Source organism: Musa acuminata, chromosome BXJ3-3 (genome assembly GCF_036884655.1).
Source record: "Musa acuminata AAA Group cultivar baxijiao chromosome BXJ3-3, Cavendish_Baxijiao_AAA, whole genome shotgun sequence".
Classification (NCBI taxonomy): Eukaryota; Viridiplantae; Streptophyta; class Magnoliopsida; order Zingiberales; family Musaceae; genus Musa; species Musa acuminata.
In genome coordinates this window covers 687949-756094 of record NC_088351.1, presented here as the reverse complement: position 1 = coordinate 756094, position 68146 = coordinate 687949, and the positions used below count along the sequence as shown (strand labels likewise).

General features: G+C 39.7%; 11 protein-coding genes across 13 annotated transcripts in view; 8 read left to right on the top strand and 3 right to left on the bottom strand.

Moving 5' to 3' along the window:
• The window catches only part of LOC103977201 (histone-lysine N-methyltransferase ASHR1), an 8784-nt gene extending 3337 nt beyond the window's left edge, over window positions 1–5447 (top strand). Inside the window, exons 4-14 of the mRNA XM_009392647.3 lie at window positions 1178–1232; window positions 1329–1447; window positions 1587–1675; window positions 1767–1848; window positions 1975–2073; window positions 2223–2313; window positions 2421–2540; window positions 2725–2831; window positions 3033–3102; window positions 3530–3593; window positions 4927–5447. Coding sequence (XP_009390922.2) covers window positions 1178–1232; window positions 1329–1447; window positions 1587–1675; window positions 1767–1848; window positions 1975–2073; window positions 2223–2313; window positions 2421–2540; window positions 2725–2831; window positions 3033–3102; window positions 3530–3593; window positions 4927–5086 — 1056 coding nt within the window. The 3' untranslated portion in view covers window positions 5087–5447. The remainder of the gene's footprint in view (window positions 1–1177; window positions 1233–1328; window positions 1448–1586; window positions 1676–1766; window positions 1849–1974; window positions 2074–2222; window positions 2314–2420; window positions 2541–2724; window positions 2832–3032; window positions 3103–3529; window positions 3594–4926) is intronic.
• A 761-nt stretch (window positions 5448–6208) lies between these two features.
• On the top strand, window positions 6209–11571 carry LOC103977202 (serine/threonine-protein kinase MPS1). The gene is made up of 6 exons (XM_009392648.3): window positions 6209–6566; window positions 6815–7225; window positions 7413–8197; window positions 9782–9982; window positions 10736–10897; window positions 11008–11571. Exons 1-6 carry the CDS (start codon window positions 6395–6397, stop codon window positions 11515–11517), a joined length of 2241 nt encoding a protein of 746 aa, XP_009390923.2. The 5' UTR covers window positions 6209–6394; the 3' UTR covers window positions 11518–11571.
• A 1030-nt stretch (window positions 11572–12601) lies between these two features.
• LOC135632939 (delta(7)-sterol-C5(6)-desaturase-like) lies at window positions 12602–16498 on the top strand. Its single transcript, XM_065141849.1, has 3 exons — window positions 12602–12955; window positions 15242–15547; window positions 15991–16498. The coding sequence occupies exons 1-3, from the start codon at window positions 12727–12729 to the stop codon at window positions 16281–16283; spliced, it is 828 nt and encodes a 275-aa protein (XP_064997921.1). The 5' UTR covers window positions 12602–12726; the 3' UTR covers window positions 16284–16498.
• On the bottom strand, window positions 16460–19965 carry LOC135632938 (LEAF RUST 10 DISEASE-RESISTANCE LOCUS RECEPTOR-LIKE PROTEIN KINASE-like 1.2). Its single transcript, XM_065141848.1, has 4 exons — window positions 19149–19965; window positions 18043–18072; window positions 17671–17922; window positions 16460–17606 (listed from the first exon to the last, which is right to left on the bottom strand). Exons 1-4 carry the CDS (start codon window positions 19861–19863, stop codon window positions 16672–16674), a joined length of 1932 nt encoding a protein of 643 aa, XP_064997920.1. The 5' UTR covers window positions 19864–19965; the 3' UTR covers window positions 16460–16671.
• A 582-nt stretch (window positions 19966–20547) lies between these two features.
• On the top strand, window positions 20548–23328 carry LOC135633433 (LEAF RUST 10 DISEASE-RESISTANCE LOCUS RECEPTOR-LIKE PROTEIN KINASE-like 2.1). Its single transcript, XM_065142872.1, has 3 exons — window positions 20548–21333; window positions 22266–22319; window positions 22416–23328. Exons 1-3 carry the CDS (start codon window positions 20601–20603, stop codon window positions 23216–23218), a joined length of 1590 nt encoding a protein of 529 aa, XP_064998944.1. The 5' UTR covers window positions 20548–20600; the 3' UTR covers window positions 23219–23328.
• A 9283-nt stretch (window positions 23329–32611) lies between these two features.
• LOC135634125 (lipid phosphate phosphatase 2-like) lies at window positions 32612–36890 on the top strand. The gene is made up of 8 exons (XM_065144360.1): window positions 32612–32755; window positions 33686–33910; window positions 34002–34089; window positions 34182–34291; window positions 34413–34506; window positions 35654–35842; window positions 35948–36007; window positions 36458–36890. The coding sequence occupies exons 2-8, from the start codon at window positions 33695–33697 to the stop codon at window positions 36652–36654; spliced, it is 954 nt and encodes a 317-aa protein (XP_065000432.1). The 5' UTR covers window positions 32612–32755; window positions 33686–33694; the 3' UTR covers window positions 36655–36890.
• Window positions 36891–38368: 1478 nt separating this feature from the next.
• Window positions 38369–39086, bottom strand: LOC135634126 (large ribosomal subunit protein uL24y-like). The gene has a single exon (XM_065144361.1). The coding sequence runs from the start codon at window positions 39036–39038 to the stop codon at window positions 38577–38579; it is 462 nt and encodes a 153-aa protein (XP_065000433.1). The 5' UTR covers window positions 39039–39086; the 3' UTR covers window positions 38369–38576.
• Window positions 39087–41792: 2706 nt separating this feature from the next.
• Window positions 41793–47133, top strand: LOC103977206 (protein SUPPRESSOR OF K(+) TRANSPORT GROWTH DEFECT 1). Its single transcript, XM_009392655.3, has 8 exons — window positions 41793–42541; window positions 43566–43671; window positions 45008–45206; window positions 46007–46075; window positions 46166–46240; window positions 46405–46503; window positions 46594–46749; window positions 46833–47133. The coding sequence occupies exons 1-8, from the start codon at window positions 42070–42072 to the stop codon at window positions 46956–46958; spliced, it is 1302 nt and encodes a 433-aa protein (XP_009390930.2). The 5' UTR covers window positions 41793–42069; the 3' UTR covers window positions 46959–47133.
• A 698-nt stretch (window positions 47134–47831) lies between these two features.
• Window positions 47832–54992, top strand: LOC135633932 (senescence-associated protein OSA15, chloroplastic-like). Its single transcript, XM_065143939.1, has 13 exons — window positions 47832–48003; window positions 49877–50302; window positions 50727–50864; window positions 51357–51430; window positions 51568–51650; window positions 51736–51783; window positions 52731–52799; window positions 53072–53118; window positions 53287–53410; window positions 53489–53557; window positions 53657–53760; window positions 54391–54466; window positions 54538–54992. The coding sequence occupies exons 2-13, from the start codon at window positions 49998–50000 to the stop codon at window positions 54703–54705; spliced, it is 1305 nt and encodes a 434-aa protein (XP_065000011.1). The 5' UTR covers window positions 47832–48003; window positions 49877–49997; the 3' UTR covers window positions 54706–54992.
• Window positions 54993–62008: 7016 nt separating this feature from the next.
• Window positions 62009–65975, top strand: LOC135633645 (DEAD-box ATP-dependent RNA helicase 21-like). Of its 3 annotated transcripts, XM_065143371.1 has the most exons (4): window positions 62009–64418; window positions 64915–65011; window positions 65712–65798; window positions 65890–65975. In XM_065143371.1, exon 1 carries the CDS (start codon window positions 62077–62079, stop codon window positions 64258–64260), a length of 2184 nt encoding a protein of 727 aa, XP_064999443.1. In that variant the 5' UTR covers window positions 62009–62076; the 3' UTR covers window positions 64261–64418; window positions 64915–65011; window positions 65712–65798; window positions 65890–65975. The 3 variants fall into 3 exon arrangements, with proteins under 3 accessions (XP_064999443.1, XP_064999442.1, XP_064999444.1); XM_065143370.1 differs by having other exon boundaries at window positions 65712–65975; XM_065143372.1 differs by lacking the exons at window positions 65712–65798; window positions 65890–65975 and adding an exon at window positions 65427–65669.
• A 281-nt stretch (window positions 65976–66256) lies between these two features.
• On the bottom strand, window positions 66257–67522 carry LOC103977209 (uncharacterized). The gene is made up of 2 exons (XM_009392659.3): window positions 66678–67522; window positions 66257–66537 (listed from the first exon to the last, which is right to left on the bottom strand). The coding sequence occupies exons 1-2, from the start codon at window positions 67389–67391 to the stop codon at window positions 66469–66471; spliced, it is 783 nt and encodes a 260-aa protein (XP_009390934.2). The 5' UTR covers window positions 67392–67522; the 3' UTR covers window positions 66257–66468.
• Between the last annotated feature and the right edge of the window lie 624 nt (window positions 67523–68146).

Here is a 68146-nt window from a genome sequence, read left to right as displayed (position 1 = left end):
ACTACTTCTGCCCTTTGCACTGATTCTATAAGGTGAGATTGCATGTATACCATGCAGGTAGTTTCAAAAAGGGATTTGACTACTGTTAAGCATTTTACAGTATGACAACTTGTCTATAGTTTCCAAGAACTGGGGGGGGTAATGCAGAACATGCTAGGTAAAAGAAGTTTATATTAGAGCATTTGATTAGGATTCTTATATTTTTGTTGATTTTTGGGTAGATTTTTGTTATATTTTATTTAAGTATTTGTAGGAGATTCTAGAGTAAGTCTATTTGATGTTTAAGAGTGTTAATATGGCTATAATGTAGATGATGTCACAATCCAGCCTGATGGGTTGATTATTAACCCATTAACTTAATTGACTTGAAAATTGGAAATCCATGACTCAATATGCTTAAGCCCAAGTTAATGATAGTAGAACTATCTACTCCTATAAATCAATCCAATTCTTCCCTTACCTGTCAATATGAGACTAAACTAGGGTGTCACAGGATGGGCAACTTGACTGCCTTTTTAAAAATAATATTTATTTGGAGTTCTAGGGTTTTCTTTTGGTAGGATTTTGTGTGGTGATCAAAGTAGTTTGTCTCCTACAACTCTTCTAAATATAAATGTTTGTAAGGCTATGCTTGGGTTGTTAATTTTCCTTGTTGGTTAAAACAATTATATTACTTAAGGATTAGCTTTAGAGAGGCTTCTTTTCTCCCTTGAAATTGGGAAGCTTGCATTTGACGTGACACCCTATCAATACAGTTCACCTGTACTTTGGGAACTGAAGAATAATCATGATAAAGTATGAGAATATGTTATGCTAGCCGCATTGATACCATCGATGTATTATTTTTAAGCATGATTAACTTGTAGATTGATGCTTCTTAGATCCTTATGTAGATTATAAGAAAATCTTAGAATTTCAAGCACTGGTCTAACAATTAATTTGGACATGGAAGTATGATCAATACTGCTTTTCCAATTTGAGATATTCTAAAATTTTCTAATTGATTAATTTTTTGAGGAACCTTATTTGTCTTTTATTATTTCGTATTTTCATGTTGCTTTATAACCTGTTAGCAGAAGATGGATGTACAACATTTGTTGCAAGGATCATGTATGGATTCAATTAAGCACATACCCTGTTCATAGAAGCTTATGTAGTTATTTCTTCTTTTGCCTAGGTGATTCCTACCAGTGCAATGGATAATTATGACTTGGTGGCCACCTTGGAATCTCGTATCCCGATTTATTTTCATCATTTAGTAATCAAGATATTTTTTGATATCAGATTCCTTTGCACATTTGTTTGATTGATAAAGTGTATGTGCCAAGATATCTCTGAGATAGATGAGAAACAGCTGGTGCTTTATGCACAGATGGCTAACCTCGTCAACTTGGTACTTCCTTCGTTGATGATTGATTTGAAGGAGACTGCACATAATTTTTCTAAGGTAAATTCAAAAAATTATAGTATATTTTCCGTGTTCTTTTATGAATATACTAACATAATTTAAATTCATTTGTATAGATTTTTTATTTTTATGTTAGATTTCTGCATAGTGTTGCTAGTGATCAACATATGTGATGCAGCTCTCATGCAATGCTCATACAATCTGTGATGGTGAACTTAGACCCCTGGGAACTGGATTATATCCTGTAATTTCCATCATTAACCACAGGTTAATATCTCAAACAAAACTTCTTTTCCTTTTTCTTACTTGTGTCTGAGTCAATCAACTAAATTTGCCATGAGAGTATTTGAAATTCCAGTTGTGTTCCCAATTCGGTTTTGGTGTTTGAAAATCGGGTTGCTTTTGTGCGTGCAATGGAGCCTATAGCTAAAGGTACTGAGGTAAAACCTATCCACCTTTGTTCAAATTCAAGCTTTGAATTTTGATTTTCATATTTAACTTGGCAATTATCCATCTGTGTTGCTAGATATGACATTATTTTTTTTATTCTGTTTGTTGGTTGACAGATCTTGATAAGTTACATAGAAACTGCAGCAACCACTGAGACCAGGCAGAAAGATCTCAAGCAGTATTTTTTTGTCTGCACATGTTCTCGTTGCACCAAGGTTTTTTAGCTAGTATTTCAGTTCTCTGAAGATGCCTGCCATCTCTTTTTAATTTTGAAGATTTAACTCTCCATCAAGTTCAGTTAGTTCCTTTTATAATCAAACCTAGTTCAATTAGTTATACCTGATCTTGCTGCCATTTTTTTAAGAACCCATACGAGGAGCTCGAGGAAACTGCCACTCTGGAAGGTTACGGATGTAAGGACAAGAAGTGCAGTGGCTTCCTGATACCTGACTCAGGTATGTCAACACGCTACCTTCTTAAACTACTAGGACGATAAAATGTTGGTTTCATCTACATTCACTTGTTTTGTTTACAACGTCACTCATTGTAATATTCTATACAGGAAAACAGTCTTTCACATGCCAGCAGTGTGGTCTCTCCAGGGATCAGCAAGAGATAAAAAAGATTGCTTGTGAAATTGCACAAGTCTTAGGAAAGGCATCTAACTGTCTGTCCTCTGGCCGTATCCTGCGTTTTGAAAGTTTGCTGATTAGGCAGACACTACCTTTAATCCTGAATTCAATAATTACATGATGCATACCATGTAACAATCACTTGGACTGTCTCACTTATAACATTGGTTATATTTGTCAATTTTTGGTCATTGTAATCCACTGAGTCACTTCTAGAAGCTTGACAAGAAATAGATTTATCTGAAGGCAGCACTATGTACAAGATAGTTGAGCAGCTCCAACTTCAACTCTGCCATCAATATTCTCTTAGTTTGTTGCAAACCCGTGAAACTCTCTTGAAGGTGAAGTGTAATATTTTTTGGCAATATGTATTTTATGCCCTTTATGTCAAGCTTATTTCTCCTTAGAATATAAAGTAATTTCCATTATGTGACTGATTGCTTGCTTCAGATTTTGCAAAGTATTACTAATAGATGCAACACCATATTTTTGATGCTCATTTGACTGAATGCAGTCATAACTGATTGCTGGTGCTTTTAAAGGTTTTGATGGAGCTAAAAGATTGGAAAGGCGCCTTAACATATTGCCGCTTGACAATTCCCACATATAGAAGTATGGAAATTTTATCTTTCTCAACAGCACCAAACTAAGAATATATTTTATTGGTAGACATTGCTTCATTTTATGTTTTTTATGACACTTAAGTTGTTTGTTGTCTCAAAGTTTTGTTTCATTGTGCTCAAGATGATATGTAGAGTCACATGTATCTTATATACCATGGAAATAAGTTAAATTTCAAATGAATTGGTGTCGGTCAAAGCCACCAAAACTGAGAAAAAGTTGGCTAAAACTTCTGAAAGTTTGGGCAATTTCAGTTCAGTTTGGTCAAATAGATTAATCTTTCTATCAAAACATGATGTATATGAACATTTACCACGTTGCTTTGGTCCATTCTTGATTTCAATGGGCATTTTTTCAATAAATGATAACAGAGTGTATGTGGAAGTTTTGTTGATGAAGTTTTTCCTCAATGCTGCAGGAATATATCCCGCTACTCATCCTATGCTTGGTCTGCAATATTACGCTTGCGGGAAACTTGAATGGTCAGCAAACTAATTTTCCTTTATTTACCTGACAATGGTTTGTATAGCTATGATGGTTCCTTACATCTTCGGAATCTGTTATTCACTTCTCCAAGCAAATCAGCATTGAAGCATAACATATAACTTTTAATTTAATTTTGATTTGGTAGTAATATGAACACTGGACAGTGTGCCCTAAGTTGCTGTGATATGGCAGGCACTATCAGGGGGAAACTCATGATACATTGAAGAAATCAACACTAGTATGTTAAAGATACTTATCTTTGCAACCTTTTTTGAAGACTTAGCAATGGTCCGTTGATTTACTTTAGGCATATTTCTGAAAAAGTTAAGATTTTAAGATCCACATTAAAATTTTGCTTTACCTAGTAAACAAGCCAGTTTGATGAAGGTTGGATTACATTCTAGGTCTGGACTATGGTGCTCCATAAGAGATATTGCCAGCTGGTTGTGTTTGTATTTTAATAATTGCTTTAAGACACAGTATTAAGTTTTTTTCCCTACTATGCTCTATGAACTATAAATTAACTTAAAAATGCTCAAAATCTTCAGTAGTTCTAAGAATTCTTTGTTACCTGGAATAGGACAAATAGCTCATTACAGTGGTTGGTCTTTGATTTTAGATTTTGGATAAAATTGTACCTTACATAAAAATTCCATCTTCTGCCAATGCACTTGCTACATAAATTTACAATAGAATTTCATGTTCCCATTGATTGTGCTTTGGGTATAGTTCAACAGTTGTATCTTCACGAGGCAATAATCTTCCAGAAGTAACTCCAATTCTTTCTGAAAATCTAAAAGATATGGTTGCTTTTCTTGTAAAAAAATGGCTAAGCAGTGGAACATCAATGTTTTGGAAATTACCCATGTAATTTACTGAGACACCATATGGTATGTGACAGAGTTTATATTATCATGGTTACATGATTATTTTTTATTCTGCTCTTTAAAACATATCCAATTTCATTGTTTCATGCAAAGAATTTTTGTTGACCACCCCTTCCCAAGTTCTAGCAAATCATCACTATTGTCCTTACTCAAGTTGACACCTGTATGTTTTCATTTTGATCATCCAAACCCATGTAAAAAAAGGATTTTGATTTTCACCATTGATTTGATACTGTTGTTTTCGTACTTCTGAAAATGGAACTCTCAATTATGCCAATACTCCATCTGCATGACTTATAAACTCAACCACCCCAGACTACATTGTATTCTGGCGACTGAGGACAAACTTAAAATGATTTCTAAACAATTAGCCTCTTTTGTGTGCCAACAGTTTTTTATGTTGCATCGGTCAAGTGTTAATATCTCAAATTTCTCGTTTTAGGCTACTTGAATTCACCGAGGATGCTCTTAAATCATTCATCAAAGCAGCAGATATACTCCGAATTACTCATGGGACCCGAACGCCCTTCATGAAGGAGTTGCTACACAAGCTGGAGGAAGCCCGTGCTGAAGTTTCATACAAACTTTCTGCCAGTGATTAAGACAACATCCACGAGGACGGTGCTGTCGGTTTTAGCAGGTAAAGCAAGATGTGTCTATCAAAGGATATAAGAGAAAAACCTCAAGCTGCTGGGAATTGCACAGTGCCAACTGTCACATATTCCTGGTTAGCTAATCAAGGAGCCAACCATAGGAGTGCCTCAGCTATAAATGGTACCAATGAATTCAGTGACTTGAGATGACTATAAAGTTGTTAGATACTTGCCATTTGTATGTTATAATTTACTCATTGTCTGGAGATAACTATGAATTTGTTAGATTATGGAACTTTCCATTTGTATGTTATTGTAATTTACGGTACATTCCCATGTAAATGAATTATGGTTTATAGTGCTGCTGTCATGTAGGTGTACCATTATATATATAATGAACACAAAACATTTTGCCTGAAAGGATAAAAGCATGAATTTTTGTGGAACATCTCTTCTGAGTTTTTTTCCTATTTCCATCTGAACATACTGTTTGTGCTACTGGATGATACAGCTTGTAACAGAGACAACCATGGCAAATGAACTGTGGGGTATACACCTCTGCTGTCATTTTTAGGTTGAAACCCCTGAGCTACAGTAGCTAAAAAGCCTGCAAAACAATTCTTTCATTAATTTTGGACATTATTGCTACTCATTTCTTCATTTCAGATTCATTTAATTTTGAGTGAAAAATCTCTATATAAAAATTGTTTTTATAATTTTTTTAGTTTTGTTTAAAATATAGCATATACAAAAATAGTTATATAGTTGAAATGAAAATGCTGAGCTGGATGAGTTACTAAGGAAAGAGGAAATAATTCATGATATAAGAAGAAATAGAAAAAGTTTAATAAATTTTACTAAAAAATATAAATATAAATATTTTTAGTTTAAATAAGAATATTACTAATGTCACAATTTGTACATGTAGTCGATCTTACATAATTAGGATATTATTATTAAAATTAAAAATTATTAAATTGAAATTTAAAAATATAAATATAAATTAAAATTGATTTTTTTTTTGTGTAATTGATGGACCAAATAAGTTTGTGTCCAAATGAAACCTTTTCGCACGAATCTTCAAGCGTACATAACATAAAGGGTTATTAGGACGAGCAGAAGAGCGGCATTCCGTCCATTTTTGAACACTTGCCCCTTGCGCCCACTTCGCTCCTCCCCTTCCACAGTTGGAGGCGTTGCCATTGGAGGGCGGCGACCAGTGTTGGCGGACCGATCCCTTCGCTACTATGCACCTCCACGCCACCGCCTGGTAGCCTCCTCCGGCCCTCGGCGAGATGCCGTTGGGCTCCGCCGCCCATGGACCGGAAGGCTAACCTTCCGCCGCCTCCGGCTTCGATCCACCCGACCCGGCCCATTGCGGGCGACGCTAACCTCACCTCCTCTTCTTCTTCTTCCTCCTCCTCCTCTTTCTCTCCCCCCGACTTCCTTCGCCAAGCCCATGCTGTGTTCAAGCGCCACAGACCTCTCGGTAAGTTTCACTTCCCCTTCTTCTTCTATTTCCTCTGCCCTAGCTTCATTTCGTAGCTTCTGATGAAATTGATGGGTGATTTACTAAGAATTTGTCAAGGACAGTTGCTTTATGTTAGATCCAGTCTGTTACATGCTTCTTCTTTGTGAAAGCATTTAAGTGGTTTCGCTGCCGTAATGAGAAAGTTAGGGTTTCGAGTTCTGGACCTGATGATGTCTTGGTTTTTGGTTTTGTTTCTTGGTTTACAGGTGGTATGCAGTCTAACATGCGTCGGGCGACTCGTGTCTTGGTTCCTCAAACTGAGTCATCGAAGAACGTTACTTCAATGTCTTCTGTAACTGCGAATGTGGCTGGAAAGGTTGTGCCGCTATCTGGAGCGGTTGTTGGAGCCAGGAGGGTGGCAAGAGATCAGGGAGAAAACGATGCAGGTGTAATGGCTGGTCCGGCTGATGATGCCTCGCTCACCCCTCCTTCTGTTACTGGGACTTCAACTAATGCTGGGAATGATAAAGCGAGCCCTTTTGGCTTGCAGAATGGTGATTCTGACTTGCTGTCTGATCGAGAAAAGTCATCTTTGGCAGCAGTTTCGTCATCTCAAGTGGCATCTTCACATGCATTAACAAACAATGATATGAAGAAGGAAAATTTAGCTTTTCAGAGTAAGTGAAATTTTTGAAACTGATACTGCTGACTGACACACATGACTATGTTTTATGGAGTTGTAGTCGAGTATATACATTTCATGCCTAGTTCGTTTCTCATTTTTTTGCTTATTAAGTACACGCATCACTGCTCGTAGTGAAATGGACAACAATTATCCTTACTTGCATTAACTTGCATTGGCAGAGATGGAGTACTTGGGAACTCAGGTGGGCACAAATGATCAGGATTTAAAGGTACAAGATCATGGGAACATGGAAGTGTTTGGGACTGACATGAAGTTTGGAGGCTCCAGCTTGTTAGAGAATACTAAAGATCCAAAGCATAATCAGTGTTATGTGGAACCAATGACCCGATGTTCAGCTGTGGGCTCTTCATGTGTCACCACATTGTCGGTTCACACAGGTCCAACGATTCAGTCCATGCACGCTCAGCCTGCTGGGCAAACTGCCTTTCCAACTCAAGTGTCTTCATCTGCAGGAGAGTTGCCATCAGTTGCCAAGGATCATACTCCTCCAGAAGAACAAGGGGCTGTCAAGAATGGCTGTGATTGGCATCTTGATCATCAACAGAATCTTCATTTGGCTGAAAATGTCAAGGATAAGGGGGCTTGTGGTGATGCCATTTGTTTGCCATCTCAAGTTCTGCCAACAAGTAACCCCCCATCTTCAAATATCGATGTTGGGCCTTCTCAGTCGAACAAAGTTGAGAAGTCTCTTCGTAAAAAGAAGTATGATCCAAATGTTTTCTTCAAGGTTAATGGGAAGCTTTATCAAAAGCTTGGTAAGATAGGAAGTGGAGGAAGTAGTGAAGTTCACAAAGTGATATCATCAGATTGTACTATACATGCCCTGAAGAAGATAAAGCTTAAAGGACGTGACTATCCCACTGCCTATGGATTTTGTCAAGAAATCGAATATTTGAAGAAGTTAAAGGGAAAGAGCAACATCATTCAACTTATTGATTATGAGGTAAACACTTGCAAAATTATGTATGTATATATATATATATATATATATATATGATTTAAAAAAAAAACTTTCTCTACATAATGATTCATACTTTCAAACAGCAAGATTATTTCTACTTAAGTCAAGTCTGCACAGTTATAAATGACTTAATGTATCATTTGGGCAACATATGGTTGTACTGTACATTGTAGATTCAAATGTTTCTTTCTCAGGATTTGATGCTTGAATTCATTTACATTATTCATTATCATTTGTCTTGAGACATTTTGGGAGGCCTCTCTCTTGATCATAATTCATATCTGTATAATTACATATGAGCCATGATTTTTCAATGATAGGGTTCCGTCCAAGTTGGTTGAGTTGGGTTTCATAGTTGACTAAAACTTTATAAATGGACAAGAAAATAAACCACCCACCTAGAATTTAAAGCTCCGAATGAGTTTATTCTGACAAATAACTATTCGCCAACTTATAATGGTGGCAACTCTTGAGAGCTAAGGTAACCTGGACAGAATTCACTAACTGCTATTATTCAAATTTCAATCTATCAATGTATCTTCAAGTGTCAGATTTGCTGATATATGTATGAGCTTGCTTTGGGCTCTTGTTTTTGTCTAATTTTGATAGGATTGCCAACATTCTGTTTGGTGCTGCTTTTTTTTTGTTTTGGTATTTTCTGCTTTAAAAGAAAACTTGAGAATTGAGAAACTAAATATGTTTGACTGAACATTGCTATTGTTCTTTAATAGTTTCTAAGAAAAACTACGTTGAGAAATATTTTTATTTTTGGAAGGCAAAACTTTTTACTTGCAAATATTTTAGAAACAAACTGGAAACTAGTGCACATTGGATATTAGACCTATGGGATTTCAGCATATATTCTCCAATAAATGACACTCCCATGTTGTTGTTAAAAGTAAAGCAGTGATGACCAATTTCTTTATAGATAAAAGATTAAATATAAAACAGAACCAATATTTCTCTTATGTATTCAAGTAATGTCTAACTCGAGAAATATTTTTTAAAGGAAGCAGATGATTTCTGATCCTATTTTCTAGTATTTGCTTAGAATATATATTTTTTACTTGTTGCAAGAATCTCCCATCTTTTTTACAAATTTTGATTTAAACCATACCCGTCAATAATTAGCCAAATTGCTGTCCTTTTCTGCCTTTTTTATCTGTTTGTCGAGACTGGCTGTTACAACATGATATTTTTTCTTCCAGTTTATAATTTAAGCCTCAAATCAAAAAAGTAATAGACGATGAGAAAGCAAGCAAAATTAAGTTTCTTCTTTAGATGACTTCAGCGATTGTTGTTTTGTGGCACAGAGGTGTGCCAAAGCTTTTCTGTCAGACTACTACCTTGCTGTGCTATCCTTGACAGGCCAAAAATTGGTCTGGCCGTGTGATAAATTGGTTAGCCCAGCCTATAACATGCCAGTCAACATGGCAATCCTTATAACTGAATTATTTTCTCCTAATGTTCCATTAAGGATGAAAATAAAGGTTTTTACATATTATCTGGACTGTCATCACTGTCAGCTTTAACTTACCATAAATGCTTGCTGAGATTTTTTTGTAGGTAACAGATAAAACTTTGTTTCAAGAAGTTGTGAATGGTTCCATGAATATAAAGGAGAAAAGGATCAAGGATGATGAGTGCATCTACATGGTGCTCGAGTATGGAGAAATAGATCTAGCTCACATGCTTGCACAGAAGTGGAAGGAGATGAGTGCTTCAGGTTGGAAAATAGATGAGAATTGGCTACGATTTTACTGGCAGGTACTTCATCATTTTCCCTTGATTAGCTAAATTGTTTTAAACTTTTGGTGCACTAATGCTCATCAGGTGTCTGTGCCTGAAACCTCAAATGATAATGGCTCCATTAGTGGTTAAGCAGTACAGGAATTTATATTTAGGTGAATAAAATATCCAAAAAAACAAGATCTCACCATTGCTTTTGTTGTTAGCAATATAATCAAGTTGTAATTGATCGAATATAAGCTCCTGAAGGTAAAAATTGAGTTGCCCAGAAAATTGTTAAATACTTCAAAGCCATATTGGTTTTTCTTGGGCCTAAGTTTAAATTTTTGTTTATAAAATTGTTTTCTGCGTCATCCCCTTTTCAGTTTGACATCCTATTTTCCTCTTAATTTGCTAGGTAGTTTGGGTTCTTATAGTGATTTATTTTTCCTTTCCCACTCATTGCATAGATAGTATCATGTTTGATCAGTGTAATCGTTTCTTCTCATCTGTCCAGTTGAACAGCTTTCAGAACTCAGGAAAATGAAAATAAGTTAAGTCTGGAAAATAAGCAAGTACAGTCGTAGGTTGTAGAGTCGCTTCATATAGATTTTCCTGAGTTCCTTGCTTTGTTTGATGCACAATTTCTAAAGGAGATTCCATGGGTACCAAATGTGGACTCATGTTGGTGGAAGTCGGTTATTTGTCTTGGGCTGTCTCAGCTAGTTGGTGCCTTCATCCAACAGCGTGTTATATTTTACTCTCAGAAAATTAACATCTCACGATTTACAGCAAATGCTTGAAGCTGTTAGTACCATACATGAGGAGCGTATCGTGCACTCTGACCTGAAGCCTGCCAACTTTCTACTGGTCAGGGGATCACTTAAACTTATTGACTTTGGCATTGCCAAAGCTATAATGTGCGATACAACAAATATACAGCGAGATGCACAGGTTTAAAAGAATTCTAGCCCTGGCTATTTTCATCAGTGGTATTTTTCATGGTATGCCGATAGAGGTCAGGATGGCAAGTAGCATTGCTAATAATTGGTCTTACTCTGCAGGTTGGAACACTGAACTACATGTCCCCAGAAGCTTTCATGTGCAATGAGCCTGATGAAAATGGAAACATCATAAAATGTGGTCGCCCATCTGACATCTGGTCTCTTGGCTGCATTCTCTACCAGATGGTCTATGGCAAGACACCGTTTGCAGAATACAAGACATTCTGGGCCAAGTTCAAGGTTGTTACAGACAGGAACCACGAGATCACGTATGAGCCGGTCTCCAATCCTTGGCTTGTTGATATCATGCGGAGATGTCTAGCATGGGACCGCAATGAAAGATGGCGGATACCTCAGCTGCTTCAGCACCCGTTTCTTGTTCCTAGACTGCCCCGAGAGCTGCCTCCTTGTGATGATCGTCACCCTTGTAAGTTGCTTATGGAGAGGGTCGGCGCCTACTGGAGTGATCCTCAAGTGTCAAGGCTATGTTCTGAGCTGCACGAGGTTATCGCCAAGCTTGAGAAAGTACAAAAGAGTCCAACTGTATCTATGGAACCAAATGTTTTTTGATGTGTATATTGATTGTATGCTAGTGAAGTCATGTTCAGGCATTGCATTTTGCTATTCTTTTTCTTTTGCTTAGCAGTCTTATCCCATGAGGCTTTCTTCATTCCATTATTACCTGTAATATCCAGTGAACACAGACTTGACTTGTGAAAAATTATCTTCCCAAGCAAAACTTGAAACCTTTTGAAAGACCAGTTTTTTTCTTGAACACCCTTTTACAGATTGCAATTTATCTCCAGACTACAGCAACAGCCACTGGCTTTGCTTGACGTCACAACACTCATAGGTGAGCATAAATCACCAGCAAGAAGCCTCATTTAAATTTCTTTCTTTCTTAGCATTTTAGTTGAATCGGAGGGGATCACATACTTTAGGTCAGCAGGGATCTCCCCTTGCCAACAAAGAGTGATCGATCGGGTCAGCGGATCATAATCATACCGGGTCGGATTGATCCAACCCATTTACCGACCCACGACCCACAGTGCGGAGTGCAGACCCCGATCTCTACCCAATCGCGGGCAATCTCATCCACAGGAACGGCACACAGTTTTGTTCTCCCAGCCTTACGATTCGTGCCCCAATCAGAACCCGACAGCGTATTTAAATCTCAACGCATCAAGATTACGACTATATATATTTCTTTCTCACTCCTTTAGATTACTCATATCGACACCATCGATGGCCTGGCTTCCATTCGATGGGCCCCGCCGAACATAAGTTGATTGACGTTTCCGGATATTGCAGAGGGGTCGGGGAATGTGGATGTACAGAATAATCTAATGATATTGTTACCACCACCCCAATTATTAAGATACACGCCTGTCGCCACTGGGTCGTCCGATACGGGTAGGAATAACAAAGACTTCGCTGTGTGTTCGTAGTGCCGCACACCGGTCATGGCGATGCGACCCGGTCCGTTACACGCCCACTCCATGACACGGGTTTCCACGGACCGGTTTATCTTCGATTTGACCCGAATTAAACACATTAAGCTTTCGGACCGGGTTCAAATTCACAATCATATCGGGTTGCGGGTCTAATTTCAAATCTGTTATAAGCGAACGTGGTATTGTGCGAGTGTGTCCGAAGCGGAGATTTTGAAGTCGGCGATAACTGTATAAACCCCGAGAGGTGGAGGTGGTGGTCGGAGGTCACCGCAGCGATTCATCTCCCCTTACCTTCGGAATCGGCGTCCAGCGACCGGAGGCGACGATGGCGGGGTGTGGCGCAGAGTATCTCCACCAGTTCGTGGAGGAGACGGACTGGTACAACGGGATCGTGCTCGACGGGCTGTTGCCGGGCGTTGCCTGGAGGCGCCTCCCGCGGCCGCTCCAGTCGTGGCTGCGTAATTACATCGGCGCAACCACCCTCTACTTCGTCTCCGGTTTTTTGTGGTGCTTCTACATCTACTACTTGAAGCGCAACGTCTATGTCCCGAAAGGTCTCTCTCTAATCTCATCTCTTTCTTTCTTTAATTGCTTCATCGATTGTCTCGTAGGTTGGTCGTAGGCTACTCTCATCTTGATTGTTGGGCTTTTTATGGATGTTTGTCTTGTGACTTGAGTTGTGGGTCTTATTCTTTCCCCTTTCATTGCGGGGATTGCGCTTATGTACCTTTATGGTTCTCTTTTTCCATCTTCGATGCGAAATGTATCTTTCCTATTTCTTTCCATCAATTAATAATCTTTGCTTATTTTCTTCATTACTATGACGCTGTACTGTCTTTTCTTCACCGATTTCTTGATCGATCTGTCTTGCACTTGATCTCTCTTTTTTTTGGTAAATGCGTAGTATATGATTCTATTTTATTTGGTTTCTTTCGTTTGTATTGCAGAGGAAAGGATAAAAATTGTTTCTTGCCTGGGGTTTCTTTAATTTTATTTACTGGCAGTGGACGTTTTCCCTCTTGGTTATCGGTAGATTTTCTTGGATGAGAGTTTGGATTTTAGTTGATGTAGCTTTGGTCTCGACGTGCTGCCATCTGTTTCTACACAGATTGTCCTTATTTGGGGAGCACCACTGGTGATGCTATTCTTGGACAAACTGGTGAGCACCACTACGTGGTGACGATTAATTCAGTATATTGTATTTCATGTTTTTGGAAGTAATATTCATCAGGCAAAAACTCGATTTCAGCTATTGATTCGTATGAAACTTTGGTCGGTGGAAAAAATCCCAGACCTTACTGTTCTGATTGCTTTCATTTAGTTGAGATTGTGGTAGTTTGATATATCAGAAGAATTGATTTTGTGCAATGTGCTACATTTTTTGGTGAAAGTATGTGATCATTGATCCGATCCCCGCTTGAAATGATGAGAAAAGACTTTGGATCAGGGGGGTAATGTGTATGGATGGTATGTATTGGTCGAAGCAATATCATGAAGATATGTATTCACTTAGAGCATAGGGAAAGAGGTTGAGTAAATTATTCCTATGGCCTCTACTAAAATTCTAAATTTTTCTTGTTTCACATTGTTATAATTTTTTTTTTAACCATAGCTTCTTTTTAGTTTCAATGCTTTCTTGACCAAAATCAGAACCAGGGCCAAGCCTAAGAGAGTCGATCTTTTGGTATTGTCATCAGACATCTAACTACTAAGCCACCCTCTTTTGAAATTATCTGACTTCTAAAAAGACAAATTTGAAGCCAATTTTTTGGTTCTATAACCATCTGAGTCTCAAATTTTGAATCTGAATTTCAAGGATGTCAGTTACATTCCTTTGACTGGAACATGATCATTTTTTATATGTTTCTTTGCAAATTAGACGATCAACTGGGGACATTTATGACAGTTATGATGTCAAGAGTGAGGGTTTTCAGAGTAGTTCCTGGGATTCCAGGTTGTGGCAGACAACTTATTATCTTCTTTTGCTTCCATTTGGATATAATACTCGTACCTCAAGGAGATGAAATGTGGGCTTTTTGTTTCCCATCCTTTTCTTTGTTTCTTCTTCTCTTGTTTTTCATTTCAGTTATTTGAGGTGAAACATGGGTTTTTTGCATTTTGTTTGATGACAGAGTGATGGATACAAGGAAATTTGTGGCCAAAGTTTGGGCTAATGATCTGAAAATGATCCCCTCATTCATTTTATTGGATGACAGTGTATATATTTCTTTCTTTGAGGTACTTTCCTCACAAACGCAGAGCCACAACTGCAAAGCAATGGCCATGGAGTGTGCAATTAACAATTGCTTGCCTTGCTGCTATGTACATCTCCATCATGTTCTGGCATAGTAAATTGCCAAATGTTTGGCATCACTTTGATATTGGAAATGTTTCCCATTAGCTGGAAGCAGCATATAAAAGCTCCCTGGTATCCTTAGAACTTTTTTTGTACGGTTCATTTGAATGATGTCTGAGAATTATTTGGAGGACGTCATTCAGATCCAATATCTTCACATATTCAATTTGGTGATGCCTCGGATATGCTACTAAAATTGTTTAATACGCTAACCGATGGCTTCCCCTGCTTGGAGGGGATTTAAAGCTAGCAGTTCAAGTTTGTTGTTTGCTTCTGTTGATTCCCTTTGAGAGTGTAACTTATTCAGAGAATTAATTCACTTTTTTCATGGTATTCATAATAGTTGTCTTGGAGAAGGATGCTAAGGAAGGATTCATTTTATTTGAGTTTGTGGCCGGTTGTTAAGGTTTATGTGATAATGAGTGTCTATAGCTTATGAACCATGCTGTTCTCAAATATCTGTTTTAATTGCCTTTTCTTGCAGATGCTATACCTTCAAATAAAGCCATGATTCTACAGATAATAGTTGCAATGAAGGCAATGCCTTGGTACTGTGTTCTCCCAACACTTTCAGAATGCATGGTTGAAAATGGATGGACGAGATGTTTTTCTAGCATAAGAGAAGTTGGTTGGCCGGCTTACACTGTTTACCTCATCACGTATCTGGTCATTGTCGAGTTTGGTATATACTGGGCTCACAGAGAGTTGCATGACATAAAACCATTATACAAGTATCTTCATGCAACCCATCATGTCTACAATAAGCAGAACACACTCTCTCCTTTTGCTGGTAAGTCTCTACGGTCCATTCAATTGTATTATCTTCATCAATTTTGTGGAAGTTGACAACACATGCAGCTCTTGTGCCATAAAGGCATCGTCTATTCAGTGTTGGGGTGTTCATTTTTGGCACCAATATTCACTTACAGAGATGATATAAATTTAATAAAATAGGTTATTCTTGTAACTGGTTTGTGACTTATTACGTTAGATAGTTTACGTTTGTTGTGATTAGAATGAGATGAGTGATTTATACAGCATAATTTGATATAGAAGTTGTTGTATCACACCAATTTAGCCTGAAGAGAGAATTAAATACTCTCAACAGTATGTTCTTTTTACTATATGATGTTTTTTTTTTCGAATTAACGATATTTTCGTATTGCGTGCTTCACAACTGTGCTATTTAGTCTAACATGAAACTGGTAGCAACTGATTCACTCTCTCTTTCAGGGTTGGCGTTCCATCCATTGGACGGAATACTGCAGGCCGTGCCGCATGTGATAGCTTTGTTCCTCGTCCCAACCCATTTTATGACTCACATGCTTCTCCTGTTCTGCGAGGCGGTCTGGACTGCGAACATCCATGATTGCATTCATGGCAAGATCTGGCCAATTATGGGTGCAGGCTACCACACAATCCACCACACTACATACCGGCACAACTATGGGCACTACACCGTATGGATGGATTGGATGTTCGGAACCCTCAGAGATCCTGAGGAGGAACTCAAGAAAGCAGAATGATGCAGGGTTGGTGATCTTCTAGTGTCCCGCTCTGGCTATGGATTGACTTGCCAGGTGAGTGAGCTGCTGAAGTCTTTGATATCTGCTGCTATTGAATTCCAATTTGGCGATGTTAAGTTGTTGCTTATAGATTGTAGAATTGGTGACTGCATCAACTCTTTCATGGGCAAACAATGTCTAAAACTCATTTCTATCTGCTTTGTTTTTTATTATAATTGTGTTGGTGTAATCTTATTCTCTTTCTCGTTGCTTGATATCTACTACTATCTACCTCATGTTTTGCTGCATACTTCGAAGTACACAGCAGAAACTTGGTAGATTATGTTCAAGTCATTAAGCTTTATAGGTACATTAACATCGTCCTAAGCACCATAATACCACCTCATCATCAACCACTACGGTGTGGTGTCGTCGACCTGCTTTCCCAGTTTGTTGTGACGGTATCAGGCGACTGTGATGGCTTCTCCCCCAGCAAGCAGTCTTCATCGTTAGCCGCGGCATCTGCTTCGACACCCTTCGCCCTGCTGCATCCCTCATCCTGTATCGCTTTCAGTGCCTCGAGAACCTCCTTCATGGTAGGCCTTATCTCCGTCTCTGCTTGCAAGCACCGGAACGCCACTTCGGCCACCTGTTCGATCATCGTTCTTGTCTCGCCCTTCGACTGACACCAGAGTTTTGGATCCACCAACTGCTCCAGTTCCTGGTTTTGGATCTTGCTGATGGCCATGGTGGCCAAATTGATATCGTGCCGCTGCTGGGTAACATCGACGGCGGGCTTCGACGATATGAGCTCCGCCAGCACCACCCCGAAGCTGTAGACGTCGCTTTTGTCGGTGAGCTGGAAGCACTCGTGGTAGTCGGGGTCGACGTAGCCCGGCGTGCCCTGTGGCGCGGTGGAGACGTGGGTGGCGTTTGCCGGAAAAAGCCGGGACAGCCCGAAGTCGGCAACCTTGACATGGAAGCCGACGTCGAGCAGGATGTTGCTGGTCTTCACGTCGCGGTGGATGATCTGGGGGGTGGTGGCGTGGAGGTAGCTGAGCGCGTCGGCTGTTTCGATGGCGACGCGCATCCTGAGGGGCCACGCGAGGGCCGCCTCGCGTGCGCGGGGGCCGTGGAGGTGGTCCGCCACGGTGCCGTTGGGGACGTACTCGTACACGAGGATGAGCTGGCGGCTGTGGCGGGAGGTGCAGCCGTACAACACGACGAGGTTCTGGTGGCGTAAGGAGGAGAGGATGTAGGCCTCGTTCACGAACTGCTCCACCAGCCTGTAGTTGTTCCTGTAGAACCGCTTGATGGCCACCGTGCGCCCATCGAGGAGCTTCCCTGCGGACGAGGCTCGTGTGATCTCATAAGGCCGCGCAGAGAGAGTTCTCTAAGTAGTACTAACCTTTGTAGACGGCGCCGAAGCCACCATCGCCGAGCTTGTTGGAGGCGCTGAAGCCGTCCGTGGCAGCCTCGAGTTCTTCGTACGTGAAAACCTGGGTGTGGTACTGCTCATTGCCCGATTCCGGATCGGAGGATACGACGGGTCGAGCTAGAAGAACGGAGGAAGCCGAAGGCTGTGGTCTCTTCCTGCGACAGACATAGACCAAACAGAGGAGGCTCAACGCGGCCAAGCAACCCACGCCCACGCAAACTCCTGTTCCACAGCAACAATCTCATAGCAGATAACAAGGTACGACCTCATGGCTTCCTGCTCTGCAGAGAATCTGACGCCATAGACGAGAGTGGACGAGTTCAAGAATAATTAGATTCTTACCGATGATGATCTGCTTCCGATGGTTATTTCCTGTGTTAGAATGACCACTGTCATTTCCCGGAGGAGTTGCAAGATATCCATAAACATAAAAAACATAACGAGCTTAGCAGACATTCTTTTTTACAATAGATAAATAGCAAAGACGAGATACGATCAATCTAAACTAGCTTGTTGAACGGACATTTTCGAAGAAAACTTATGAAATAAGATTTTAAATTCTAATATCCGATAAATCATGCTACTAAACTAATGGTTTAGACCTAAACTGGAATTTTAGGTGTAAGCTATTGTCATCTCTAAACTTATAATGTGTTTCTCTTGGTCAGTATACTTCTACGAGGACTTGGTTGACACGCCCAACACACAGTCACACACAACCAGAGAGAGAGAGAGAGAGAGAGAGAGAGAGAGAGAGGTCAAGAGAAGTAGCAGACAAGCTATCTAAGATCTTCTCACGACTCATTTGTGTCGAGACCAAGTCTACTTGACATCTTCAACTTTGTGGCCATCAGGAAGACTTGGAAAACAAGCATAACTTAATGTGAACATGGAAAAATCAGTAAGAAAAGAAGAGAACAACATTGTAGCGGATGGAAGGCTCATGAAAGAGTAGTAGTATTGGGTCAAAGTCTTCTACTTGGCATAGAGAGGAATTCTGTGCCCTTCATTTAATTTGATAGGAACATCTCTGACTCTTCCAACGATCACTTGAGAGAGCATTTTTATTAGTGTTAGAGAATGCATGTAAAGGAATTGGTCCAGATTAATGAGTACCATCGATTAATGTGTTATTCCACGGATTATGACGTCCGATAGTAAGAGGGTAAAAATAACAACGAATGAAGAACAAGAAAGAATAGTTTTTGTTACCTCCTCTAATCATCAAATCCTCGTTAGGAAATTGCACAAGAAATGGCAGGGATTTTAATCTCTCAAAACGTCTATAAATCTTCGGAAAGAAAAGGAACAAAAAGAGAACAAACAGAAGAGCTGATCTTGAATCTGTCTCAATAAATAGTATCCGAAAATTAATCTGGTTTCTTGATTACCGGCTCGAGTGATTAGACCTAAAGGTGGAAGAAGAAGGAGATGTAATCAACACTTACTGCAGCTTCTGGGATCATCCGGTCGTTGTGGGCAGTGACAGACGAACTCCCCTGTTTCATGATCAGACCCGCACTTCCCACCGCTGCCTCTGCAATCCCCGCATATTCTTTCATCGTCCCACCACTCCACCAGAAATCCATTCTTCAGGAGATCCTCGTACCAGTCTGGACTCTCTTTCTCTCCGCCGAGCGTCAAAACCGGTGCAGCCATCACCTCACACGCGCACGATAGGTCAGGCGGAGGGACGTCGCCGAAATTTCCACCAAGTTTAGCATAAACGTCATCATGAGCACACTTTGTTGGCGTGGAATTCTCGGGTCTGGTTCCTGAGCAATGATGGAACAGGAAGAGCTCTCTGTTCGCCGTGCTAATGGAGAAGCAATCATCGGGACCAAACTGGACGTTGTCACTGGGAACTGGGCAGCAGTCGGCGGCGAGTTTGGTGTTGTTGAGCCAAAGGGATCTGTTATCGTAGAAGATTTGGTGGATAGAGTATGACTTTTCAAAGGAATTCACGAGAACGGGGAGACGATTGTCTTCGCATTCCACTTCAAAACCAGGAGGACCTTGCGGTTGTTCCTTAGACAACCAGAAGGGATGTGTGATGTTCTTGACTTCTCCGCAGCTCCACTCTTTTTCGCCCGAGATGGTAATGAAGAACAGAAGGATGGGGAAGAGGAGAGGAACGAAGCTTGGCATTGATTTGGGATGCATGATGATGTGATGAAGCAGTGGAGAAGGACGAAGGGGATGGCGAAGCAAGGGGAAGAGGAGATGCAGTTAAGTAGAGATCAAAATGGTGGGAGTTGACGACCGCCTTGACTTCCAAGTCTTTCGAGATGACTTCAGCAAGGAAAGTTGAAGGTATGGATGCAATTACTCATGAAAGTAATATATAGACGGACTGAATTGTAATACTCATGGAAGTAATATATAAGAACTTGGGAGTCGAGATGACTCCGACATGACGTTGGCTTGTCGAGTTTGTGTCAATCGAGAGTGTATTACTTTCAAAGATGAAAGTAATACAATTTAGTCCCTATCTATTACTTCCAACTTTGAACTTTAGCACGGGAAGTTCAAAGATGGAAGTAATACATAGGGACTAAAATGTAATACTCATGCGTCTTAACTAAATTGAAATATATAACATATGTGGAAAACACTCTCGATTGACACAAACTCGACAAGCCAACGTCATGTCGGAGTCATCTCGACTCCCAAGTTCTTATATATTACTTCCATGAGTATTACAATTCAGTCCGTCTATATATTACTTTCATGAGTAATTGCATCCATACCTTCAACTTTCCTTGCTGAAGTCATCTCGAAAGACTTGGAAGTCAAGGCGGTCGTCAACTCCCACCATTTTGATCTCTACTTAACTGCATCTCCTCTTCCCCTTGCTTCGCAATCCCTTTCGTCCGTCTCTACTGCTTCATCACATCATCATGCATCCCAAATCAATGCCAAGCTTCGCTCCTCTCCTCTTCCCCATCCTTCTGTTCTTCGTTACCATCTCGGGCGAAAAAGAGTGTAGCGAGTGTAAGACCAGGAGCTGCGGAGAAGTCAAGAACATCACACATCCCTTCTGGTTCTCTGGGGACCAACCGCCCGGTCCTCCTGGTTTTGAAGTGGAATGCGAAAACAATAGTCTCCCCGTTCTCGTGAATTCCTTCGGCATGTCATACTCTATCCACCAAATCTTCTACGATAACAGATCCCTTTGGCTCAACAACACCAAACTCGCCGCCGACTGCTGCCCAGTTCCCAGTGACAACGTCCAGTTTGGTCCCGATGATTGCTTCTCCATTAGCACGGCGAACAGAGAGCTCTTCCTGTTCCATCATTGCTCAGGAACCAGACCCGAGAATTCCACGCCAACAAAGTGTGCTCATGATGACGTTTATGCTAAACTTGGTGGAAATTTCGGCGACGTCCCTCCGCCTGACCTATCGTGCGCGTGTGAGGTGATGGCTGCACCGGTTTTGACGCTCGGCGGAGAGAAAGAGAGTCCAGACTGGTACGAGGATCTCCTGAAGAATGGATTTCTGGTGGAGTGGTGGGACGATGAAAGAATATGCGGGGATTGCAGAGGCAGCGGTGGGAAGTGCGGGTCTGATCATGAAACTGGGGATTTCGTCTGTCGCCGCCCACAAGGACCGGATTATCCCAGCAGCTGCAGTAAGTGTTGATTACATCTCCTTCTTCTTCCACCTTTAGGGCTAATCACTCGCGCCGGTAATCAAGAAACCAAATTAATTTTTGGATACGATTCAAGATCAGTGTAAAAAAGGTTAAAGTATATTTTTAGAATATCATAAATTAATAATTTATCTTTTAAATAAGTTTAGATAGAGTTATAAAGATAAAAAAAAAATTATTTGAGCTAATATATATGTCATTACTATATTTTTTTATTTTGTTTTTTTTCTTATTTGATTTGATTTAATCTTTGAGCTAATATATATGTCATTACTATTATTTGAGAAAAGATTGTGTTTATATGTGATCCTCCTTTTTTTTTTTCACAATCAGATTTCTGTACGTTTCTTATTACTTTTCTTTCTACTTGTACTCTTTTTTATTCATCTTAAAATCTATTAATGATTAAAAAATAGGAGATTATTCTGCTACCTATTTATCAGATAAATAGGTATAAATGATGATTAAATGAAGGACACAGGATTCTTGTCATTGCAAAATGATTCCATCGTATGAGACAATACATCAAAGAAGACTTTGACTCCTCACTGCCATCTCCTGAGCTTTTCTTCCACTTCTAATATTCTTTTCTTTTCTTCCTTTATTTTCTTTCTCATTTTCCAAGCACCGTAAGGATTTCTTGATAGAAGACGACAACTTCTCGTGACCACCCAAGTCCATGTACAGGACTTGGAAGTCAACGAGCCGAAGAAACGCGTAAGAACTCACGGATTCTTTGAGTTCAGGATCAAAAACTTGACCCAGAGAATTGAATTGTGACCACAGCTTAGCTTTGGAAGATCGCATCCATCTTACTCGGCCTCTCTCTTTTTTCCTCGATTTTCCAAGCCTCAGTCATATTGCCATATTCACCATTATTCAAGCCAATGATTTCGTCCTACTTGCTGCAGGAAATTGCGACGATCCTTGTGCAGAACATAAACACACGAAGCGGATTGTAATAGGTAGAATTCTTATGAGCCCGTCTAGTCTCTTCCATGGTGTTGGATTCTCTGAAGAGCACGAATTCATGTTCCTTTTGGATTAATGTCGTGTTCCAGTTTCGCTGGTGGGATCGGTGGGCTTGCTGTTGCTCTGTGCTGTGTTATCACTCCTCCATGCATCAAAATGGTTCAAGAACTCTGTCTTCTTCAGCTCCAAATCAGAATGCACACACAACATCGAAGCCTTTCTGGGTAATTGTGGATCCCTGGCCCCCAAAAGATTCAAGTACTCTGACCTGAGAAAGATCACCAAATCCTTCCGAGAGAAACTGGGCGAAGGTGGATATGGAAGCGTGTTCAAAGGCACGCTCCCGGACGGCCGCTTGGTGGCCGTCAAGATCTTGAGCAAGTCCAAGGAGGACGGCGAGGAATTCTTCAACGAAGTCGTCAGCATCGGTCGCACCTCGCACGTCAACGTCGTCACTCTCCTCGGCTTCTGCCAAGAGGGCCGCCGAAGAGCTCTGGTTTACGAGTTCATGCCCAATGGTTCCCTGGAGAAGCACATCAACCGAGCAGCTCTTCCTTGGGACAGACTCCACCAGATAGCCATCGGCATCGCCCGAGGGCTGGAGTATCTGCATCGCGGCTGCAACGCTCGCATGGTCCACTTCGACATCAAGCCTCACAACATCCTCCTCGACGAGGATTTCCGCCCCAAGATATCAGACTTTGGATTGGCGAAGCTGTGCCCGCAGAGAGGGAGCGTGCTGTCCATGGCGGACGCGAGAGGGACGATAGGGTACATCGCACCGGAAGTGTTCTGCAGGAACATTGGAGCGGTCTCCACCAAATCAGACGTCTACAGTTATGGAATGATGCTCTTGGAAATGGTTGGAGGGAGGAGGAACGTACGCTTTTGATGCCATCCGTTCAGAGATCTTGTTTGATCTGCTTAGCACACCGTGATCCAAGATTGCTGCAGGCTCCGTCTTCCGTCTTTAATCCGATCGCGCTGCGGAATCTACAGGGAGTGCGAAGAGTAGACCCTTTCTCCTCTCTTCCTATCCTTTCACAGGATCACACAGATTGATGGATTTGGGGAGCGGGGTTTTTGGGAGAGAGAAGAATAACTGAATTCCTCAACGGAGAGGTGCGACGCTCTAACACACTAACCACCCTCTCAACCACTAGAGATCCTGTCCGTTTATAGGCGAGAGCAGAGGGTCTACGATGAGATGAGATCTCAGAAGATTTCCTCCCATCAAGGATATCTCCGAGGAATCGTTCCGTAGTGGACTTAGTCTTGGCTAAAATATCGCAACGGAACCCAATTCTATTATATATCTTATTCAATAAAAGGCCACATATTCTAACATTCTCCCACTTGGCCCATTAATTGATAAGATATAAAAGAGATACAAAATCAAAACAAACAAAACAAAATTTGTTTGAAAACAATTTTACCTAATTGGATTCCAAAAATTTTGAAAAAACATTTTATACATGGCCATGTTTTTAAAAATAAGCCAATAAGTCCAATAAATACAATAATACTATATTAAGTCCAACTATCAATGCGAGTCATAGCGGTTGTATTTCATCAATGTCATACTCCCTTCTATGTACCACAACATTGTTAGTCTTTCCTAACATAGTCATAATGACCCCTGTAATTTGTCTTGTCAAGACAATCCTGTTATTACATTCAACCATAATATGCATAAACATAAATGTAAACAGGATAACAGAAACAGATAACTTTAATTAAGTAAAATGTCAATAATAGCATCCACATAAACATGCATCACCATATCCTTTATGACTTGCTCACAAGCCCCATTCTAAGAACATGTTCTTTGAATATTTTGCACTGTAAGGCTTTTGTCAATGGATCAGCAATCATCATAGTGGTGCTCAAGTTCTCAATAGACACTTGCTGTTTCTGGACTCTTTCTCTAACCACCAAGTACTTTAACTCAATGTGCTTGGAACCACTAGAGTACTTGCCATTCTTAGAGAAGAAAACTGCTGCGGTGTTATCACAAAATATCTTCAGCGGCTTGGCAATTGAGTCGACCACACCAAGTCCTGAGATAAAATTTCGCAGCCATAAAGCTTGATTTGTGGCCTCAAAGCATGCCACAAATTCAGCTTCCATTGTTGATGATGCAATAAGCGATTGCTTTGCACTTTTCCAAGAAATTGCCCCACCAGCTAACATAAATACAAATCCTGAAGTGGACTTCCTGCTGTCGAGGCAATTTGCAAAATCAGCATCTGAATATCCAGTTACTTCAAGCTGATCAGATCTCCTGTATGTGAGCATATAATCTTTTGTCCCTTGTAGATATCTCATTACTTTCTTTGCAGCTTTCCAATGTTCCATTCCTGGGTTGCTTTGATATCTTCCCAGCATTGCAACTGCAAAACTGATATCTGGTCTTGTACAGGTTTGAGCATATAGTAGACTTCCAACTGCGCATCCATAAGGAATATTCTTCATTTGATTCTTTTCTAAGTCATTTCTTGGGCACTGGTTTTGACTGAATTTTTCACCTTTAGTAATAGGCATATCATTGGTTGAGCAAAGCTGCATATTAAATCTCTCCAAGATACGATCAATATATCCTTTCTGAGACAATCCTAATAATCCTTGAGATCTATCCCTGAATATCTCAATGCCAATGACATAGGATGCCTCATTCATATCAACCATCTTAAAGTTCTTGTTGAGAAATATTTTGGTTTCGTGCAATAAACCAAGATCACTGCTGGCAAGTAAAATATCGTCCACATATAAGACCAATATAATAAACTTGCTCCCACTTACCTTCAGGTATATACACTGATCAACAGTGTTTTCCTTAAATCCGAAGGAAGTAATGGTATTATGAAACTTTATATACCATTGTCTGGAAGCTTGTTTAAGGCCATAAATGGATTTCTTAAGTTTACAAGCCCAACTTTCTTTTCCCTTTTCTATGAATCCTTCAGGTTGTTCCATATAGATTTCCTCATCCAGATCCCCATTCAGAAATGCTGTTTTCACATCCATCTGATGCAACTCAAGATCATAATGAGCTACTAATGCCATAACGATTCTCAATGAGTCCTTTTTAGAAACAGGAGAAAAAGTCTCATTATAGTCGATGCCTTCCTTCTGAGAAAAACCTTTGGCCACAAGTCTGGCTTTATATCGTTCGATATTGCCCGTTGAGTCACGTTTTGTCTTAAAGACCCATTTACAACCGACTCTTTTACAATCATTGGGCAATTCAACGAGATCCCAGACATCATTCTGTACCATTGATTTTAACTCTTCTTTCATTGCATCATACCATTTTTCAGAATCGTTACTTTCTATGGCTTGTGAAAACGATAAGGGGTCTCTTTTTATTCCTATATCATAATCTGATTCTTGTAGATATACAACATAATCATCAGAAATGGCATGTTTCCTTTTCCTTTGAGATCTTCTCAAATCTGCCAATTGTGATTGTTCTACAAGATCATCAGCGGCGACATCAACATCATGTGAGAGTTCTTGGATGTTATTTTGTTGTTCACCCTCATCAATACTCTCATTGATTTGAGGAACAACAATCTCTCGGACAGGAGATGATATGGGAGAATTAACCTGAATCTCCTCAATATCAAAATTAATCCTTCGAGATTTTTCACTCCCACTGATTTCGCCATTTTCTAGGAATTTTGCATTACCAGATTCTACTATTCTCATACTATGATTAGGGCAATAAAATCTGTATCCCTTGGATTTTTCTGGATAACCAATAAAATATCCTGAAATAGTTCTTGGCTCCAATTTCTTTTCATGTGGATTGAATACTCTTATCTCTGCAGGACATCCCCAAATATGTAAATGTCTCAGACTGGGCTTCCTACCAGTCCATAACTCAAATGGAGTCGATGAAACTGACTTGCTAGGAACCCTGTTCAAGATGTACATAGCTGTCCTAAGAGCTTCACCCCACATCGACTCAGGTACAGAGGAATAACTCATCATGCTCCTAACCATATCCATCAGAGTACGATTTCGCCTTTCAGCAACACCGTTCTGCTGTGGCACACCTGGTAATGCATATTGAGCACAAATACCCCGTTGTTCTAGGAATCTAGCAAAAGGACCAATATTCTGATTAGATCCATCATATCTGCCATAAAATTCACCACCTCTGTCAGATCTGACAATTTTAACTTTTCTATCTAATTGTCTCTCAACCTCATTTATGTATACTTCAAGAGTATCAACGGCTTGAGACTTTTCATGTATTAGATAAACTTTGCCATATCTGGACAGATCATCTATAAATGTGATGAAATATTTTTCTCCACTAAAACAAGGAATGTGGAGTGGTCCGCAGATATCAGTATGAATAATCTCAAGGAGTTCTTTGCTTCTTGTGGCATTTTTCTTTATTTGTTTAGTTTGCTTTCCCTTAATGCAATCTATACAAATATCAAAATCAGTGAAGTCTAAATGTTCCAAAATATTATCCTTCACTAATCTTTCAATTCTTTCCTTGGAGATATGTCCCAATCGTCTATGCCACAATATGGAAGATCTTTCATTATTGAAACTACGTTTCAATCCAACATTTGATTGCAGGGTCATTAGTGTCTTTGCAAACTCAAGATCCAAATTAATTCTGTACAAACCATCACACAGAATTCCAGAACCAACTTTAATTGAATCGTAAAATATGCTGAGTTTGCCACTACCAAAAGAAATACAATATCCCAACTCATCAATTCTAGAAAGAGAAATCAAATTTCTAGAAATTGTAGGGACATAACATGTGTCAACAAGATCCATCAAGTGACCAGTCTCTAAGCGTAGACGATAAGTTCCCATTGATATCACTTTCGCTTTAAGACGATTTCCCATAATAATGAATCTTTCATGTTCTTTTGGTTTCCGAATTGAAAGGAATCCCTGCATATTATTTGTAACATGAGTTGAAGCCCCGGAATCTATCCACCAAGTGTTAGAAGGAACTTCTGTAATGTTTGATTCGAAACATACAAAGGTCGAGTTAATACCTTTCTTTTCGAACCAAGTCTTGCGTTTAATGCAATCCTTCTTCACATGTCCTTTCTTGCCACAAAAGAAGCACTTTACAGTAAAGGCTTTCTTTTCATTAGTCTGTTTAACATTTCCAGACTTAGCAAATCTCTTTGATGGATGATGCTTCAACTTTCTTTTCTTGTTACCACCTCCTTGAGTAGTCGTCATGACATTATATGAATTTTCCTGCCTTAATCTCAATTCTTCCTGAACACACATGCTAGTCAACTCATTCAAGTCCCACTTATCCTTATTTGTATTGTAGTGAATCTTGAATGGACCAAACTGAGAAGGAAGAGAATTAAGAATAAATTGCACGAGGAAAGATTCATCAACATTCATGCCTAATGTTTTAAGTTTTGCAGCTTTGTCAGCCATATTGAGGATATGATCCTGAATTCCTCGAGTACCATCATACTGAGCTGTAGTCAGTTTTTTCATCAATGTGCCAGCCAATGACTTATCAGCAGATTTAAATCTGTCTTCAATAACCTTTAAATATTCCTTTGCGCTAGTTACAATCGGTAATGAAGTCTTTATGTTATTTGCAATTGTCATTCTTATGAACATTAAACTAAGCCTATCAGATCTTTCCCAAGCCTTCATTTCATTAACTTGTTCTGCAGTACTTTCATCAGTCAAGTCTGCAGGCTTTTCAACAAGTAATGCTAGATCAAGATCTAACACACCCAGTGTAAATTGCACATGCTCTAACCATTCTGAATAATTTGATCCAGAAAGTACAGGGACACTTGAAGCATATGAGTGTATATGCGGAAGTACCACTGCAAAAAGATATATAACAACATTAATGCTTTGAGTTTGTAAAAAAAAATTGATGAACTATTGATATCATCTATATTACACCTTTGGGTGAAATATTGACATATCTAGTGTTCACTCAAGAATATTTTGGAGGACTGATACCATCCTTGAGGAATAGGTATTGTTACCTTTGGGTATACAACCCTAAACTGCAAGGATATCTAAAATAGTATCATCCTACCCCATCATATAATTATTTGAATTAAATTCTCCTTTGGGATTATCTAAATCTCATAATTATATGTGCCATTATGAATATTATTTCTTTAATATCATTTAGGACTAATTCTTTAATATTATTTTATAAGTCATTAGTCCAGGTCACTTTGGTGGCTACAAGACTAATGCCATGATATAAAATAAAAATGTCCTATAAATGATAAAACTTTTATTGTAATTCATATCACAAAAGTCTATCATCCTAGGCCACTTTGGCAGCTACTAGTCAGATAAAACTTAAGGAAATAAATTACAAATAATATTCATCAATATTTCTTTAATTTTGCTAAGCAGTTCAATAATAAAATAACAATAATAATTATTGAACATTTATGTAAAAGCAGTTCAATAATAAATAACCATAACAATTACTGAACATTAATGCAAAGCAATTCAATAATAAATAACAATAATAATTATTGAAATTTAATGCAAAACAGTTCAATAATAAATAATCATAATAATTATTGAACATTAATAAAACTCATATGATAATTTCAAGCATATACATGTGAATAAATAAATGAAAATTCCAAAAACAATAATTGGATTTTAATTTTATTTACCACATATATAATGAATAATTCATATGAGAAAACCATAAAATAAACCATAATTTATAGTTTTTTTTTTTTTTAACAAAATTAAATCCAATCAAATAAAAAAAAAAATATAATCATGATTAAAATTAATCATAATTATAATAAATGATATTTATCAATTTTATAATTGAGAATTTAACCTAAATTTCTCAATTTCATAATGATAAAAAAACGGAAATATTTGATAAGATATAAATCGAAAATATGCGTATGGCAGAACTGTAATTTGGAAGAAATTAGACCCGAGGGCAAAACCGTAAATATGTTGACAGAACATAAACTGTAATTACGATATTTGCAAAGGGTAAAACTGTAATTTTCAAAACCCTAGCCTCGATGGTAAAAACGTAAATATGCCAAAACCCTAATCTGCCATCGCCGCCGCCGCCGCCTGCGCGAGCGGCGCTGCCGCTGCTGCCTGCGGCCTGGCCGCCTGTACGCGACTGCGGGTTGCAGCCTGTGCGCGGCTGCCGCCTGTACGCGGCTTCGGGTTGCCGCCTGTGCGCGGCTGCGGGTTGCCGCCTGTGCGCGGCTGCCGCCTGTGCGCGGTAGATCTAGTCTGCGCACGGCCACTGCCGCCACGGCGCTGCCGCCGCGGGGCATACTGCTCATGCGCGGCCACTGCCGCTGCGGCGGTTCCTGCCCGCGGGTGGCTGCTGCCAGCACGCGGCCGCCGCCTGTGCACGGCCAACTCACGCATGGCCGCCACCTGGGCTGTCTGCCTGCGTGCGGCCGACCGTCGCATGGACGGATTCTGGCCGTGTGCGACCGGGGTTCTGTAATGTCGTCGCACGGACGGACGGGGTTCTGTGATGCCATCGCACGGACGGACGGGGTTCTGTGATGCCGTCGCACGGACGGACGGGTTTCTGTGATGCCGTCGCACGGACGGAGTTCTGTGATGCCGTCGCACGGACGGAGTTCTGTGATGCCGTCGCACGGACGGAGTTCTGTGATGCCGTCGTGTGGACGGAGTTCTGTGATACCGTCACGTGGACGGGGTTCTGTGATGCCGTCACGTGGACGGGGTTCTGTGATGCCGTCACGTGGACGGGGTTCTGTAATATCCGCATATGGGACGAGTTCTGTAATGTCCACACATGGGACGAGTTCTGTAATATCCACATATGGGACGAGTTCTGTAATGCGTACATATGGGACGAGTTCTGTAATGTCCACATATGGGACGAGTTCTGTAATGCGTACGCTACTCGGCGTAACCGCAGATTTGCAGCGAGGTCGACGGTGACCATTACTGCTTAGCAGTTCTTGGAAGATAAAGGTAATTATGCATCGTAAATTAATTTACAGATCTAATGCATGATTTCAAAACCGGGCTCTGATACCAATTGATAGCATAAAAATCTGTTATTATGCTAAGTCAATAATGCGGAATTAACCTATATGCCAGGATTTGGAATTCAATACATAGATCTAATTTATACGATGTGTACCTTTTGATGCCATCCGTTCAGAGATCTTGTTTGATCTGCTTAGCACACCGTGATCCAAGATTGCTGCAGGCTCCGTCTTCCGTCTTTAATCCGATCGCGCTGCGGAATCTACAGGGAGTGCGAAGAGTAGACCCTTTCTCCTCTCTTCCTATCCTTTCACAGGATCACACAGATTGATGGATTTGGGGAGCGGGGTTTTTGGGAGAGAGAAGAATAACTGAATTCCTCAACGGAGAGGTGCGACGCTCTAACACACTAACCACCCTCTCAACCACTAGAGATCCTGTCCGTTTATAGGCGAGAGCAGAGGGTCTACGATGAGATGAGATCTCAGAAGATTTCCTCCCATCAAGGATATCTCCGAGGAATCGTTCCGTAGTGGACTTAGTCTTGGCTAAAATATCGCAACGGAACCCAATTCTATTATATATCTTATTCAATAAAAGGCCACATATTCTAACAGGCGCAGGCGCAGATAGGAGCAGCGAGGCATACTTTCCCGAGTGGCTTTACGAGCACTTGGATGGAGAAGGAGATCTTGGAGCTTATGGTGTGACAAATGAAACGGAGGAGATGGCGAGGAAGATGATAATGGTTGGGTTGTGGTGCATACAAACCAGGCCAGCAGATCGGCCTTCCATGAGCAGGGTTGTGGAGATGCTGCAAGGGAGAGGCAGCGACGTGGAAATGCCACCAAAGCCGTGTCTTTCTACGCCATCCCAATCCTACGTTAGCTCTGCATCTTAGCAACGCGTTTGATAGAATCTGGGTTTGGGCTATCCCAAATTGGGCTTAACTTGGGCTAAATTTAGGGCCTATTTAAGTGTAGTCTTTCGGGGCTCGCTACACAAGCGAATTCAAACGGCATATAAATAGGCGCGCGATTTGCTTCCCCGTTTCATTCTATCAAATCAAATCCTTCCTCCCCTTTTCTCTCGCTTACATGGTGGTCGCTTCGTTTGCCATGGATTCACGAGCGCGACGACGACTCGGAAATATTTCTTCGTTACATCAAATCGTCCGAGAATCCCCAAACCCCTCGCTGCTTTTGTGTGATCTGGTTCGAGCAGAAGGTTTCTGGTGAGATTTCTATTGCCTAGTTTGTCTTCTTCTTTTCTGTTCATTTGGATGATCGATTTCTATGGCATACCTCTGTTATCGATCGTGGTAATATCCTAAGAAGCTAGAGGGATCGCAAGAAGAAATGCGAGAGTTGCTCTCCTGTTCGTAGATGATTTGGACTACTTAGATCACTGCATGATCACTGTGGAGGCATAAGTCTTTCTTGGGTGACAGAGATACCCACCTAAATCATCTTCTATGTTGCATCGCTATTAGCTTACCAATCAAAATTGAGACTACGGGCGAAACCATTTAATCCCACCACTCAAGTAAATAGATCATTAGTTCCTTTCCTAATGATTGAGACTTGAGTGGAGAAATCTTATCCTTGGAGGATTATGATGCTGATCATGACGAAGGCTCCAACATAAAGTTTTAATATTAGGTCAGCATCGTTGTAGCTGAAAACGATTATGCTCTTTTCCTACTCACCAACAGACATTGATATCGACCTCTTTCACCATCTTAATTATTGCATTTAGATATTGGGGATATTGTTAGAGATTGCCGGGACGCTCATGGCTTCCTATAATGGAGATAGCCACCGGGGTTGATACAGTGGTGGTTGGTCGAGATATTAAAACCGCGGCTCGAATTGCTCATATGGGACGGCCGCCCTGCATGTGTTGCATATCTGCTATCTTTGTCGAGACAGGGAACACCACTTCTCCTAAAAGGTGATCCGTGTCCCAGACGGTCAGCTTTAGCTTTGCTGGGGCCCGCCTCTTCTTTTTGACGTGGAAAATGGCGCTTCCTGGCTGAGGAGAGGCAGGCGGGCCTTAATCCCTGGCGTGCATACGGTATGGCTTGTGGGTCCCACCATGGGATAGGCGGGGCGCGTCGTTTGTTCCTTCGCTGGGCGTGCCAAGTCACCCCACGTTAGCCTGGTCACGTAAAAGTTGGGCGTGGGAATAGCTGGTCCACCACGTCCCTATGTCTCTTTGGAATCCGGCCGAGAAGAGACTTCCCTCTTCAATCTCTTTGTTCTTGATTTCCTTATCCTCCGAAGTCCAGCTCTTCGATCAATAGCAAGAACCCCTCTTTCAAGTTGAACACCACCCACCCGCTACTATCCCCTGCTCGGTCCTCAGTGGAAGCTTGAACACACTTCACTCCTCTCTCTCTCTCTCTCTCGGATGTCTTTTTGAGGTAAGATGCGATTTCCTTTGTGGCTGGAGTTGTTATTATGACAAGTTCTCATGTTTATTTATTTAATTAGTTTGCGATTTGGTTTCATCGGAATTGAGTCTTAGTTTGGCGAAGGAAGTTATCTCGAGTGTTACGATGCCCAGGGGGGTGCTAGGGAGGTGCTTGGAGGATTACATTGATGCTTGACATTGATGGTTGAGTTGTGATGTGGAACCCTATGCCCGTATATGCAAATAATCTGATTTCAGAACAAGAACATCCTTTCCTAGTTCTTTTCTTTGTGAATTACTCGTTTGGCTGAAATGATTACGTCGTCTTGTTTTGGTATTTCCCTTGCAATATGTGCGGAGGAGCAAGGATGCCATAGCTACTTCTATTGCTTAAAACCAGTTCTTTCATCAAGGCGCATGAAAGAAACCATCAACTTTTATCCATGCTTGACAGTGTTCGTGAGAGATCATGAAACATCCGATTGCTTCCATGTTCAGCAGACTTACAAGAAGTCCCCTTCCCTTCATTTGAAGAAAACCATTGTTTTAATAGAAATTACTGCTTATTGCATGGTCAATCATGCCCTGTTAAGGAGGTTCCAAATGCACCTTCTTTCGAGAACAATGGAACAGATGATAAATAAGAAATTTCTTAGTTTAGATGAATTTAGAGCTTAGTTGGAGGAGCTACACTATGTGTTGCAAAGACTAAGACATTATTAGAAGTAATAAAAAGGATTTGATGTCTTAATTATATATTGCCTTATACAGAACTCAATGGCCCAAATAATTGGGACATTATGGCTTGTTGTTGTTATTCCATCTATTATTCATCCTTGCTAGGATCACTTTGTCCTGCTCTGCTCACAACTTTGTAACCTTTTCCAACATTGACTACCTTAACTTTCTCCTGAAGAATTTGCTTTTTTGCATATTCCAGGACAAAACAATGGCAGATATTCAGTTGGGTGCTCACACTGTAAAATCTCATGGAGTGAAGGTGGCAAAGTTCCACATGCATGACTGGATAATACTACTACTTCTTGTTGTGATAGAAATCATATTGAATGTTATAGAACCTTTTCATCGCTTTGTGGGGAAAGACATGATGACTGATCTGAAGTACCCACTGAAAAGTAATACAGTACCTTTTTGGGCTGTTCCAGTATGTAATTACTTCTAATCCTTTGAATTCTTTTATTTTACATGATTTACCTATGCATGAGTTAATCATGGCAAATTTTTTATTGTTGCAGATGATCGGAATTGTCTTGCCTTTTGTAATCTTCCTTGCAATCTACTACAGGAGGAGGGACGTTTATGATTTGCATCATGCAATACTGGGTATGTGTACTTTATGTTATTTAGGGTTAAAGCAAGTATGTTTCTATCTGCAATGTGGATTTAACACTGTTATTGGCAACATGTATGTGCAGGCCTTTTATTCTCTGTGCTGATAACTGGGGTGATAACAGATGCAATTAAGGACGGAGTGGGTCGACCTCGACCTGACTTCTTTTGGCGCTGTTTTCCTGATGGAAAAGAGGTTAGTTTTCAGCATTATTAGGCACCATTAAATGTCCTTGATCAGAAAGACCATGTCTGTTTTCTTCTCTATTCTGAATTACAAAAAATCATTAGCAATCGCTGATACACACAATCTGTAGGATTATGACAGTGTCACAACAAATGTTAGATGCCATGGAGAACCTAGTGTTATAAAAGAAGGGCACAAAAGTTTTCCTAGTGGACACTCCTCATGTAAGTAACATAATAATAAAGCTCAGTATAGTTTTCTTATGATTTAGCTTCAATTTCTGAAACTCTTGAATGGGTTATAATGCTACTTTAAATATATGAAAATTTCTTCCAATGCAGTTGCTATCCTCTCATGTGACTATCCTGAGTTAAAGAAATTGGATATATATATTTTTTTGTTTGCTTTTAATTATCTGGAGCTTTATTTGCATATCATATGGGATTATTATTTTCGTTTGATTACGTAGACAAAGTGTGACACCCCTAAATTAGTCTGGCTAGAAGATTATATACGATGTGATAAGTATTTAAATCACTATCCAAGAGCATTTTTCAGGTAAAGGGTCGTTTAGTACATGCGGCTTTCATCAATGAATATTTTGAGAAAAGTTAATTTATAATATTATCCCTACAAAAACATTTGAGCTATTTTTTGTGATTTGAATCACAAAGGAGTAACCTAAACATGACCACAGAATTCCATATTAGCAAAATCTGTACCTTCTAAATGCATTTTGCAAATTAAACTGAAATCTTGTGAATTTTTATTTTCTGATCCTCTTGTAGTCTTGTACATATTCAACTGATCCAAGTGCATCTGTGTTCTCTATTTAGTGTTTGTAATGCAACAAGTAAAGAAGATTTCTTGGCAAAAGAATTACAAGATTTGTTCTCTTTCCTTTTCACTATAGACAACTAATTTCCCTCTCTCTGCTGCTTGAGACTCCAAAGCATTTGTGCTACTTTGGATTCTTACCTTTGGAGATTTTGTTTCTTAACTGGTATGTAAACTGAATCTTAACATAAACTCATAGCTTTGACATAAAGTTCTATGGGCTTCAATTTCTATTAACAAAGCAATCTAGTTTTCTGATGCATTAAATACATTGCTTATATGTTGTCTTCCATATTCGATTCTATATGGTTAGTACTGCCATGTGGTTTGTGCATAAGAAATGAGATCTCAGTCAATGGGCAAACCAAGTAATTGAAAGATTTGGGGGCATATCTACCTATCGTCAACCTTTTCCAAACCTATAATTTGGATATTATCAGATTACTTATTTCTTCTGGAGCGTTTGGGATCAAATTCTTCTGCAGCTGCATTTCGCAGATTGGTTATTTACTCATTAATCCCTTGCGCACACAGGGTCCTTTGCAGGACTAGGATTTCTTTCGTGGTATCTTGCAGGGAAGATCCAAGCTTTTGATCGAAGAGGCCATGTCGCAAAACTTTGCATTGTGTTTCTTCCTCTACTCGTGGCATCTCTTGTGGCGATTTCTCGAGTGGATGATTACTGGCATCACTGGCAAGATGTATTTGCTGGTGGTATTTTAGGTTTGTATTACTGGACTACATTATAATCAGCTGCCGCAAAACTGTTTCGTTTACATGCGCGCTTATGAAACTTCATTTGTTTTTTTCCCTTTTTTTTTTTTGCAGGACTAACAGTTGCTTCGTTTTGTTATCTGCAGTTCTTTCCACCACCATATTCTGTAAATGGTATTTTTTTCCGTATCTTTCATTTACTTTTATTTTCTTTCTTCATTCAGCACTTAAAGTCTTTTTAAGGCATCGCCGCCACAACTAGTAAATACAATTCTACCTTCGATAAAATTTTGTGCTAAAGAATGTTTTAAGTATTTTTATTTTTCGATGCATGTAATTAGTTATATTTAACATTCCGATCCTTATATTTTCAAAAATTTATATTGAAATCTTAATACTTATATGAAATAAAATATTTAATTTTATTTTTTTTCTTTTTATTTCAAATTACTATTAAGCATGTGTAATAATATAATTAAATATTTTATTTTTTATAAATATATAAATTCTAATCTAATTTTTAAAAATATATTGATCGTAATGTTAAAAATAATTAATTTCAAAAGATAACCTATAATTAAGTCGATTGATAGGCAGTAACATTTGATCCTTTTTTTGATGCAGGTTGGGGACCGCATGCATATTTCCAGATGTTGGCGGACAACCAGAACAATGCTCAAGTGACACACACTGTAAACCCTCTCAGTACTGTGCCATCAGAGATCGATGCTGGTTATATCCATACAGAACAACAGCAGCACGGGATCAGCATGAGAAGTTTAAGCGCACTGCCAGATATTGAAGTTGGTGGCAGACAATAAAGATCTTCGTATCATGCATGCGGTCGTAGTTTTCCAACCTCGAGTCATCAGCTTCATACCAAGCTGTGGGATATCCAACATCATCTGCCAACCTCTGTTTCGATTCCCCTTGTAATCGCTGGTCTTTGTGTAGAAAGGTACGTCACTATGTACTCTGTATAATAAATTTGACTTGTGCAGTCGCCACTAGAATATTGGAAATATTCAATTTCTCATCGAGTCATCTGCTTTCATCACACGCTTAAACTTGGATAATAATGCTGTAATGATTTCTACTTACTGATCATGAAATGATGGAGAATTATTTATCTGTTAAGAAAATAAATTGATAGACCATAGAGCATATGATACAGGATGAAGCAACGAAGACACCCTTAGAAAGGGATTACGATATAGATGAAGGCTACTTGACGGAGATGACAAGGAAGATACAGAAACAAGGATGCAATGAATAGAATAGAATAGAAGGGGAAGAAGAAGAGGAGGAAAGAATTAGATGGGTTTAGTGCTTGCCATTTCAATGAGGAGATTGTAAGTTTGAATTTAAATCATAGATGTCATAGATTGAGAACTTGAAATCTCATCCAATAAATCTTAACATCTAACACACCAAGGATTGATAATATCACCATCCCATAAATTTTAACAACTACAATACTAAACTGATGGCAATCAGTTAGAAGTCTCAAGCAATAAGTTTACACCTAAGAAATTAATTCGATAAAAGTGTGTCCCCGAACCACTTCTTAAAATACCTAGGATTATTCATAGATGTAAACACTCAAATTTCTTCAAGCTTAATAGCTTATTATTCATAGCAGACTCGGAAACACTCCTATCTTTAATAATTCAAATAGACAATCATAACAGATAATTCCACCCACACAACCATGACAGATAAGTTTATGACGGCACGATCGCCATCATTTATTTAGAAAGCCCAAGTTACAATCCTTGCAATAAAAAACCTAGATCATGATTAAGAATTACAACTTCTTATCTTAATTGGAACCATGAAACTTCATCATATCACCTATAAAAATTCCCACATCCTAGTCTGAGCAAAATCAAATCCCCCAAAGGATGCCTTGCTATTAGTTAATAAATCAAAACCCCAAACACACAGAAGACCTAATTGGACCACTAACAACACTCACTATTGCAAAAGGTATCAACTTTCAAAAGCAATTTCAACCAATGTTTGTTCCCATTTGGATAACATTAATTGTGTGTAAACCAAATACCATCAAAGAAAAGCATTCCACCATGGAGACAACCATTAGAAACTATGAAGGATGTGAAAAAACCAAGACATATTGTACAGCAACAAGAACAACTCAAACATCAAAATAGATGTGAAACAGCTCTATACTAAGATCAACAATGTTGCTGTGTAAGGCATTTATATTATTACATGCTGCATATTTCTAAAAAGACAAACTGCATTATCAGTTAGCTTCTACCAAATTGTCAATGTGATAATAATAGCGTTTATAGCACCAATATTCACTCAAAACATAAGATGTGATAGTTCGATGCATTACTTCTCAATCCATTACCAAAATCCATGATAATCCAATTAAAGAATCATGAACAATATATGAGAAAGACAAATGCAATCAACAGTACACAAAAGGATACTCACTTATGAACATAGATAGATCAAAAGTATATGCGATAATTGGATACCATCAACGCAGGTCACCATGACATCTCACCAGAGAATTTAAGAGCATTGATTTAATTTACGATCTAACGGTCACTATTAAAAGCTCGAAATATGTGTTTTCACGAACTCAAAATTCCATGGCATCTCTTATATATCAAGAAAGCAAACCCTAATGCAAAATGATGGCAGAAATCCAGTAGGTAAGTGAGTGAGGGCGGACCGATCGGGTCGAACAAGCATCGGATCGTCTAGATCAGTCGATCTCCTGAAGAGATGGCGCACCAGCAGCGGCGGCGGCGACTTCCTCAGCAGAAAACTTGCCCTTTGCCTTGTCGGCGGCACGGCCGCGGGCCTTGCGATCGAGGAGGGCCTTGCGGTCCTTGTCGAGCTTGAGCTTAACGATCACGACCTTGGACGGGTTGATGCCGACGTTGACGGTGGAGCCGTTCACCTTTTCGCGGGTGATGCGCTCGACGTGGATGACCCACTTCCGGCGGTAGACCTGCACGACCTTGCCCTCGCGGCCCTTGAAGGTGCCGCGCACCACCTGCACCTCGTCATCCTTGCGCACGGGGACCGACCGCACGTTGTACTTGTTGCGGAGGTCGGCCGACAGCGGCGCGCTCATCAGCACCCGCCGGACGCTCGACGGCGCCGTGAAGTGCGCCTTCCGGGACTTCCGCCTCGAGCTCGACACGCGTGGGTTGTACTTCATCGTGGCCGGCGGCGATCGGAAGAGGAAAAAGGCAGGATTGAACGAGCAACGATGGGTTAAATACAAGAGCTCTCGCGGCTCTAGGGTTTCGACGGTTACGTAAAATGACCAAAATACCCACTCGTCCTTGAGACGGTAAAATAAGAAACGACGCCGTGATGGATAGCACGTGGGACACACGCTACGAATGTGTGCAGACCACATCGAGAAGAAGCAGATGAGCCGTCAGATCGTCCCATCATCCTTCGGTGATCTCCCAGATGATATAAACGCCGTTGGATCATCCCGTCTGCCCTGGTGCGCCTCGTCTTCCTCCCTCTCACTCACCGTATGATTTAGTTGATAATAAAAATCTAATTATATATTAGCCCCTATACTTAGTTACCATTAATATCTCGATCCTTATATTTTTAAAAATTATATTAATATTCTTTTATCTAAAAAAGTAAAACATATGGATCATTGACATTAATTTTACTTATGAAAACATAAAACATAAAAAATAAAAATATAATTTTAACGTTCGACGATAGAGGATTTCGTTAACACTAACATAGTTATATGATCGCCTCTAACGATAATAAGGTCCGCTATCAACATTGATGGAGATGGTGGTGGCCACCAGGACGTGTTCAATGAAGATGATGACCACCTCACCACTCACATGTTGGGTAGATCCCAACCTTGACCTAAAGTTGAGATTGTTGAAGCTCCTATTGCTCTCATTGTTATTGCTTGTCCTACATCGCTTTGCATCTGTGTTGACGCATATGATAATGGCCATTGCAGTGTCAACGATAAAGATGGTAATCATTGCACCACTAATCCGTGGGGTAGAACTCAGCCTCAATTCGAAGTTATGGTCATTCAAGTTCATGTTTCTTCCCCCGATATCGTTTGTCCCATGTCGCTTTGCATCTACGTCGATAATGATGTAATTACCAAACGACAATTGTTAGCGTCGATATAAATAATGATGATTACTACGACCTCTATGATGGAGATAATGGTCATCTCACTGGTGATTCATCATTATGGATCCCAACCTTGACCTAAAATAATAAAATATATTATTTTATCTTCGTCGCTCTCACTTAGAGTAAGATTTAGCCGAATAAATGATCAAATAAGCACTTAGGTCATAAAAAAATATACAAAATTGTTTTACGAATATTATTTTGACTAGTCAAACATCGAGTAATGCAATTAGCATATAGTCTATTCTATTGAAATGTTATTAGTAGCTATTTCAGTTATCCATATCATCAATTATGTGATTAAAGATAAACATGTTTAATATTGAATATATTATAAAAATAAAATTATAAACAATTATTTAACGTGCGAACCCCCAAAAGAAAATTTTTCGTTTTGGATTTTTTATGGAAGGTATGCTTTTTCATATTTTCTAAAAATATCCCCTATTTACTATAATGCTTGAAATTGCTCATTGATGAGATAGAGTAATGCTTGGCTATACTCTATAGATTAGTCCATCTGATGAATCAGTTCAATCCTAATATATAACATTTATACAATCAGTTTAATTAGATTTATATTGTTTTTAGTACCTCCACCAAAACAAAAATAAATAGAGTATTTACTAAAATTTTGTAAAGTCATATTTGATTTGTATGCTACAATACAAATGTTCAAATGTCTAATGTTATCTTATATAATAATATTAGCATTTTAACATTTGATGCTAATGATTTTTTATTTTTTAAAATATATTATAATATTTTCTAAGATCATAAAAAATATAACCCTAATTTTTCTATCCCTTATCAAGATTTTGCCTAATCTTTCATAAAATAATAAAATTACACTTGGACACTTGCAACTATTACGAGTTTATTGTCAAAATATAACCAAAATAAATTGATAGTTCAATTATAATATATTTGTATAAAATTATAATAAACTTTATTACACAAACAATATATTATGAGTCACATCATGTAATATTACTCAAAGATATTGTGATCAAGGTTGAATAGCTCAAATCTACATCAATCTTAATTATTAATTTTACCATAGATCTTGATATTTTATAAAAAAGAATTTATAAGAGAGTTTCAATTATATTGGATGGATATTAAGAGGTATTGCCATATTTTAAAATAAAGGATGAATAATCTTAAATTCAAGTTTATATTTTAGAATACTATATACATAAACTAATAAAAAGAAGAATGAGACCACACTAATTGTAATATTTTTTATTCTGAAACATAAGTGAGGAAGACAGATTTGATCTGAGGATTTCATAATAAATTATAAAAATATTTACCAATTAAAGTAGATAAAACTTTTTTATTTGAGATTATTACTGAGCTAAATTATTATAATTGTGTTGAAAAACATTGCAAGTTTGGGATTATGATTTGTTTGGGAAAAATATTATTACATTAATGATTGCCGACTGCGAAGGCAATTCCGTTATTTCGAAAAGAAGGGACCTATTCAGAAACCTTTAGAAGTATAGGGCTCTTTCTGAAAAAGAATTTTCTGTGCCAACGTTACCCACCCAACTCCTGTGAACGAAAGTAGCGTTCGGGCCCACAAGGGACCCACTCGCAGAAAGTATCACCGTCTCTAATCACACGGGAGGCAATTGGGGTTAGCGGAATCCGGGTGGGATTAGTTTTCTATAATTTTTATTTCCTTTTAACCAGTGGAGTAGAAAATTTTCCTACTACGGTCGATAAGTTGTTAAGAATTCTACTTTGGCCCTTCGCCTCGCCCTTTTTTCTACGGTCTTTCTTTCCCAACTTGCTTAAATCCGAAGTCGCCGATCCCTTCAAATCAACCCATCTTCCGAATCCGACCGGCGTCTCTGAATTCTTCCCCAACGCCGATCTTGATTCGATCTATTAGGTTGTTCGCTTTCTCGGCGTTCGGGGTTGGATTGATTTCTAGGGTTCTTCGTATTTTGTTTCTTCTCTATTTCGCCACGATCCGCGATCGGAGGAATTGTTTGGGTTGGATTTGAGGGTTCTTCGATCGGGGGAATCGGAGGGCTTATGCGATGTATAGCAATTTCAAGGAGCAGGCGATCGAGTTCGTGAAGCAGGCGGTGCATGAAGATAATGCCGGGAACTATGTCAAGGCTTTCCCTCTCTACATGAATGCCCTCGAGTACTTCCGCACCCACCTCAAGTACGAGAAGAACCCCAAGATCAAGGAGGCCATCACCCAGAAGTTCACCGAGTACCTCCGACGCGCGGAGGAGATCCGGGCCGTGCTCGACGAGGGCGGCTCAGGGCCTGCTGCCAACGGGGACGCGGCCGTGGCAACCAGGCCCAAGACGAAACCTAAGGATGGGGATGGAAACGGCGGCGACGACCCCGATCAGGCGAAGCTCAGAGCCGGACTCACCTCTGCTATCATAACAGAGAAGCCCAACGTGAAGTGGAACGATGTGGCTGGGCTTGAGAGCGCCAAGCAGGCCTTGCAGGAGGCGGTGATCTTGCCCGTCAAGTTCCCTCAGTTCTTCACTGGTTTGTTTTGATTCACCATCTTTGAAATTGCTACTTTTATTGGTCCAATCTGTCTTGCTTAGTTAGTATTTCACCGAGAAGTTATCCTGATAAATAAGTTGTTGCTCCACATCCACTTAGCAATCTTTGTCACTGTTTTTACCCTGCCAGATTCTTTTTCTTTAGATTTATCATCCAAATTGTGTGGTATCGAGGTTAATCTCACATCGGAAGTGGGAGGAGATTAGTAGTGGTTTGAAAGGATCTCTTGTTGATTACAACATGTAGGAGAGGAGTGGAGAAAAATGGAGAGAAAAAAGAAATTGTATTCCCCTAGAAAGACAACTTTTCTCTTTATGGTGAAAGTTGAGAGAGATATGAATTCTACATAGAGGAAGACAAATTGATATTGTCTTCTAATTTCTTGTCTCCTTTTCTTCTCAATTCCTTCTCTTTTGAGTGTTCAATTTTTCTGTTTTCTATTCTTTTCCTTTCATATTCTCTCCTTTATAGACATTGATATCTTCTTGTCATTTCTCTTCTGTTCTCTTCTTTTCCATTCCTTCTCTCGTCAACGGTCTTCTCATTCCTTTTCCAGTTTTTGTTATTTTTCTTCGTCTATGGTTTAAGAGATTAGGAGAAATGTATTATCCATTTTAATTAGGGAAGCTGAACTGAATGCAATTGGGAGTCATTTGTAAATTGAGGAACAAGTCATGCAGTTTAGCTACATTTCTTTTCTATACATGAACCTAGTTGTGTTCATCTTTTATTATGAGAGATGTATCAAATAGGTCAGTATATTAGAGGAACATACATGGATGGTAAATAGGTCAATATTTACTTTGGTAATAATTCTTTTTTTGATGCCTGTTATTTTGTGATATTTTGTATTTGCGGATTCTCTTATATAGATATACATTGTTGCTGTTTGCATTCTCATTTTAGTTTCTTGTTTACTAATTTGAGGCCTTTTTTTTTGTTTGTTTAAATGTAAAACAAATTGATCAAGTAAAATATCTTCTTTTTTTTAAAAAACTTGTAGGCAAGAGAAGGCCATGGAGGGCATTTCTTTTGTATGGTCCACCTGGAACTGGTAAATCATACTTGGCAAAGGCTGTTGCAACAGAGGCAGAATCAACCTTCTTCAGGTTATTGTCTATCCAAAATTATAGATGAATTGAACTGTTGAAGAGAGGAATAGAATTATATGGTAACTGTTAGGACATTTGTGTAATCTATGTTTTCTTGTATTTGTCCTTTCTTTATGTTCTTTTGTGAAGTTTGCTCTTTATATTTTTTCCTTTGCCCTATTCTTTGAAGTGATTACTTTTGGGACCATTTTTCCTTGTTGCAAGTCATATTCTATGGTGTTGCACCATTTCATAAGAGAACTTGGTTTAAAGTTATTACATTCCTGTTATCATTTGTTATGCTTCTTTAGCATGTGCACTTTGGAACTTGTTAACTTCTTATTTCTGATTGGTGTGGTGCATATTGCTTTACAAGTGGGACTCTTAAGTTTTGCTTTGATAAGCTTTCCGGTGGATGTGAGATTTCATGCATAGTTGAGAAATTATGCTGCATCGTGGCCCATAGGTCCCCTGACTTAAATTGCTCTAGCCCTAGTTACTAGTTTTAGATCTATCTAGCATTGTATACCATCACAACCCATCATCCAGTTGTAATATGGGACTAATCAGGGAACTACACCTTTCTCAGAGGTTTGACATCCTCATCAAGTCAAATACCTGTGTTTCAGATTTTTACCTTTGGGTTCCAACTTTGGTGTAGCCAGAGAAAACCGTGTCAGTGTGTATAAGGTTCCTCTTAAGCATATATCAGCCTACACGAAGCGTGGTTCAATTCCTTGACATTATTCTCTAAAAATTCGTGATCTAGTGAGGAAATGGGTGCTTTAACATATAGGCCTATTTCTTGATCTCTCCTGATTATTGGTTTTAGGTATTGTGGAAGTTGAGCAATTTGCTTACTTGTTTAAATGTTTTCTGTAAAATTGGTACTGCCATATTTGAGAGTCATAAGAAATGCTTCAATCGTGGTTGGGTTGTTGGAGCTTCATTTTGCAAGTGGCTAGCATGTTCAGGCTTCTTTTAGCTTCTTGGAGGCTTGCAAAGCTTCCTTTGTTTTCATTCAGAATGACTGTTTATAATACATTGCTTGAATATGAGATTACTGGACAAGTGTGTTAAGTTTTTGTTAGAAACTATTGGGATTACATGCTCAAGGAAGATATAAAATTATAGTTAGTATGCTTTAGTGGCCTAGGGTGAGGTAGTCAATGATGTAATACTTTCTGTTTTAGTCCAGTTAGATGTATTTGAATATGTTACTAATTCTGCAGTTAGACTTGCAGGTTTATTTACCTACATTATACCTTATTATTCTGTAGTTAGATGTTCATAATTTAAAGCTCAAGTATCTGAACTGTACAAAGATATTTTATGATTGATTTAACTGTTGCAGTATATCTTCGTCCGACCTAGTCTCAAAGTGGATGGGTGAAAGTGAAAAACTGGTTTCCAACCTTTTCCAAATGGCTCGTGAAAATGCTCCTTCAATTATTTTTATTGATGAAATCGATTCTTTGTGTGGTCAACGTGGAGAAGGCAATGAAAGTGAAGCTTCTCGAAGAATCAAGACAGAACTTCTGGTGCAGATGCAGGTAACTTTCACTTAACAAGAGCCAAATTTGTGTTGTTTGCTTTGAACCTGTCAAGTGTATAAATCATATTGGTGTTTTTTGTGTGTGGCCATGTTATCATATTTTTTATAATACAATTCTCTGTTGGCAGTATAGATAACTTGATCTACCTTCATGCAAAGGAGTGGTTGGAGTTGCTAGGTTTTGGAATGGTTTATGATCTTTCTTTTTCTTGTGTTGGTATGCTGGAAAACAGGCTGGCCGTTTTATTAGTATGATACATTTGTATGGACTGCTCATTCGACGTACAAACAAACACAGCAAGTGGAATAAAGAAAGTAAAAAAATAGGGAACCAAAGGAGAACAAGAAAACAATTGAAACATCATGATCTCCTTCTCTTCTCCTCTGCATTCTATATAATGGGGTTTCCACTCCCAATCATGTTAAACAAAAGGAGACACTGGAAGGGGATCAAAACTAATGCTAATGTTTAAAACGGCCAGCCTGTTTTCCAGCATTGGGCTCGTTCATTGGGTAGATACCAATGGGTTCGTTCAGTTTTTAATCTGGCCTGATGCTAATGCTCAAATGCCTATTGGAGAAAACTGTTCTGGTGCCTTTTCTTTTCTTTTCTTTTTTGGTGTTGTTATGTACTGGTCATTGCAGTAGATACCAATGGGTTTTTAGATCCCCGGTTAGCCATGTATATCACATTCTTTCAGTTAAATGCTTAACATTGCAATATACGTTGAAGCTGGAAATTGTGACTGTTTTATTGCTGGCCATTTTAACATGCTGTTTGTGATTCTTTCACTGTAGGGTGTAGGAAACAATGATCAGAAAGTTCTTGTTCTGGCTGCCACAAACACTCCCTATGCTCTGGATCAGGTTGTTGGCTTATAATTAGTTTTTTATAGCAGATTGCTTTTGAAGTTATCAGGGGTATTATTTACCGTTGCTTATAATTGTGAATCACAGGCAATCCGACGGCGTTTTGACAAGAGGATTTATATTCCTCTTCCCGACCTAAAAGCCAGGCAACACATGTTCAAGGTATGGAATATATGGACCAGAGCACTGCTTAGGATCTGCTAGTGGATAACCCTCTCACCATAATTTCACATCTTGGTCGCTGGCATAAATCTCATTTGATAAGGACTTCCGCGATATCAGATCACTAAACCATTATAAGCATTTATGCTCTGATTGAATCATAGGTACATCTGGGAGATACCCCTCATAACTTGACTGAAAGTGACTTTGAGAACTTAGCTCGTCATACAGAAGGATTTTCTGGTTCTGATATCGCCGTTTGTGTAAGTGATTTCTTGAAGAACTCGTGAGGGGCTGGTCAGTTTTACAGAACACTGAATACATTATTATTTTTGCCTGTTCTGATGAAACAGGTAAAGGATGTACTCTTTGAACCAGTTCGGAAAGCTCAAGATGCCATGCATTTCTACAAGTCCAGTGATGGCATGTGGTTGCCGTGTGGACCAAGACATCCTGGAGCTGTCCAGACCACGTTGCAGGAGCTCGCTGCGAAAGGTCTTGCAGATAAGGTGCTGGGAAATATTTGCTTTTTCATCATTCTGATCACATATTTGTTTTTTCACTTGATGTTGATTTTTGAGCGCATGAATAGATCCTTCCGCCGCCGATCACAAAGACGGACTTCGATAAAGTACTGTCCAGACAGAGGCCGACTGTCAGCAAAGCGGACCTTGAAGTGCACGAGAGATTCACAAAGGAGTTTGGAGAAGAGGGCTAATTGGTTTCTGTTGCCTCCGTTCTCGAGCTATGTAATGGCTTATTGTAATTTGCACAGAGATGGCTTGCTTATGTGACCCCTACATGAAAAGGAGCATCGAAATCTACCTTATTCTCATGCCCTTCCTTTTGTTGGGATCTACTTTATTTATGTTATAGTTCAAACTCTTTTTCCATGTGTGCTGTATGTTGATCTGTATGAATTAGTTCTGCAATGCAACCCTAGTTGGCTTCAATAGCATATGAGCTTGAGGAAAGGTCTTGATACAATGATGACTTGCGATAAATAATATAGAGGTAAGTGATTTCTGATAAATAAAATAATATAGAGGTAAGGAAGGCTGAATACATTTGACTTGTGTATTGCAGTGTCCCGTCATTACCGCTGAGGGACTCAAAAAGTGTCTTTGTTTGCAACAACGTTTTCCTTGGAAATGTGAAAACTCTTTTCTTGTCTCTCTTGTTCTTATCTTAATTTTTAAGACATTCTGATCATATCATCCATTCAATTACTTAAATTTATTCAAGATTTGATTATGCCAATGACATGTTGGGGATCTGAAAAGATTTTATTAAAAATTTATATATAAAAACTTTAATATATTTGAATTTAAATTAAGAATATGATCTTTTATAAAAACTGGATGACGATAAAATATTACGTTTAATGATGGTTCGATGGATGATCACAAGGGCACGTGGCTTCCTCGTAGGCCGAGATTGAGGAAGCTGAAGGGGACAGGGGGGATGTTATGGTACGAGTAGTCCTCATCACAGGGTCCGCAGGGATGGGATAATTCTCGAAGCAAAGCTGGGGGTGGTTAAAGTTGTGACGTATATCCGACTACGATCAACCCCATTTTGGTGGCACGCGCCGGGCCGCATGCTCAACTTGTGGCCGCCGTTGCCTCCCCCTGTATTCTCGTGGCTTCCCACTACCTCTCTCTCCCTCTCTCTCTCTCTCTCTGTCTATTGAGACATCCCCATTCTCGATCCTTCTACTGCCTTGCACGTCTCCTCTTCGCCTCCTCGCCTCTTCACCGCCGGTGAGTTCTAATCCTTCGGCTGCGTCCGTCCTGGTTGTACTAATCAGGAGCTGTAATGTTTTCATGCGCGAGGTTTTTGTTCTTGGAATTCTTGAATTCTTGGCGAAGCTGCGAGCGGAATCTTGGGCGGCTTTAAGTGGTGTTCGTTTCCGATTTCGAGGACTTGTGACTAGTGTCAGCTTCTATTGTGATGGATTTTGGTTTAGGGTGGAATCGATCATTCGTCTGTTCTTGTTTCCCTAACAAACGGGTTCACAAAGGGACAGAGAAATAATTGAGGGTTAGATATGGAGGCGTATGAAACGTTGGGATTCCGTAGTCGTCGCAAATGTGATAGGATGAAGAGCTCCTCTATATGGCAGTCTTTGATGGAATAAAATAGGATTGACTTTGAATTGACCATTAGTTCGGTGTGACAATTTCGCCCTGCTAGTTGGGAATCAAATGTTTTTCAAAAGAAATGGAATGACATCTATACGAATGGATCTTACACTGTTGCATAACATTTATGATCGAATCACCAGTTACCCTTTGCGACAGAACTATGATCGAAGAATCAGATTGATAAAAGTTTAACAACGTAGCTGACTAGATGCACGATTGAATTGGTAAAAGATTGCTGTAACAGGAAATACGAGGTTTGTGATTTGAATCATAAATTAGGTTTGAGTGATTATCTACTGGGCCTTTTAGTTAGCTTATAAAAGAAGTTTGCCATTTAGAATTTCATGTATAAAGGAATATCATCGAGTTTCGATAGCTGCTTGTTTCAACTTGAAGTAGTTGATCTTCCCTCAAGGTTCATTGCAAACAGAAAGGAACTTACCGTTGTGTGGTTATTCTAAACACTTGTGCTGAGATAATCATATTGTGGTAAATAAGTTCCTCGTGCCTTGCAGGGGAAGATAAACTTACTTCCTTATCTTGAAGGGGGCTCCTAGCAGGTGTGTGTCTTCAGAGAGAGGCCTGCTCTATCATAGAAAGTTGTGGTTCTTGGGGTGGCATGGGTTGGTTCTTAGCTCATATCATTAGGTAAATGAGCTCAAAACATTTTAACTAAGATTACAGTTGGAAGTAGAGACTTCTAGGACAAGTTCCCCATTGACTGCAAATAAAGAATAACTTTTCTTGTTTATGCTTAAATGCTAATTACATGGCGATGATTAGCTTGAAGCTCAAATAACATGGGACTCCCACTAGTTCTCCTGTGTCTTGTCTGGTGCATATCTGGTATCATTCATGAGCTTAATGTGGAGATCCAACTTGTGCTGTTGCTTTTAGTCCTCACACGTTGTCTATAGCCCAAAGCTTGTGGCAGGTGGTTCACTTTATGCTACTTAAGGAAAGCTGCATTTGTTAGGTTATGCTGTCCATTGGCACTGAACTTTCCTTATGCAAGTTTGGTAGTTCTTCAATGCTAAGATAAATTAGACTTTTCATATGGTGATTTCGCTGATTTGAAAAATGGCTCGTTGAGCATGGGACAGTAAGATTTGAAGCTGGTAGAGGGTAGGTATGCCTTGTCTTTGGTGGCTTCTTGTGGAACCTTGAGTTTAGTGGCTTTTAGTGACTGATATGTGCTAGCCTTCCTGTCTAACAATAAGCACCTTGTTGGTACTATTCTTTTTCTCACTCTCTAATCACACTTGCTCATATTTGTAGATGTTTCTTAAGAAGATACAAAAAATTTTAGCTCTTGACCAAAATCCTTGTTCTTGTTTGGAACACAAGAAAAATAAAGGTGCTAGTTAAATTAGTATTTGGAAACACATGAGTATCTACCTTTGTTTATGCATGTGCATGCACATCCTTGTATTCTTTTTTATATATAGTGGGAGATACATCTGCTAAGATGAAGACACATTTTGTTCAGGTTAAGCATGGTATGTGAAGGCTGAGCAAGACATGACAAAAAGTTTTCTGCAGAAGTTTGAGAGGTTGCTGTTGCTTTCTTTACTCATATCTAAATAAGTTGCATCCAACTATCCGCAACTATGGCTAGCAAGGTTTCTGGCAGGGTGACTGTTACTGAACAACGTGGATTTCAATGTTCATTTTCAAACTCATGGCATCATATTGGATCAGCTCCTATGAACAAGACTATTGATTTTAAGAAATTATGTCATGGACAATTTTGGAGTGCTAGGATCTGTTCGTCATTTGAAGGGTTTTGGCGCATCAGTCCCCAATATTATATGCACTCCAAAGGTCACAAAGTTATATGTTTTTCCACTGGTACTCGTAGTAGTGAAACAAAGGAATGCACAAGGAGTTCAGAAGACTGTGAAAATGCTTCTAGGTATGGAAGCCCCTATTCAGGCTATTAATACAGTTTTCGTTTTTTACTTCTAAAATTTAGATTTAACTGATTTATCTGTCAAATGGTATAAAAAGATTTGAAGTCCTGGAAATTTTAAGACTGCAAATGACTGATTTCTCTTTATTCAACCTTGATCAATAACTGAATACTAATGTGTGAAAGTAAGCTCAATCACCAGGGTCTCCATCTTGCCTTGTTAAATTAGTCAGGGCAAATATTCTGGACAACAGATACCAACAAAGATACACAATCTTTTCTTACGGTAAATCTGGACGATCGCCCAGGTTCATTTAGTTTAAAGATGCTCAGAGATAAGGAAGTATCATTCATCTAGTTAGTTTCCTATGCCAATTCATTATGTAATACATATCTTGCTTTAATAATTTAATTTTTCTTGTAACAGAGATCATCTTGAAGATGGGCATTGTGGAGGATATGCTTCTCATTCTAGTCAAGGCCTGGCTGAAGCTTGTAGGTTTGTTTACAATGATGCAAAATATGTGAATGAAAGGGCACGTAATGATATTATCTTGCTTTCACGGTATGTCTCAAACCATAATGAAATAATTTAATTTGGTTTTAATGGGTGTATTTCAATTTTTATTACATGGAACACTCTAAAATGCTGCCTATTTTCATGTATCATATGTTCTCCTTTTATATGTTTGTTCACCTTAATTTTGTGTATTTATCCATCAAGGGCATCTTTTTTGAGATCAACTCCATCATCATGAAAGTAAGTGAACATGTTTTCCCTTCTTGCAGGACAGCATTGTGAATCTAGAAAATGGTAAATTCATTATGAACTAATCTTGTCGGTCCTATTGCAGTTTAATATCTTAAACTGGCCATTATATGACTCCCAAGTTCAAATGATCTGATAAATCACATAGATGCCTATGACCTTTTTTTAAAGATATCTATGCTTAACTATGCCAGAATTTCTTCAATGTCATATTTTCTTTTTTTTTCTTTTTTTTTTACTGTAGTCTGTCATTGATGGTGTCTTCCATCAATTTTTTTGATGCACTAGTGGCATAACAAGACTCAATGATCGTGCACGCCAAGATGTTGCCGTTCTTGGACTGGGATTTCTTAAGCTTGATGGTATAACATCTTATCTAAACTCCATGATATATACCTGAGAAAACTCTTTGATCTGAATCATTATCAGAGGTTTGGCTTGATACTTTGAGTTCCTTTTTCATTTCCTTTGATGTGCTTATGTCAATGTTGCCTGAAAGCTCGTGCAAGGAAGGACACCGAGAAGATTAAGATTGACCTTGGTGTGAAGGAAAAGGCTGCTCACTTGCACCGTATAGCCACAGTATGTTTCCAGTTTCTGTGTTCTAGCAACAACGGAAGTATAAATTCATGGTTTAAAGAATTAATGGCTTAATATATTCATGTAGATCTTGAAGAGAGCAGCTGACAAGCATTGGAGCGACGGGGCATTGGAGGTATCGTTTATTTCTATTATTATTGTGTTAATTGATTCTAATCTTTGATGTCACTTAAGTAAATAGTTTTTTTGCCTTGCCCTTTACCAAAGAAAGTCTGATAATTAATTCTGAATAAAAGAATCAGCATCAAATTTAGTTTTTGAGTATTGAAGAAGACCTTCAATACAGGGACAAAATTAATGCACTAACATTTTTAAAGAAAAAAGATCTTTGATTTATTTCAGAATGCTACTTCATTTGTCAAGCTTGTTGAACCAGCTTTAGCAGATGTGTTGCACATCAACTTGTGATCTGATCAAGTTATTGCATTTTCCATCTTATTTCATGGATTGTCATACTATCATGCTGATCCATGTTGGATGACAGTATAAATAAAGCACTGTGCCAATCTGAGGTTGATTTTCACATATGAACACCGGTGGACTGTGACTAATGCATGACTTGGTGTCCATGATATGGCACTTGCTGAGAGAGAGAGAGAGAGAGAGAGAGAGAGAGAGAGAGAGAGAGCACATGCTGATCCATGTTGGATGACAGTATAGACAAAGCACCATGCCAATCCGAGGTTGATTTTCACATATGAACACCAATGGACTGTGACTAATGCATGACTTACCTGCTAATGAACTTTTTAATTATATATCAAGGAAGGAGAAACAAATGACAAAAGATCACAAGAACTTACCTGCTAATGAACTGTTTAATTATATATCAAAGAATGAGAAACAAATGACAAAAGATCAACCTATGTGTGTGGTTTCCACCATTTAGAACTGGTATCCACTTCCCTCTTTAATATAAAATAGAATTTGATAATTAAATAGGAGTGGAACAATTCCAGTATATACAAGAGGTAGTAAATATGCACTGTATCATACATATACATTTGTGCAACTAATCCTTGTTATATTTTGTATATGACACAAAAGTTTAATGTTTATCAGGCTGACCTACGACGAGCAAACGTTATAGTTAGACGCCGTGCCATGGAAGATGCATATATGGCTTTGAAGGTAGAGGAATGTTACCTGAGTTCCACCCCGACATATCTGTAACTTTAGTAGCACATAAAGTCATTTCATTAAAAAATTGAGCCATATGGTAACATATTATAAATAATTTTCAGCCATAAGTTTCTATTTAAAACACTTTTGCCACCATCCTAATCTTTCATTATTCTGAAATTACTGTTTCTTTTATTGTCACTGTTTTTAATTAACTGTAAGTTGGGATAGTTGAGTTGAAACTATTGGCATAAATAATTGTTTTACCTTTGGTTTTGCAGTTTATTCGAAACATCCATGATATGATGGCAAACAAATTGTACCAGATGTAAGACTATCAGTTAGTCTTGAGATATATTCTTGTTTATTAAGACATTTTATAATGCTTCCAGTTTTGTAGTTTTCCTCTTTGCTTTTCTCTTTAGTATGGCCTGTATAATTAGTAATTCTTCTAGACTACTGCATATGTTTTTAACATTGAAACAACTCATTGCAGGCCTCCAAAGGAAGGTTGTTTCTTGATGAGCGATAAGATGGGATTCATCACACTTGAAAAAAATGGGAAGGCTCTTGATCTATTTGCTGGTGAAGTCACTACAGATCGTATACATGCCATACAGGTCCTTTATAATATATTATATCATGTCTTTACATTTTTATCTTAGATTCATCACATTGGATATTCTTCTTGATTTTAGGATGCTTACTTGAGTATGGCATCTGCCTTGTCTGAGGCTGATGGTATTGATTACACTGATCCTGAGGAGGTGCAGTCTGTTGACACCTTTTCATTGATACGATGAGTATTATTTTCTTTTCTTGTAAGGTTGCTTAATGCTCCTAATGTTGTTCTTTATCATGGGAAGCTTGAACTACTAGTTGCGACTCTTATTGATCTTGATGCAATGGATGGTAAAAGTAGCGTCTCATTATTGGCTGAGTGTTCAAGCTCTCCTGATGTTAATACAAGGTATGATGACTTTGATGTTTATGAGAAAATGGGAAACTGTCTAAACTGAATCGATTGTAGATATTCCATGAATCTAGAACTTCTATAGAATTAGCAGCATTATAAGCTCACAGATATCTTTGTCTTGATGACTCACAAAAACAATCCACACTACCACTGCTTGAGTATTCTTGGCGCTGACCTGACTGTATGAACCTTTCTGAAAATGACTTATCAAATTTAATTTTATTAGAAACTAACCACATTTGGTAAGACACTCAGTGGGCCAAATAGGGCTAAATATGGTTCAAATGAGCCAAATCTAATTCAGTCAGCTAGACTGACCGGGCAGAACTAATGTGACTTCCTAACCACATTTTGCTATCTTGGTTGCATGCTGAATCAGAAGATTACATAATATTACAGAGGAACTGAATGGTGAGCAAGCACGGTAAATTCAAGTATAAAATTGTACCACTTATTAAAAGATTATTGAACCAAGTAAACATGTGGCATCATTCGCTTAACATTATACCGAAGACTGATATGTTTTACATCCATTTATTGTAATGTTTTCTTGGAAAAAAAAAAAGTTGACACTAAGATCAACAATCTTTTGACTGAGCAGCATTTTCATGGCTGTATCTGTAGGAAAGCTCTAGCGAATGCTTTAGCGACTGCTCCATCCATGTGGATCCTGGGGAACGCCGGCATGGGGGCATTACAAGTAATTATGTGAAATTTACTTACGTAATACATATGAAACAACAGTTTAACATTTTTGGTTTTCTATGGCAGAGATTGGCTCAGGACAGCAACCACGCTGTTGCAGCTGCTGCATCCAAAGCTATCAATGAATTGAAGCAGCAGTGGGAACTCGAAGAAGGTGATAGTTTGAGATTTATGATGAATCAATTTTCTCAGGAAGAGGATATAGATGATACTAACCAAGAAGCTGATAGCTAATAAGCATTACAGAAGTCAAAGATTCCAGTAGGGGGTGGCGAGTCACGCTTCCCTGTGAAATGTGCATAGATAAGATGATAGTTGATTTCTGCAATGAAAGGGGTGAGCCACAGAATCGAGTGACTTTTAATAGGGTGAGACAACGTGTATCCCCCCGTAAAATGTGCATAGATAGAATCTACAACCGGTTTGTGCATTTCGAGGGATGATGCAAATGTAAAGCTTTAGATGATGTAATCTCATCCGACCTCTAATGTTTCTCAATTGTAATGGCCATCTTCCGTTTCCTTTTGTTTTTCTTAGTTCATTTTGCGAGGATGAAGCAGGCCTACTAGCCTCTTTAAGTTTAAGCTTCTTGATGATGTACTAAAAGCATTTATACTTTGCTTTCTCATGGATACTCTTTTAAGTTTGGTATTGGTTGAAATGACAGATTGTTCACTTTGTATGAATTGCCACGATCACATTCATAACCATTTAATCTCCTTCTTGTTATTGTTCCTTCATTGCATAATTCCTTTTCGTATATTTCTTTTCTGAAGCAACTTACATTGGTTGGAAGCAGAATTGTAAGCCTATTTATTTTATGAGGTGAGCAAATGTGAACGCATGTTTGATTTAATTTATTAGGACTAGAAGTATATTTCATCATTAACTCGAGATTGAATATTTTGATCATTTGATTTAGATTTATCAAGGTACTGGATTGATTATTATCAATACCATGTTTTAAGAGTTTGAACTTGTGTTTTGCTTAGATCTCGATAGAAATGCCAATAAGCTTGTGTCTAATGCATCATTCATGGATAAAAACATTTTAAGCATCTAATATCTCTTTGCATACAAAAGCATTGGATGCATTCTTTACGAATAAAGGTATCATGTTGTTTGACACGTTTTTCATGAACAAAAGCATTAGAAACATGTGATTCTTTATGCATTCGATATATCCTTTACAAATAAAAATATCTAAAGTGTCTGATGTATTCTTTTGTAAAAAAAAACATCTAGAACTTAATATATCCTATATTGATAAAAGCATCAGAAGCGTTTGATACTAGATAAAATTATTGAAAATATCTTTTGCCTAAATCGAAAGACAAACGGGTAAATTGACCCAACAAATTAAGCTGCACGATATAGTAGATCTACCTAATGAAGTAAGTTGTTCGATATGGGCAAATGGGCACAACAATGTAAGCTAGTTGATGTCGATAGATCAATCCAACAAAGTAAGTTGCCTGATGTGGGCAACTTAGGATCCCCTGATCAACTTAGCAAAGTAAACTATCCAGTGTAGATCAGGAATGCCCGAAGTTGATTGTCCACACCAAGCAAGCTACCCAATGTGGGCATATCTAAATGATAGCAACTTGGTCAAACTTTAAGATTATCTACCCGATATAGGTAAGTCTAGGTTCACTAAAGCTGATTGACTAATCTAAGGCCACCTTGTCCGTCCGATGTGTCCCTTAGTGGCTTTATTGTAGATCGGTTATAAACAAGATCCAATCGTCTGATGTGGGTGTCTCGACTTCTTTCGTCGCCCAACGTGAACGCTCCATCGCTTAAAATAGGTCAGATGATGATTAGTAATAAGCCCCTATAGTAGATTAGTTGAGACCCAGCCTTCATCTATTATTTGTTGTGGGTATCCCGACAATCTTGTAGCAAGTGGAGTGAAACCTCCATCTCGATGGACTTGAATCACTTGATGTGGGCCAAACTAAGTGTAGACCGTGGCTAGAACACAACTAAAATGATAACCACAACTTTCTCACGTAATGTATATGTGTGTGTGTATATATATATATATATATATATATATATATATATATATATATATATATATATATATATATATATATATATATATATATATATATATATATATATATATATATATATATATATATATATATATATATATATATATATATATATATATATATATATATATATATATATATATATATATATATATATATATATATATATATATATATATATATATATATATATATATATATATATATATATATATATATATATATATATATATATATATATATATGTATGTATATACTCATGTATATACATATACATACATGTATATATATACATACATACATACATATATATGTATATATGTATATGTATATATATATATATACATATATATATATACATATACATATATATATATATTTGTGTGTGTGATTTTCACTTAGTGATATGATTTGTGATATCTAGTTTCCTAAATATGATAAATGGCATACTCATGTTTTTAACTTTTAAAGTTGAAGTAAATGTTTTCCAAAAATATATTATTCATAATGTTCTATGAAATATTGATTATGTAAAAGCATCAACATCTAATAGAGGTGACGGTTAAATTTTAATTAGTCTTAAATTAATCTTAAGACTTAAATGAGTTTTATCATGATTAAAGTAGAAAATTTGAAGTTTTAAATATTATATATATGGAGGATAATAAGCTACTTAGGCATTGATGGAGTAATAAAAAACAAATAAAAATATAAATCAAAGAAGAGTGTTATACTAAAAATATTGATATATATATAAGTGAGATTAAAAGATGAGTTTAGACAAAAAAAAAAATATCATCTTTGTCAAACCATATTAGACTTAATTGAAGTTACTTTAACTTTATAATTATATTAATAACAGAAGAAAAGAAAAAAAAACTTAAAATAAGATCTAATGGGATTAAGCTTTAGACCTTAAGATTACATTTTGAGTATCTCTATCTTGTTTTAGTTTTATCATCTTTACCAACTTGACACCCTTTCTCTCTTTTAGTCATTTTTTTCAAATTTTCTCTTGGAGGCTAGGAAACTCCCGTTCTAAAAAAGTTTGAGGTAAAAAAAAACTCAATTCTTCCTTTACTATACCTAGGATTTTAGTTTTACATATTATAGACTATTTTTTCATTTACTTTTGGATAACCTAAATTTTAAATTTATTTTTAATTTTTGGATATATTTTATATAAATCTCTTATGATTTTATGACCTTAGGTATAACTTTAATCCGAGATCGGTGCATAGAGTAATGAGTATCCTAATTTGAGGTATTTAAAATATCTTATCTTTTAAAAAGGGTTTCTATTCAGGCTAAATTAACCCCCTTAAAGGATATGACTATGCTCTAACCTTTTGAAATATTTTAAAGGATTCCCTTAGGGTTATGTGAGATTTAGAATTGAGTGAGTACTACCTCTATGCACCAAGATATGAGATTTATAATTTTAGATAGTCTCAACCTAGTTTCTGTTAGGATCGAGAGCACTAAGAGGGGGGGGGGGGGTGAATTAGTGCAGCGGAAATCTTACAGCGATTAAAAACCAAAAGCTGCGTTCGTTCAAAAACTATTATGATGCAAAAGCTAATTCTCAGTTTGTATCTAAGTGCAGTTTGCGTCTAAGCGCAGATTGCATCTAAGCGCAGTTTTGCGTCTAAGCGCAGTTTACGTCTAAACTCAGATTTACGTCTAAACGCAGTTTTACGTCTAAACGCAGATTTACGTCTAAACGCAGTTTTACGTCTAAACGCAGATTTACGTCTAAACTCATATTTACGTCTAAACTCAGATTTACGTCTAAACGCAGATTTACGTCTAAACGCAGTTTTACGTCTAGATGCAGATTTACGTCTAAACTTTGAAACTTGTTTGTATACTCGCAGAAGGCAGTATGTAGTTGAAAACAAGACGTAAACGTGAACTGAGTTCTGATGATTGTGCGAGGAAAGCCGATTTACGTCTGAATGCAGTTTTACGTCTAAATGTTGAAACTCGTTCGTAAAAGCACGGAAGACAGTTCAGAAATTTAGAGTGGTTCGGTCAGCCTTGACCTACTCCACTTTTGGCTTCCTCCACCGACGAGGTTGCCGACGTCAACTAGGGGCCTTCCTTCAATAGGCGAAGGCCAACTACCCTCTTACAGATTCACTCCTTTTGACGGGCTTAGGAGACAACCCTTTCAGATGTTTTCTCTCCTCTCTTTACAACTCAAACTTGAAGAACAGAAGGAGGAAAACTAGCAGTTTTGAGCTCTAAGAACCACTGAAAAGATCAAGATTTCGGGTAAGTTCTTGCTTGTTTCAGTGCTGAATGGGTGAGGTATTTATAGGCCCCAACCCAATTCAAAATTCGAGCTCCAAACGATCAAATCGATCAAATCCCAGAATTCTGGGATCAGGCGGTTGCACCTCTTGACTGGAGAGGTGGCACCGCCTGGCAGAGCTCGAAGACTGAGCTCAGGCGATTGCTCCTCTCTGCCAGAGCTCGAAGACTGAGCTCGATGGTTGCATCACCTGGCAGAGCTCGAAGACTGAGCTCGGTGGTTGCACCGCCTGGCAGAGCTCGAAGTCTGAGCTCGGTGGTTGCATCACTTGGCAGAGCTCGAAACTGAGCTCAGGCTGATGCACCTCTCTGCCAGAGCTCGAAGACTGAGCTCGGTGGTTGCATCACCTGGCAGAGCTCGAGACTGAGCTCAGGCTGATGCACCTCTCTGCCTGAGCTCGAAGACTGAGCTCGGTGGTTGCATCGCCTGGCAGAGCTCGAAACTTGAGCTCTGGCGGTGCAACCTCTTGACAGAGGAGGTTGCACCGCCCAGTCTAGCTCGAAGACTGAGCTCTGGGCGGTTGCACCTCTTGGCTGGGGCGGTTGCACCTCCCAGCCTCGCAGCCCTGGCGGTTGCACCTCCTGGCTGGGGCGGTTGCACCTCCCAATCTCACAGCCCTGGCGGTTGCACCTCCTGGTGCAATCAGGGTCCGAATGGTTCGCTCCATTCGACCCAATTTGAATCTTTTCAGGGGCCCAATTGCCCCAAGATTAAGCTAATGGGATCACCTCTCATTTTCATGCTTAATCATCATGCTAACTACGATTAACTCTAAGACAACTTCTGCAGCTTTGCTCCGATGCGTCAATCGCTTCTTCCGGCGAGTTTCCGGCCAACTTCCGTCGATCATCCGATAAACCCTCGGTGATCCTTCTGCGGACATCCGGCATACTCCTGGACTTTGCGACGATCCACTTGGCGAGTTCCGACGAGCTTCGCTTGGCAAGCTTCTGGACTTCTCGGATCTGTTCTCGCTGAACCTCCGACGACCGTCCGAACTTCCGTCGAACTCTCGAACTCCCAACGTGATCATGATCTTGACTCCGGCGCAACACCTGCTGCTTGTCTTACTTTCATCGTAGTTAATCCTGCACAACAAAACAAAACTTCGATCGAGACAATTAATCCTAAGCAATTAACCAAGTTGTCCGACATGTCATTGGTCCCTCGACGCTTGGTCCGATTCTTCGGCGCATCGTCCTCTTCTGCAGCCTATTGCCCAATCGGCCAGTCGACTCCGCAACTCCGATATCCTTGGCACAATACCCGCTCTTCTTGGCCCGATGCCCGAGTCCACGGCCCGAAGCCTTCTGTCGATACGTCGACCGATCCACCGGCCCGACGTCCAATCTTCTGACATGTTCCTTCGGCACAACATGATTATCCTGCTTTAATTGTCTCATCCTGATCGAAGCATCCTGCGTCACTCAGAACGCAGATTAAATCATAAACATATATCAAGTAGTTTCATCATCAAAATACGAGATTCAACAGTTTCAGCAAAAAAAAAGAAAAGAAAAAGGTATTGATGGTTGAATTATGATGATAATTTAGCCTCCAAATGATTTTATTTTAAATTAAAAATTAGTATTTATTTAGTTTTATATCTTTTAGTTTTTTATATAATTTTGTAATAATTCAAGATTGTTTGGTTAGGTAAAATAGTAAAGTAAGGTGCATGTATATTTTATAATATATATATATATATATATATGAATTTTGAATTATTTTGACATAAAATTTTATCTATTTATTTATATATGTTATGTTGTAAGGTTATACTTACTAAAGTAATACAGGATGAGGTGTTTATCGTTAAATATCTTAGGTCAATGATGTTAAAATATTATATACGATACATGCTTATCTAAATAAGGCTATAAATATTTATACTTATTGAGTGATTACTCATTATAAATTATATTTTTGACGTAAATATATTAGTATCTCAACCAAGTGATTAGGTCGGTAAGTGAGCACATGCCAGCTCATATACTAGCATATATATAAACATGCCAGCTCATATACTAGCATAGATATAAACAATGACATGTGAGTGGACATTTGTATGTATATAACTTTTGGATATATTGTGTGGGTGGCTTTTTTTTTTTTTAGTTAGTGGTTATACTTATGTATAGGTATCAAAATTATTATGTACAAGGAACCTTGTCATTTTGTTTAGTAAATTAGCATATTTTACTTTGAAGATTGTCTACACTTCTATTTATAATAATTTAAGAACCAAGAAGTGATTTTAGTTATACATTTAGGGTACGAGTGAGAATAGAAGGAAGGTGTTACAATTAATGAGTTTCTCTCACTATCAATTTTCTTAGATTAATTATAACAAGTCTAGTGGAGATAAGTTTTTACTATCAACTTGGGCACCTCAGCTTCTTTAATCGTATAATATAAGCTACTTTTGCAGTAGATCGGGTTGTGATGGATGATAAATCCTTACGACAAATTGAATAAGTGACAATGTCCTGAATTGGTTGAGACCCAACCTCCATCTATGACATGAAGTGGGCATCTTATTATTAAGAAAATTGCTATCTCCTTCGTCCCAATAAAAGTTTCACACATGATAACTCAAATCAGATGGTAAACATCCACCACACTAATATTATTAAGAAAATATTTTACTCATATTTTGGAATATTTCTTTTTCAAATTAATCCCATTATAAAAAGCTAATTAGAATTTGAACATCAAAGGAATCGAGAATCTCATTTGACCTTAGTTTTTGTATAGATCGAATGCTATGCAAAAATTGAGTTACATGGAACGAACATTGGGGCTTCCTTTTTTACCACATCAAACTTTCTTCTTATGCACATAAGCTTAAATCGAGTCCAACATAACCCTCTAAATCAATTTCATGTCTTAAGATGAGATGTCATGACCTTATGGTGACAAAATTTTTACACTATAAACTAGTTAGTTAGCACCACTATTAATCTCCAATATGGCAATGCATCCATCTCTCATCCAAATTCATACGATTCCAACTCCAATATTTTTACTATATCTCTTCGATTTTTGATTTTTGATTTTTGATTTTTGATAGGCTAACCGAGTCAAATGTTTACTTCCACTATAAATTTGGTGAGACGGTGGATGTCACGTGAGGCTATAAAACGTGTTCTCCTATGCGTGTCTGCCCGTAACCTAAAATCTCTCTCCCCTATCTCCTTCTCCTCGCCTGAATCGACCACCGCCATGAAGCGCTCCGCCGACGACCGCGACCGGAAGTTGCCATCGGCCACCGACATCAAGCCCGTCTTCATCACCAAAGCCGAGCGCCAACGTCTTGCCCTCCAGCGACGCGAGGAAGCCGTCGCTGAGCAGCGACGCGCCGCCCTCGACCTCCTGCAGCAGAACCACCACCACCCCCCCAAGCCCCCGTCTTCTGAAGACCCCCAGCCGCCCTCTGACAACAACGACCGCCGCGATCGCGATCGCGATCGCGACCGCGACCGGGATCGGGATCGAGGCCGCGACAGGGATCGGGACCGTGACCGGGAGCGGGAGCGGGAACGGGAACGGGAACGGGAGCGTGAGCGGGACCGGGACCGCGATCGACGCGCCCGCGACCGGGAGCGGGAGCGCGAGGACGAGGCCCGTTCGCGCGAGCGGGCGCGGGCGGAGAAGCAGGCGGAGCGCGAGCGATCCAAGGAGCTCGATGCAATCAAGGAACAGTACTTGGGGTCTAAGAAGCCCAAGAAGCGGGTGATCAAGCCGAGCGAGAAGTTCCGCTTCTCTTTCGACTGGGAGAACACCGAGGATACCTCCCGCGACATGAACGCCCTCTATCAGAACCCCCATGAGGCGCGGCTTCTCTTCGGCCGTGGCTTCGTCGCTGGCGTCGACCGCCGCGAGCAGAAGAAGCAGGCCGCACGCCACGAGAAGGAAACGCGTGAGGAGATTCGACGTAAGGAGGGCCTCGAGGAGCGCCCCGAGGAGGCCGCCGCCCTGCGGAAGAAGGAGGCCGCCGCTGACCTCTATGATTCCTTTGATATGCGCGTGGATCGCCACTGGTCCGAGAAGAAGCTCGAGGAAATGACCGAGCGAGACTGGCGCATCTTCCGTGAGGATTACAACATCTCCTTCAAGGGGTCGCGGATCCCACGCCCTATGCGAAGCTGGGCTGAGAGCAAGCTCAGGACCGAGCTCCTCAAAGCTATCGAAAAGGCCGGTTACAAGACCCCCTCCCCTATCCAGATGGCTGCCATACCTCTTGGCCTGCAGCAGCGCGATGTGATTGGCATTGCAGAGACCGGATCCGGTAAGACTGCAGCCTTTGTCCTTCCCATGCTTACATACATAACCAGGCTGCCACCCATGAGTGAGGAGAATGAAGCTGAGGGGCCGTACGCCGTCGTCATGGCCCCTACACGTGAGCTCGCCCAGCAGATTGAGGACGAAACTGTCAAATTTGCCCACTATCTGGGAATCAAAGTGGTCTCCATTGTTGGCGGGCAGTCAATCGAGGAGCAGGGATTCAAATTGAGGCAGGGGTGTGAGGTGGTGATTGCAACACCTGGTCGTCTTCTTGATTGCTTGGAAAGGCGATATGCTGTGCTAAATCAGTGCAATTATGTTGTCCTCGATGAGGCTGATCGGATGATTGACATGGGCTTCGAGCCGCAAGTTGTTGGTGTTTTGGATGCTATGCCTTCTAGCAATTTAAAGCCTGAGAATGAGGATGAGGAGCTCGATGAGAAGAGGATATATCGTACCACATACATGTTCAGTGCGACCATGCCTCCAGCTGTGGAGCGGCTTGCAAGGAAATACTTAAGGAACCCTGTTGTCGTGACAATTGGTACGGCTGGCAAAACCACTGATCTTATCACCCAGCGAGTCATCATGATGAAGGAATCTGAAAAGCTCCCGACGCTTCAGAAGCTGCTAGATGACCTTGGAGACAAGACAGCTATTGTTTTCTGCAATACAAAGAAGTCTGCAGATGCACGGGCTAAGGATCTGGACAGATTCGGCTACAGGGTGACAACACTTCATGGAGGGAAATCACAGGAGCAGAGGGAGATCAGCCTTGAGGGATTCAGGAACAAGAGGTTTAATGTTCTTGTAGCGACAGATGTGGCAGGACGTGGCATTGACATTCCTGATGTTGCTCATGTGATCAACTATGAGATGCCAAATCAAATTGACATGTATACACATCGTATTGGCCGTACAGGACGTGCTGGGAAGACAGGAACTGCAACTACATTTTTGACTCTGCATGACAGTGATGTATTCTATGATCTGAAGCAGATGCTGATACAAAGCAATAGCCCGGTGCCGCCAGAGCTGGCTAGACATGAAGCTTCAAAGTTTAAGCCCGGGACAATTCCTGATAGGCCTCCTAGACGGAACGAGACACTTTTTGCTCATTGAGGAAGCTGTTTTATGCACATTATTGATGCACGAAGATCTGATTGTGGGTGCAAAATTTAAGCTAATGGGTGCTGATGAGTTTGATTATCTTCATGTTAGGGACTCCATTCATTAGTTATCCTTTAATTGGTAGAAAGCATCTAGGATTGTGTTCTAAGGTACTTCTGTTCCTCTCAGTCCGACTCCGTCTTGAAAGTTAGTAGGACTTACTAGACTTGAATCATGGTGTGATATCTGAATTAGAAGTACTTGTGTTGTTAAAATGCTTCCAAATCGATCTGTATATGCCACTAAGTCCTTTTCGTATTTTGTTCTTCTGTCACTTGGGTCTTCACTCCAAATATATGCTTATGGTGACTAATTGGATGGATTAATTAAAATTCTACATGCTTATCTAGAACTCAATGTTTTATAGATGTGAAGATTATAGGATTTCATGTTGTGGATTTACCAATTTTATTGTATAACGTCTTTGCTACCTCTGATTGATTGCACTATGGAAGGACATAATGACATTGACTTTCTGCTCGATATCTCTCCTTTATGCTTTATGATTCATACATAAATGTGAAATATGTCATAGTAACTTGTAGGAATTTGGTACTCCTAAAGTCTGAAGTGGTTTCTTAAGTATGTTCTTCTGCTATTGCTTAGGTCATATGGAATATCTTTGCTTTCCTGACACACACCTTCCCAGGCAAAAACTATGGAGTGTTGCAAAAGTATCTACTGGAGTACTAATGACCGCTTGGTGAGTGGATTTATAAACACCACAAAGGAAATATAATTTCTTTATGATGATGTTGATCTGTATATGTTGGGTGTGAAAAATTATCAACTTGTGGCGGCTCTCTCTAGATTTTTAGGAGTTATTTAGCTATCTATCAAATATAATTTCCATCCGACCTGTTGTTTGCTGGGGGCTGAGATATTATTTATAAACTGTAAGTATATGTTGTTGAAGTGTTTCAATTAGATGTTGTTTGTTAGCACTGATTTCTGAACTCTTGCAATCTACTTAGAGTTGGAAATCTCTAATTATAAGGTTTGTAGACTTGTAATATGGTTAAGGAATATAATACATGTACTTAGATTTGGAAGCTTGCTGAATGATCTTTTCTGCTTCTATGTTCAACATATTTTCTTACCCGCGTTCTATCTGATAGGTCTTATATTTTGATGGATAAAGTGAGTTAGTTTCCGATTATAAAGAAGTGGTGATGCAGCCTTGTGGAAGTGTTTTCTGGGGTTTGGATCTTTGTGAAGTCTGGAACAGATGCTAAAGTACAATTTTATGCTGAATATGTTGGTTTTATGTATCTTTGTTTGTCAAACGAGAAGAGAAACCATTATTACTGTTGCAAATACTTCAATTTGTCGATGCATGATTGTAGCTGATCCCTTTTCTCTTTTTTGGGGTTAATTTCTTCTTTTTTTGGTTTGAATTGCAGTGATATGAAATTGAGTTGCGATGAACGGAGACATACACGCTCGTGTCTTGCTTTGTAGCCCTCGTGTGAGGAAGGAGAAGACACGATGTGAGGAAACCTATCCTATCGTAATTAATCCTAACATAGTTCATTTAGAAAAATCTCATAACATTTGACATTTGGCCACCGTACCGTTTAGGTCATGTAGAACAGTCGTCGTGATGCAATACTATTAATCATCAGCAAAGTCGATTGACTTGTGCGATCAAGTGCACTTATTAATTATGATCCGCCTACTGGTACTTACTTCATGCGTAAAGTTATGGTGGTGCTATCCCCTTGTCTTTTGCGTGGAATGCCACAATCCATGAGCAGACTGAAACGGAGCTCGATTCAACATTCTGATGCCGGAGCTTCTGCGGAAAACAGGTCGTCGTTCAAAAGGCACGAGCCTTATATGGCTCTACCTAAAGAACACGCATTGAAGCCGACGTGAGGTCACAGGGACGACGACCACGACAACGGCGGCGCCTTAGTCCGTGAGGAAACTCTCAAAAGCTCCAAACTTTGCAATGAAGGGGAAGCACACATTTAATGAACACACTGACTGGTAACCTTAGTCCATTACAAATGATCGGAGACAGACAGACAGACGGGAACAATTGCACACAACGAGGATTCATATGAGGTTGAAGGAATGAATGGATTTTGCTTACTCCATGCAGCTGGAAAGGGATGCTTGGCGGAGAAAAATGCAATCATGTCACCCAAGGAAAGCTTACCTCTGATCAGGAACCCTGTAGGAGTCGATGGTGATCTCCGACAGCCATAACCCCGGGAACGACGACTGAGAGAAGAGGGAAACCAACATCAAAAATCCTTCTTTGATGGGCAAAATATGGGTTTTTGGATCAAAAGGGCACCCGACAGAGCCAAAAATGAGGAGAAAAGATAAAAAGTGAAGTGAAGGTGGGGGAAGAAACTTACGTCGAGTTGCTTTTGGACGACCCTCGCCCGCTTTCTTGGCCGGCGGCGGGCCCTGCACCCCGTGACCGCGTAGATGTCCTCCTCGATCTCCTCTCTCGTCAGCGAGATGGAGAACCTGGGCCACTCCCGCCGCTCCGGGGCCTCTGACCTGAGCCGCACCGTCCTCTTCTCCGCCGCGCCTGGCGGCGGCGCGCTCAGGTGCCGCTCGATCCCCATCGGAACCCTTGCGGCCCTCCGCCTCGTCCTCAGGTTCCAAGGACGCACCGCCGGCGCCTTCGACGAGTTGGCGTCGGAATCGATGCTCACCTCTGACGCCGGGGCCGGTGGCTGCTCTGCATCGCCTCCCCTACCCTTGGTCGGAAGCGGGACCACCAGCCTCATCCGGTCCGCCGCCTCCCGAAGATGAACCAGCAGCTTCTCCCTGACCTCCTCGATCCCGGGGTCTCCGCCGCAGTCACTCTCCTGGGCGCGGGTCGGCGACTCCGGCGCCTCCGATCTCCGTCCGGTGCCGGCGACGATCTCCCTCTTGCCGTTCACGCTCATGCAACGGAGCACCCGGTGGCTGCCCCATGTCTTCAAGATCGGGAAGGAAAGGTTGTGAAGGAGGCTATCCTGCGTCTCTCCTCGAGCGGGCGTAGCTTCCGTTGTGGCCGCGGCCGCCGAACCCGCTACGGGATCCGGCGGCCTGGATGGCGTCTCCGACGAGATGACCATGAGCCCGTCACCACGTACGACCCAGCCGGCGGTGGGCACGAGGATAAGCAGTCAGCGGCGGAGGCCAAGGCCGACGGCTAGGGAAGGGTCGCTTGACGTTGGTGAGAAGAGAGAAAGGGTGAATGGAGTCTCCTCAAGGCGAGGGGGTTAAAGAAAGAGAATAAAAATATTACGCAATAAATTATAGAAAAGCGACATATCGGACTTTATTATTCGGTCAATTTCTGAAGGACCCTCAAAGTTTGATAATTTTTCATAAAATAAATATTTGAACTTTGATAAATTTTCAGATAACACCCTGGCTACGTAAAATGATTAATTTATCCTTGTAATCTCTTCCATTTATAGCCTTCGCCACCATCCCTACGCTCTTGTTGGACCTTAGAGACATCATGTGCATGAAAAGGGTGATCGATAAGGTCATCTTGCATGCGATAGTATAGACGACCAAGTGATGGGAGGGGATGATTGGTGGAGCCAACCTATGTATAAAGGCACAAGCAATTAGAGGAGGAAAGGGGGTAGCCAACCGGGCTTGCCTATGTGTGCACGTAGGGTGACGATTGACAGGGCCAACCTTCACATGGAGTCATAGGTAGCTATGGGAGGAGATTGGGTGGTTAGCGAGGCTCATCCACACTTGGAGACTCAAGCAACTAAAGGAGAGGAGGGGGGTAGCTAGAGGACCTAGCCCCCATACGTACTAAGGGGGGTGATCGACAGGGCCAACCTTGCTCATTAAAGCATAGACAATC

Excerpts from the sequence above, each read along its gene's own strand:
- LOC103977202 (XM_009392648.3), top strand. The coding sequence starts at position 6,395 with ATGGACCGGAAGGCTAACCTTCCGCCGCCTCCGGCTTCGATCCACCCG. Across the intron at positions 8,198-9,781 it reads TTCAACTTATTGATTATGAG|GTAACAGATAAAACTTTGTT; the intron begins GTAAACACTTGC and ends ATTTTTTTGTAG. Across the intron at positions 9,983-10,735 it reads GGCTACGATTTTACTGGCAG|CAAATGCTTGAAGCTGTTAG; the intron begins GTACTTCATCAT and ends CACGATTTACAG.
- LOC135632939 (XM_065141849.1), top strand. The coding sequence starts at position 12,727 with ATGGCGGGGTGTGGCGCAGAGTATCTCCACCAGTTCGTGGAGGAGACG. Across the intron at positions 12,956-15,241 it reads CAACGTCTATGTCCCGAAAG|ATGCTATACCTTCAAATAAA; the intron begins GTCTCTCTCTAA and ends CTTTTCTTGCAG. Across the intron at positions 15,548-15,990 it reads CACACTCTCTCCTTTTGCTG|GGTTGGCGTTCCATCCATTG; the intron begins GTAAGTCTCTAC and ends TCTCTCTTTCAG.
- LOC135632938 (XM_065141848.1), bottom strand. The coding sequence starts at position 19,863 with ATGCATCCCAAATCAATGCCAAGCTTCGTTCCTCTCCTCTTCCCCATC. Across the intron at positions 18,073-19,148 it reads GGATGATCCCAGAAGCTGCA|GAAATAACCATCGGAAGCAG; the intron begins GTAAGTGTTGAT and ends ATTCTAACACAG. Across the intron at positions 17,923-18,042 it reads TCGGAAGCAGATCATCATCG|GAGTTTGCGTGGGCGTGGGT; the intron begins GTAAGAATCTAA and ends GCTGTGGAACAG.
- LOC135633433 (XM_065142872.1), top strand. The coding sequence starts at position 20,601 with ATGCATCCCAAATCAATGCCAAGCTTCGCTCCTCTCCTCTTCCCCATC. Across the intron at positions 21,334-22,265 it reads GGATTATCCCAGCAGCTGCA|GAAATTGCGACGATCCTTGT; the intron begins GTAAGTGTTGAT and ends TACTTGCTGCAG. Across the intron at positions 22,320-22,415 it reads CACGAAGCGGATTGTAATAG|TTTCGCTGGTGGGATCGGTG; the intron begins GTAGAATTCTTA and ends GTCGTGTTCCAG.
- LOC135634125 (XM_065144360.1), top strand. The coding sequence starts at position 33,695 with ATGGCAGATATTCAGTTGGGTGCTCACACTGTAAAATCTCATGGAGTG. Across the intron at positions 34,292-34,412 it reads GTTTTCCTGATGGAAAAGAG|GATTATGACAGTGTCACAAC; the intron begins GTTAGTTTTCAG and ends CACAATCTGTAG. Across the intron at positions 35,843-35,947 it reads ATTTGCTGGTGGTATTTTAG|GACTAACAGTTGCTTCGTTT; the intron begins GTTTGTATTACT and ends TTTTTTTTGCAG.
- LOC135634126 (XM_065144361.1), bottom strand. The coding sequence starts at position 39,038 with ATGAAGTACAACCCACGCGTGTCGAGCTCGAGGCGGAAGTCCCGGAAG.
- LOC103977206 (XM_009392655.3), top strand. The coding sequence starts at position 42,070 with ATGTATAGCAATTTCAAGGAGCAGGCGATCGAGTTCGTGAAGCAGGCG. Across the intron at positions 43,672-45,007 it reads GCAGAATCAACCTTCTTCAG|TATATCTTCGTCCGACCTAG; the intron begins GTTATTGTCTAT and ends TAACTGTTGCAG. Across the intron at positions 46,076-46,165 it reads CTCCCTATGCTCTGGATCAG|GCAATCCGACGGCGTTTTGA; the intron begins GTTGTTGGCTTA and ends TGTGAATCACAG.
- LOC135633932 (XM_065143939.1), top strand. The coding sequence starts at position 49,998 with ATGGCTAGCAAGGTTTCTGGCAGGGTGACTGTTACTGAACAACGTGGA. Across the intron at positions 53,119-53,286 it reads GCAAACAAATTGTACCAGAT|GCCTCCAAAGGAAGGTTGTT; the intron begins GTAAGACTATCA and ends AACTCATTGCAG. Across the intron at positions 53,411-53,488 it reads ATCGTATACATGCCATACAG|GATGCTTACTTGAGTATGGC; the intron begins GTCCTTTATAAT and ends TCTTGATTTTAG.
- LOC135633645 (XM_065143371.1), top strand. The coding sequence starts at position 62,077 with ATGAAGCGCTCCGCCGACGACCGCGACCGGAAGTTGCCATCGGCCACC.
- LOC103977209 (XM_009392659.3), bottom strand. The coding sequence starts at position 67,391 with ATGGTCATCTCGTCGGAGACGCCATCCAGGCCGCCGGATCCCGTAGCG. Across the intron at positions 66,538-66,677 it reads TCGTCCAAAAGCAACTCGAC|TCGTCGTTCCCGGGGTTATG; the intron begins GTAAGTTTCTTC and ends CTCTTCTCTCAG.